Source organism: Rhagoletis zephyria, unplaced genomic scaffold (assembly GCF_001687245.7).
Source record: "Rhagoletis zephyria isolate East Lansing unplaced genomic scaffold, Rhagoletis_zephyria_1.1 Rzeph_scaffold_04050, whole genome shotgun sequence".
NCBI classification, from domain to species: Eukaryota; Metazoa; Arthropoda; class Insecta; order Diptera; family Tephritidae; genus Rhagoletis; species Rhagoletis zephyria.
In genome coordinates this window covers 1-55,098 of record NW_016161133.1, presented here as the reverse complement: position 1 = coordinate 55,098, position 55,098 = coordinate 1, and the positions used below count along the sequence as shown (strand labels likewise).

The following is a 55,098-nucleotide window of genomic DNA, read 5'->3' as shown; positions in this document are numbered from 1 at the left end:
TTTTACCTAAATTTACCCAGATCATGGTTGTGTGGTGTGTTTTGGACACACAACTTAAAACAGACTGCCATTGAAAGCAAAAATATTGCCTCGGACAAGCTGCCCTTCCTTGGCTCGCGATCACGGTAAACGTTTTTGTGAATACAATGAAGACTTAAAAATATTTATCGCGCAGATAATTATTATGAAAAAACGGCGTATTTAGTTTTTCTCTCTGACGTCAGGATTTTTTTTTAATGACTTTGAAATTTAAAAGATATGATAATTTCAAAGAAATATTTTAAAAAAATCGGTGCAATATAGAATAAAAATAAGGGTATCATATAAAATAAAAAATTCTGTAGAATTATAACAGAAAAAGGACGAATGCGTATGGAAAATGTCATTTACAAAATTTGTGCTTAAATATCTTTGAAAATTTGCAATACCTTTTTTTTTAAATTATTGTTTAAGGACTAATATACGCACGATCTCATCACCCAATTCGGTCCTGCAAACTTTATTTTTTTAAAAAGATAAAACTTATTAAAAGCGCATTTTCAATACTTACCTATTTGTCCTTGTAAACCAAAAAATTTTGTTGTTTTTAAATTCTACAAAATTTTCTCTCTCATTTGGTACCCATATTGTTAATCTACATTACACTGATTTTTTAAATAATTTTTTGAATTAATTAATAAAATTTAAATCGCAGTTTTACTATATTTGGCCCATAGCTTCGTGAGTATATCGATTCTTTCGTGTGTTTTGAAATTTTTTTTTGTTTTTGTCGCACGGTGTTATAGGACTAAACATTTTTTTTATGAGTAGAGGGCAGAATTATTTATTTGTGTATATATCTAGGCTTGTTAAGAAATGCAAAATGGACTTTTGTTTAATGCTTCAATCAACAACAATCTCTGTCGACTTGGATCCCGACCAAAGAAATATCGCCAATTTTACAAGGTCGCAGCGCAGCCAACGAAACAGCGAAGAAAGTCACAATTTACTAAGTGCGTATTGCATTTAAACTATACGACCAATGAATACCCTTTCTACCAGTATTAATTTTTATATTCTATTTATTTTTTATTATTTTATTTTATATTCACTGTTCACTGCACACGAAATGTAGATATTCCCAATGCGACTGTCCCAACTCATTAAGCGCCGGTAGGAGTCCTATTCCGCTACCACCTTTTTTGTTGCACAACCGAAACCCTTTTGGCCTTTACTCACCAAATAATTGAATGCACTTTATTCCATTTTGTTAAATGCTTTTTAATGCTACAGTGACGCCCCATTGCCGCAGCGCAAAATAGTCCATTGGATGGCCATTTCGTTATAATGAATTACACTTCGATGCAATTGTCATACTTCGGTTACATTTCGCTGACATTTCGGAATTTTCCAATGAGTACACAGCAATTGAATTGGCAAGCAAAAGACAAAAGTCAGCCGCGGCCGAGTATAAGAGTACCTACAAAATACCAGTTGATGAGCTTGAATGGCATACGAATAAATTGTACTTGTGACAGTTGATCTATTTGAAAATTTAATATATTTTGTAATAACGGTTGGCAATTCATTTTTAAAAATTCTCCATAACTCATTATGCATTTTGCAAGGCTATTATATGTTTGTAAATTAACATAAATTTCGTATGTACATTAGGGTGCATCACCAAATTAAGTTGCAGTTTTTCCTTCCGAATTATAAAATGTAGGTATTCAGCCTTATCATGAGTTTCATTTTCCCCGAACCGGTTCACTTTTCATATTTGGTTTCCATGGTTTTACTATGGGCGGATGACAAATTTTGGGGTGAATTTTTTTTTCAGGCGAAACTCAGGATCAGGCAGATTATATTTTAAGACTTCCGCCAGAATATTTTGGAAAATATTAAGATTTACGTGAGCTAGACTCATTATTTTGATACCGTTTATAAAATTTTTAAGCATTTCTATTCTCTGAGGTGATTTTTAGGAAGACTATTTCAAAAAAAAAATTTTTACGCTTATTTATAAAAAATACTCGATTCACGAAAATCTTAATATTTTTCCAAAATATTTTAGCGGAAGCCTTAAAATAAATTTTTTTTTCCACGGAAAAACACTACCAATTTTTTGTATGAAGTGGTTCACCCTAATGTGCATACATACATACAAATGTATTTATATAATTGGTATTGACACACTCAAGCCGTTAATGCTTTGTGTAGCAAATGAAAGCCAGAAACGGTAACAAATTGCAAGCAAATTCTTCCAACGCACACTCATTTGTATGTGTTTGGTATTTCCAATATTCATAAAATAAAAAATGCATACTGAATTTTTGTATTGTATTTTATATGTATGTAGTTGTTGCTATTATTCTTGTTAGACAAAGACATTAATTAAAATGATAGGGAAAGCAATTAATTATGCGCATGGCATTGACGCTGGCGTGCCGCCGTTCGCTATCGCCGTCCAATATAACAAAAATTAATGAATTAATTCAAATTTATTGCAGAAACCTGCTTGAATTTGGAAAATATACATATTCATAGCCTGAAATTGTTGTGAAAGTGCACTTGTCGACACACATCTGTATATTGTTTTTTCTTTTACGATTTTGTATATTTAAAGGGTGTCCCAATTGAGCAGTTGATTTTGTAACAACTGCTACGGAAACAGCCCAAAACTTAAATTTGTTTCTTTAATTGTGGCCAGATACTCGCCTACTGGATTGAACGAGAGTACCCTGCGACGAGATTTCTTTCCCCACCACGCATCCAACATCAACGTCTTTAACAGAAAATTACGTTCAGCTGGTATTTAGTATCCAGCACCCTTTATATATTTACGCACTATTTCAAACACAAATATTTCCCTGTAATATCTGGGTGTGTGTGCATTAGAGCGGGTCAATTTTTTTTTACTATGCCCTTATAACATAGGAGAATTCTACGTGTAATTCTAAGCAAATTTGACAAAGAAACCATGGGTCTAAAATTAATTTGGAGTTTTCCAAGTTGTGAAAATATGTTTCGAAGAAAATGTAAAAATTTTAACTGCTGCGCTCTCTGGTGGAAGTTTTAAGAAAAGGCTACGTGCAGAAATGGATTCCTCATTCTAAGAACCCCTTATAGCATGTTTTTGTACAAAATTTAAGCACTGCTTTACGACACTATAGGAAAATGCTAAGAAACCTATTTTCTCTATTTGATTTGGCAAACTCCAAATTGATTTTAGACCCATGATTTCTTCGGCAAATTTGCTTAGAATTACACGTAGAATCTTCCTGTGCTATACGAGCATAGTGGAAAAAATCTCCCATACCAATTGACCCGCCCTAGTGTACATATTAGCATATTACCATTCGGACATACCTAACTACACCTCACAACCACTCCTACACTTTTTCAGGTGATTTATTATGGCTGATTATTGCCATTTGAGTACAAAAATTGGTTTTGCAAATTTGTCACTAACTAAAATTACTGGCCACACAAAAACACTGCATACATCTCTGCATATGCGCATACACACGTATGTATATGTATACGTGCATATGCATATACATATATGCATGTGTGTTTAGATATATTGCAAACACCATAATTGCCTTATCAGTTACCCAGCCGAATATGAATTTCCTCATGCGATTTGCTTAGAGGTGGAGCACAAAATGTTGCTACGGTCTTCTCTTATCGCGTGATTTATGAATTTATGTAGATATGTAGATCTGTTATTTTCCCACCCCTTTCTACTTATTAAAGTGCGTAATTAATTTGCAATTATCGCTAATAATGTAATTCAATGTTTTAATTCAATTACTGATCTTCATTGAGTTATTGAAATTTCCTCATTAAATATTTACAAACTCTTATAATATCACTTATTAATGTAAACAATAAGCAAATGCTTTTAGCAGCACATAAACCAATTCATATACATATGCATATGTATATACATTTTTGAATATATCTGTAAACCTTTTATGTACATTTATATCAAAAAAATAAAAATCAAATTTAAACCTTTTTTTATCGAAAAAATAAGAGTCAAATTTTTACTGAGAAATACAGGCTGAAAAATAGCAATTAGCTGTTAAATTTTTTGAAAAAATCAAAAAGAAATTTAAATCATTTAAACTTTTGAAATATGCAAGGATTGTCAGTTACTGGCGAAATTTGGCACTTTTTATGGGTCCTGAAAATTGTTTTCGTTTTAGTCGCACTCGTCTTCGCATTCACCTTTGTCCTTCATATTTGTCGTCGCGTTCTTCTTCGTATTTGTCTTCGTGTTCTTATTCGTATTCATCTCCGTATTCGTTTCAATGCTGTATTTGTCTTCGCAAAAATCTTCCTATTCGTCCTCATCTTCTTATTTGTGTGCGTCGTCGTGTTCGTATTCGAATTCCTCTTGACATACGTCTTCGTATTTGTCTTCGTTTTCGTATGCACCTTTGCCGTCCGATTTTTTTTTTCATTGACAAAAGTAACGCTAATAGGGAATTTTCATGAGGCGATTTTTAGTTGAAAGCAACAATCGCCTGGTGTAAACGGCCGTTCAACTAATCGTTCGTTCAACTTTTGGTTCAACTAATCACCTGTGAAAGTCGAGTCATGTAAATTCTCTATAACTGATTCACCTGATAGTAAATTTATGAATTGGTATGATGAACATTAACAGCCCTATTATGTATCACGAATGATAAGCAACACGAACATTTCGCAACGTAATCGATGAAAAGCAAGACGAAGACGGCCGATAGAGTAATAAGAACGCAATCAGAATCGTTGTCGTCTGCAGTAAGTGTCATTTTCTCAAATAGCTTTTAAAATCTATCTACCCTTCAAACACATTTTTTCAGCACAAAATTTGCGTGTTAAAGCGCAGATAAATTTTAAAACCTACCTAAGAAAAATTATTTCTTACTTTTTAGTAAATATATAGAAACGTGATATATTAAAAGGCTGTTTATTCAATTTTTTATGTGCTTTTGAATGTGTATATATGTATGTATATAGATTTTTATTGAACCAACACACAGAATGCGCACATAAAAATTATATTAAAATAGTTGTGGTAGCTTGTGCAGCGCGCAGTCTATTACCAGCAAACAGAAAAGCACATGCATTTGTATACATAAGCAAATATGTAGCTATACATACCCTGCCGAAAATCAAACTGGCTAATAAGTCGCGCCGAACTAGCTTAAAAAGGCATGCTTTCAACTGTTTTTTTTTTTTTTTTAGCATAGAACATAGTGATGTCCTACGAAGTGGCAATTGCGCCCTACTGCAGGACCTTTGAACTCGTTATAAACTGATTCCATTTTGGAGCAATCTTGGACAATAAGTTTTTACGCTGCTGGTTCACGTTTTCAATGCACACAGGTATATGCACTTGTTCGTTGCAAGTAGTAGGTAGCGATTCGGGTTGACAACTGCTCCTCTAATGGACGGCACTTCAAGAGTACTCAAAGCGCATCATCCATTTATTACAAAGTGCTAAATTTAGTTCTTCATTCAATCTGGGTTTGTCGGTGTTTCGTTGCTGATTTTAGGTTAAGTCCACCATTGACCAGATTTTAACAGCACGTCAAATCCTGGAGAAGACATTGGATGAGCAGCATGTCGCTCACCATCTTTTAGTCGATTTCAAAGCAGCTTTTGATAGCGCGAAGAGAAGGGGAGTTATTATCCGTAGATTTCTAGATCTATTCACTCATAATTGCATTTACGTGGCGAGTCCCAAATCCAGCGCATAGCCCATTGCCTTGGGTATCGGAATGGCCATACTAAATCGCCTTATCTTTCTGCCGTGTCTCAAGGCTTGACAAAGCTTGGCTACCATATCTTGACATATGTACATTCTTACACGCACAGTTTGCTCGCGTTCCTTGTGGAAAACAAACCACAACGTAAGGCTTAGCGACAACGGTAAGTGCATATTAAATAAATGCAATAAATGCATACGGTAAAACCAACAAAATACCTATGTACGCCAAATCGCGTACATCGATTTGTGGGTGCAGTTGAGTAAAGCCGAGGTAGAAGTATGATTGCATTAAGCAAATACGAGTGATTTTAATTAAAAAGCAGGGAGCATTCAAATGAAGCAACGCACACGGAGCACTCCTCCTCGGGAGCGGGTGTGAGAGCGTCGCAAAAGCAACGCAAGAAAATACTTAAGACAGCCAATGAAAAAGCGACAAAGATATGTAAAATAAAATTACCGCAAAACTTGTCAAATTTCGCAAATGAGCAAAACTTTAATTCTACAGAGCAGACGCTCCCACACTTCTCCCCACAATTCAAGGTAGTTCAAGGCAAATAAACTTGCAGCGTTTCATTTGTTTGTTTGTTTGTCAGCTTACTGGTTGGCGGCTGCTGTTGTGGTTGTTGCATAGGATTTTTGGTGAAATTTCCGTCACCCATAGGTACTTCGGGGGAACCCGGCAAACACCACAGCCAGTAAGTTGACGAAAAAGTAAGGCATAACAGAAGTCACTCACCTGCGCCATCTTTTCTACTAAATATATTTCTACAGTTGGCAAGCGGCACAGATGGCAGACAGCGTGGAAGCAGCTGAGAAGCCCACCAGACAGAAGGAAGCGCGACTTTATTGGCAAACACACTACTAAATATACAGAAGTTTTAAATTTCGGTGCATTTTGGCAATCATTTTACTAAAAATGCACTTGTATGTATGTAAGTGCGCTTTATTTAACTTCCTTATGCCACACATAAATATACTTTAATTTTATGTAATTTAAATTTGCAACTCTAGCTACTCATTCACAATGTTCGTATGTACAAATGTATGTATATACTTCGTTAGTAAAAGAGTCAGTCTTTTAGTTGCCAAAAACCGTTTTGCTTGCCAAGCACTTGGCAAGGCTGCGAGCGCGTAAGTAAGTAAATTTAGTATGTATGTATGTTTGTATGTAGGAATGTCGGCATATTTTACTCGCCACAAAATTGATTGCACAAGGAGACGTTCAAGTTAAATATACAACTATTGACCAAAAGTAAAATGAAATTATTTTAATTTCAATTAGTAATGCGTTTGAATTGCTCTCAGCCATTGAAATATCTGTTTGTATTTACAAAGAAGCGCTTACTCATAAACGTACATTAGGCTGCATCATCGTAAAAAAAAAATATTTTAGAAAAAAATTTGCATTTAATTGAGCTTAACTTATTTGAAAATCCCTCCAAAAACGGAGTTTTTTTTTAAATAAAATTCTTTTTTAAAAATATTTTTTTCAAAAAACTTATCTCAGATGTTAGAAGAGTTTAAGCTTAAAAGATCTGCATAAAAATGTTTCAAAATTTTATTAACCGAATGAAAATCGTGAGATTTTTTCTTTTACTGAGTAGGTATTTTTAAATCGGCCCAGTTTACGTAAATCTTATATATAAAAGATGTTTCTTTTTGTATACCCCTTTTACAGCTTAACTATACGCCTAAGGTATTAAGGATTATTTATCATTAGAAAGGTATTTTTAAGCTTACAAATGGACAGAAAATTAATCAAATTTCAAGTTAGTTTAAAATAAAGCGAAAAATCAATTCCAAATTGGCACTAACACAAATGCCATACATGTATAGGGTTGGGGCGGAACTGCCTCCCAAATGCATACTTTAAAATTGATAAAGAATTGAATAAGAGTGCTAAGAAGCACTAGAAGAAGGTAAAGTTTAGGAAATAGAAGAAGAAAAGGATAAAGGCAAAGATTAAAATAAAAGTAAGGAAACCTAAGTATGAAGAGGAAGGTAAATTTAAATACATAGTACAAGAACAACAGAAAATACAGAGATAAAAATTAAAAGATAAACATTAAGATAAAAAAACGATATAGAAAGAGAAAATTATCGAAGTAAAGATAAAGTCAAAGAAAAGAATTAAGCTGAAGAATTTGTTATGGTATGTTATGTTATGATAAGTTATGTCATGGCATATTATGTTATCTTATGTTATGTTATGTAATTTTATATTATCTTATGTTATGTCATGAAACTTTATGTTATGTTGTGTTATGCAATGTTATGCTATATTATGTAATGCTATTTGTGTTCAACTCACCTCAACTCTCCTTAATTTTAGTGGTTGAATTTCAAGCGCTGGGCGAACACTTGATAATTTTGCGAAATATTTTGGCAGAGGTCTTAAAAAATGCGCAGTCGGTTTTTGGCGAGTCACCCTAATATATACGCAAAAGGCTTTGGTAAAGCAATTGGTAGTTGCAATTCTGGCAACTATCTTGAAAGCGTTTTTCCGTATTTCAAAGGACTAATTGAAAGATCTGCTAACGAGGAGGACTTAGCGTTATTACTATGTTTGTCTTGCTGATGAATGGCGATCAGAATCTTTGCTCCGAGAATTCACGGGGATTGGATGCTTCTAAATTATTAATTTCGTAAATGCAATATTTAACGGAAATTACTGAGTCCCCGACATATATAACAAATTTTGCCTACAAAGCTTCCCATCTTTCACTCAGTTGAAGGTTTGCTTAAGTGCGTATGCTTAAAACGCGAATGCTGTCAAACGAAATTTTGCTTTACTTATAGTCAAAGCACATTGATTTGCTCCAATTTGAAAAACATATCTACATATATCAAAAAACTTCAAAGGAATTTCGATTGTGTTTAAGAGCCAAATTTGTAAAAAATTTCTGTTCAGTTTCAACAAAATGCAAAAACCAATGAATTTACAGTGAATTTGAAGATGCTGTGTATTATATCGCGATTAAAAAAAAAAAACCTCCAAAAATATTGAAAAAAGTTCGGCTTGGAAAAGCAGAAACGGTAATCATTATAAATAAAATAATTTAAATCAGCATTTAATCATTATTTTATGATTTATATTTTTTTTCGCTTAATACTAATTAATTTTATTGAGTTTTATTTTTTCGCTAAACGGAAATAATTATTATTTGATTTTTATTTTTTCGATCACAAATATTGATTATTTTATGATTTTTTATTTTTCGCTGAGAAATAGTAATTATTATTGAGTTTTATTTTTTCACTTAAAAATAATGATTATCTACAAAATTTAAAAGGCCATACAGACACAACCAACTGGAGTTTCGACTTGAAAGTTTTGAGACTTATTCACTTTATTAGGGTGTCGCTACGTGCGAAAATGATACGTCGGAAATCATGCGGGTGGAGCCTTTGAGTTTTTTGAATAATCATTATTCTTAAGTGAAAAAATAAAAATCATCAAATAATCATTATTTTTGAGCGAAAAAATAAAACTCAAATATTAATTATTATCTTTCATTTTTATTGGATAAACTCGAAATATAAAAATCATTCTCAATTACAGTAGAAATTATGAAATAAAATTTAAAAAATAATGATTTTTTTCCATCCCTGTGGAAAAGTAAAGTCAATGTAGAAGTATATTTAACCGCCTTCAAAAAAGGAGGAGATCATTAATTCATCGGAATATTTTTTTTTTATGTTACCACATAACTTTCCATAATTTCGATACTTCCATTATTGGATCATGAAGAAATTAATGACAATCTTAAATTTGTATATAAAAATTGAAATCGATGTTGTTTTTTGCTTAAACATTACTTGTTAAATCTTCACTTTAAATTACGAGTACATTTCATACAATCATTGAAACGAATTTAATTTCAAATGGGATACGAATGTTTTTATAAATTTCAAATCGCTAACTTTGAAAAAAGTACTTGTTTTTAGTGCAACAATATAACTGAATATCGATGTATGTGTCAGTCACTATTTAGTCGATATTGTCACAATACTCAAATTGCCAAAATAACTCGAAACTACTCGTATGTAAAAGGCACTCGCAACTTCTTAAAAGAACTTGTATGAAAGCACTTTTGTCCAACTTGGTGTTGTGCCTTCCATTTATCTGTGTTGTATATACATATTTTTGTATGTAGCATTGTAACCTAATTTCCAGTGAAACGCGCCACGTCTGGAGCCGAACATTTAGAAAGTTTCGATAATACAATTTCCAAGTTTGCCGCGTACTAAATGGAAATGTTGGATGGCTGATTGTGGAATGTTGAAATCTCTTTTTGCAATCATAGTGGCGAATAACTTCGAAGAATTTCAATGCAACCGCCAAAATTTCAATGCATACAAGATAAATACTAAACAAAAAAATTGGTGGAATTGGTTGGAATGAGAGTAGAAAAGTTTTGTATTTTTCACTTAACTTCTGCTTAGTTTATACTATGTTTTTATGTAGTTATTAATTGATTGCTATTTGCCTCACGATGTGGAGGCAGGAGTGTTGTTTTTTTTTTATTTTACATTAAAAATATAACACCAATGAGACTGAATACTGGAAATTTGCAAAAATAAAACTAATATGCAGTACATATACGCTAATCATTCAAAATAGGAGTGAGGTTATAATTACCCTTCGGCAAGCAATGGCAGATCTCCGGGTGTATCTATATTTCTGTCCATGGCTGGAGGGGTAAAACTACAGCTTTTTGCAGTTGTATGACAACATTCCGACACCAAAACACACAAAAAAAAATTGGAGAAGTTCGGTCAAAAACTTAACAAAATATTATTATTTTTACAGAAAACTAAGTTTATAATTATTTATAACTTAGTTTAGAGTATAACTACGGTGACCATATTTATGAGAGCCGAATACGGGACAAAAAAATTATTTTGCAAATTTGTTTCACAACAGCTTACAGGTCTTAGATCCTTCTTCAATGATCCTAGATGTCTTCTTCAATGATCCTAGCCCTGAAACAGTATCCTTTTAGTATCATTACAAATTTGTAGGATAATTTTCTCGAGATTTTTACCCCGCAAAATTTGTATAAAGTACAATAAAGTGCAATTTCAAGTCGCTAATGCTTACCATTAATTTTTGGCAATTTTTTTTTTTTGTGTGTTGACGGTGTTACGAATTTTTTTCATACAAAGTAAATATATTCGGCAATTTTTTTTTTTTTTAAGAGTAGTAAATGAGCAGCACTTTCCAGTCGCACTTTATTATACTCAATTTTTATAAATTACAAAACTGACAACCAAATTTTTTCTAAAGATTCTAATTAAAAAGTTTGAAATTTTTGTGAAATATTTGCAGAATTTATTTTTATAGTTTTTTGCACAAAGTTGGAAATTTGGTATTATATGGCTTTTGTTAGAAAAATAGCTTTACTTTCATAAAATAAGTAAGGTGCATTCTTTTGCAACCAAGCTACCAAAAAAAAAAAAACACTCGCTTAAATGACGAAATACAGGCAAAGTAACAACACAAACTCGCTATTCAGCCGAGTTCAGCCAGGTCGGTTGAAAAATACGCAACTTGAAGGTTAGTGTTGTTAAGTGAAAAAAACTGCTCTATATACGAGACTTATATTAGTAAATAAGTTTATATATTACGCAAATACCTCGCATAATTACTCACTCAAATTGTTTTTTGTATCTAAATCCCGTTAAACTAATCACATGTTTCTTGCCAGCTACCAACAGGGTTGCTTAAGTAGCTAAAAGGAAATTTTACCCGAGCTATAATAAACATTAAATAAACTTAGACCAAAACTTACTAAATGTCGAGTCCTAATTTCTAATTTCGTCACTGTATTTATTCTTTCGATGCGAATCACAGGCATTCAGATTAGAAAATAATAACTGTTGTATGGAGAAAATTACGATCATATACGAACATAACTTAAAACTCGTTCATAGGCATGCCATTTCAATGAGCTGTTAAGGTGTCGAAACACCGAATACAGGACAAATAAAGGACATTAAAAGAAATACAGAACATTTGGCGTCCCGTATAAAATAAATTAATTACCAGGACAATAGGTCAAAAAAGAGGACTGTTCCGTATAATATAGGACGGATGGTCACCGTAAGTATAACCCGTCATTATAGGTGGCAACAACCAGCCGCCAACGCTTTCTGAGATTGCCGATGTCGTTGTCTTAATGGCGACACCTGACTTGCTTGCCAATTACTTGTAGGAGTGGAAGTGTTTTGTTGTAAAAACACGCACATACGAGAGTCCGCCATCTTTCTCCACATTCGACATACATACTCGTATATATGCTTAAACAGCTTGATTTTATGTTTGCCCTCAAAATACTACATACATACATACCGCATGCAATACTCGTAAATTAATTCAAATCGCTGCAATGACTTTGTTCACATCTACAAGTTTTCTAAACACTTTACATACATACTTAAGCCTTCGGGTGTCTTCAATGCCAATTTTAGGGGGTGTCTTTTATGTGCTCGTATTTTCGTTAAAACTTCATTAAAGAGACGCCACACTTTTAATGCACTCATTTAGTTACTTCATTTTATTTTTATTTTTTCGTCTGTTTGAGTGAGTTTATTGCACTGTCAGTTTAATGGGCCGTGCATGTTAATGGTGGTTTACTTTCTTCGCTGGTTATATACAACTTTCTTTTTGCCATTTTGTACTCAGACGTTGACTACCTAATTTTGCAAAATTTATTTAAAGAAATGTACGTATGTACATGTAGATATGCAATATGTGGTTGGCATGTTAAGGAGCTTGTGCTGCATGAGTGTACATGCATATGTATGTACATATATATGTATTTATGCTTGGTAATTAGCATAACTGCAATTTAAACTCCGGAACATCGCGGTAGCAATTAATTTAAGGTGCCTTATTAACAGTGAACTCAATTCCACCGAAATTCGAGTAGCAAAGAATCCCATAAATTTGTTAGCCTTCTTTAGTTTAGTACGATTATTCAAACAGGGGGGACAGCTTAAGAAGTGCGACGCTTCATAGTGTTCCCCTTTATAATCTAAGCGAGCGATTTTTTTATCGATATTTATATTTTCAGGCGCCATTAAGATTAAACATTATCATTATGGATATTCTGACATTTACGAAAATGTACTCTCTTATTTTAATTGATTTATGTTTATGCCGATAGCGATATTGCTATCGTTATCGTTATGGATGTGCTAATTGATTGCATTATCGATGGTATTAGATTTTTCGCATTATTACCTACATGAGTATCGATTGTTTATCGCTGTGTTTATCAATGTTATTAGCGTTTTTTCAACGTTGTATCTCTGTATGTATTTAGCAACGTTGCTACCGATGCATTATTCGATATCACTATGAATGTGGTAGCCATAAATTTATCGATATTTTTACTCGCTTATCGATACTTTTATCAACATATTAATAGATTTTTTTCTTGGACTTTTGGGTAGGTGGCAATCTTTCTGAAACGCTTTTCATTTGGTACCAATCTTATAATATTTCATTTAATTTCAATATTTTTAAGTTTTTCGCTACATATTAGGAATAGGTGACAACTCAAAAAATACTATATTATATAGTTTATCTTATTAATTTCTAGTTTGTCTTATTGATTAAATTGAATTAAAAATTTCAAAGAGGTGGCATTCCGCCTCAAAAACATATTCGACAGGGTAATTGGAGTATTTAATGTATCTTATTTTAATTTCATTCAACTTTTCAGATGGGTGGCTATAAGCCTTTAAAATCTCTTTAGTTTGATAGCCATAACGTAATATTTAATTTAGTTAAATTTTTCAAATTCAAACAAGTGACAACCCGCCTCAGAAATATTTTCAACAGTAAACTTTCTTAAACCTCCTTAGTTTGATAGCCATATTGTAATATTTAATTTATCTTATCAATTTAATTTAATTAAGTTTTTCAAACAGGAGGCAACCCTCACCAAAAATATTTTTTGGCTATAAGCCTTCTTAACACTTTTCAGTTTTATACCCATAATGTAATATTTAATTTATCTTTTAATTTTAATGAGGTTAAAATTTTCAAACAGGTGGCAACCCTCCTCATAAGTATTTTCGGTTCTAAGCCTTTTTAAATCACTTTCTTTTGGCACCCATATTGCAATATTTACTTTATCTTTCGAATTTACTTACCCCTCAAACTCGCAAAATATTTTTCTTTCTAAACTAAGCGGGTAGTCTAGCGAACAAACCAAAAATAAAATTATTCAACCGTTTTCGGGTGTTTGTCTGCCTAACAAACGAACTTATAATTGTATGTATATAAATAGCTGTTATGTCCTACATCTTGCCTAATATATGAGATAAGTAGATATAATATTTGAAAAAATTTGTGTCACCCGGCACCTAACAACAACTGCCATCGAGCACTGAACTATCACTTCACACAAACAAAAATACATCTTACCACTGGATAAAATATTTACCTCGTTTTAACTGAAAGTTTTTCTCAAATTTCTTCGCGTACTAAATTTAATTTAAACTTTCAAATCCCAGCATAAAAATGCGCGCTCTGACTATAAAAATGCTCCAACAACAACTGTACATAAAAGAAACAAACATACCAGTTTCTATACGCAAAAACTTGCAACTCACCTGCTTATGGGAGCAGCAGCGTAGTCGTAAGTAGCTGTACTAACTTTCACCAGCAGCTTTCTTGCCACTTTTCTTTCCTTCTTTTCCTATTCCATACATAGAGCCAGCCATCTGAGTTGAATATTAATTTCTTGTACAGCAGGATATATGTATGTATATATATGTATGTATTAAAATTTTTAGTGAAAACTTTGCCATTATTTAGCGACAAGAACGCGAACAAATACGAGTAGCAATAAAATGGCAAACAATTAAAATGAGAATTAAGTAGTGCTTACAATTGTGCAACACATGAAAGGAGGCAAAGAATTTAGGTAGCGGGTACTTGAAGGAGGGAATACAAGCGAATAAGCTGCGGAAAATGGCAAATATTTAGTAAGTAAAAGTTGTGTGTGCATTTGATGTAATTAGAGATTATACTCACACATATGCACTTAGCCTCATCCACCCTTATGACTCACTTGATGTCATCCGACAAACGCATATACAGCTGTATATCCAAATTGAGGGCACATACATAAGTGGCGCCTAGTCGTTGCACTAGTCTATAACCGGTGACACACAGCCACAACCAACCACGGGCACATGTGCAACGGAGTTGTCTGCCGCGAGAGATGTACATACGTCAGTGGATTTGAGGTCGAAAATGCTTTATTGAACTTTCTTAGACATTCATATGTACGTAAATATGTATAGTATATGTATATTTGTACTTATGTAAATGCGAGTGCATGAGTGAATGTTTGCAAGTGCTTACGCGAACACAAATTTTGATACAAACATTTACACATGCGTAAATAGATTTAAATATAGGCTGATTCTATTTCAATTCATGCAGGGTGAATGGGTTCAAAATTCCAAATCAAGTTTAATACGATTTTTCATGGATTTTTTCATGTTTTTTTTAGCATCTTAAAATTTTAGGGCAAAGTGTGGCTTTAGAGAAAAACGGCTGACAATATTTTTTTTTCAAATCTCTCTAGTTTTTTTCAAAAATCAATATTTTTTAATTCGGTTTTTTGATTGTAGAAGTGCTTTTGATTCTCTATATTTGCATACTTGAAAATTTGAAAAATTTTGTAAACTAAAAAAATGGCGGCCATTTTTTGAAAAATTAAAAGTCTCAATTTACTCAAAAACATCATTTTTTATTTTCTTGAGCATTTTTTTTTGTGGTTACTAGATAAAAAAGAGAACTTTTTCCAATAGGTTTTATGCCCGCTAAAATGGCTCGAAAGTCGTAAGATTTTTTTTTTCTGAAAATAAGAAGACTCAGTACTTTGGGTAATTTAGCGCCATATATTATACAAAAATACATTATGTTTTTTGATCTCAGTAGCATTTTTCATGCTCTTTCTTTATGAGTTTGAAAATATAAAAAACTTTAAAAATTAACAAAACGGCGGAAATTTTTTGAAAAATCTGAGAACTCGATTTGAACATATTGATTTTTGAAAAAACTAGAACGATTTGACACTTTGCCCTAAAATTCGCAGATGCTCGCAAATCAGCGAAATTTTTTTTTCGCAAAACAAAAAATACGTGTATCTTTATTTGCCCTAACAAACATGAAAAACCGTCGCAGTAAATGTTGGTAGCATGTTGAACGCTTTAGGATCAGTGTCTTCATTGCTCCTGTTATTAAGGTGACCAGAATATTTTAGCATTCCAGGAGGACAAATTTTCCACTTTTGAAACACACAAAAAATTTGCTTTATATTTATTTTAACATATAATTAACGAATGAGTTAACATTGTTAAAAAAGCAAAAACAATTCAAAGTTGCTCTAAAAACAAGTCAAACAAGTTGCATAGTTATAAGATCGAAACATATTACCGTTGATTTTTGGCAATATTTTTTTGTTGACAGTGTTGTTCATTTTCTTCAATACAAACAATATGAATCGAAATTCTTCTCTTAAGTTGTTTGTCCAGTGGTATAAGTGGCAAACCTTATCTGACATAATAATATTCTGAACGAAATTTTTTTTTTAAATTTCATTACTGCTATAAAATTTGAGAAGGAGGACAAGGAGGACATTTTTGCTCAAAAGGAGGACAGAAAAGGACAACATTTTTGAGGAGGACAAATCACATTTGAGGGGGACAATCCTCCTCAAAGGGGCACGGTTGGTCAGCTTACTGTTATCAATACACAAGTCATACGTTAAACATTGCCCTTTTTTTTAGCGTTTACCTTTTTCTTGAGAGCGTACCACCAAACTACTACACAGAAAATAACCAGTCTTACCACCGCAGCGTAGATTCATACTATGTTGTTTGGCATCAGATCCCTGTTATAGGACTATATATCACAGTTGTGGCTTTGCAAAGCCTCGCAAACCTCTATATTTCACCTGATCATGTAATGTAGCACCAATTATGGTGAGAGATGTGTTTCCTTGTAAATAGTACCAGTTCGGATTTTGTGGAATTTACTCCCAAATTACGGTTGCTGCACCAGCGCAAGAATCTATTTAGTAAATCTTATATGAGATAAGACAGTGCTGGTGGCAATACCATCCCGTTTGGGGGAGTCCCTCTTACTGCGCACTTTTTGGCAGAGGAGTCCCCCAATTCTGGTTGTAAAACTCAATCTCAGCGAAAAGTGTTAACAAACATTACCAGGGTGCTGCCCCCAACTTGTATATCCAAGAAGAAGATAAGGATTGAAGTTTGGAAAATTATGAAATAAAATTCAACTTTCATTTAAAACACCGTGAAGTGCAAAATTTCTTTCAAATATGTGCCACAGTTTTAGTGTGAAAGAGCAACAAACATTCGGCGTAGCCAGAATGAAATTTAGGGGGGGCCTCGACCCTATTAAGCTGGCATTTCAGGGTACTACTTTATATATATACAAGGACAATTTGAAAGTTATAATATTGTGTTTGTGGGATATTCGTGGCGTTTGTCGGGGCGTATGAGTAACCTCTCGAGAAACTCGAAATTCTCTTTGCATCTGTTGTATGTTCATCTGTCCTTATAAAAGACAAAACAACTTAGCTAGGATCACTCAAAAATACGGATGGTTCCTTGTTGGAGACAAGATATGAACTCATTCTGATGATTTACCTGCAAATCAGGTTATGGTTACATATTCTCCTCCCTCGACAGAAGATAATGAGAAGATGAAAACCACATCGTTAGCTGTGTTAGCTACTAATGGCTAATATGTATATCAAAATCACGGAGGCTAGTTGGAATTGGCTTTATTCCTAAATTTGATAAGTTTGCCTTTACTAGCCCTAAAAGGCCTTTACTATTAATTCAACAATACAATTTTTGGGCTACTTAAACGTTATCGTAAATATTCATAATTTCTGCCTTGGACTTGGCAATAATTGCGGTAGAGGCTATAATTTAGTTTATGCAGTTTCGTATTGAAATTTAAGACTATTAAAAATGTTTGCAGAAATTCCACTGCTGATTAAATAATAGAAATTACTACATAAATCCGCTATACGCAACAGCTTTCAATGCTAGTTGCACGCGCTGTCAGCTACGTATTCCGCGAGTATATAGCACGAAGCCAGTGTTGCCTGCAAGTACGAAAAATTAATCACTCAAAACTTTTAGAGGCAGTGCAGTTCGATTTTTGTGTGCAAAAAAACGAAACCAACTTCAATTATCATATAAAAGTTTAAGAGTATCGTTAATTTCTTCATGATACAATTATGGGATCTAAACCAAATTAGTATGGGACCAGCTCTGAGGCACCACCTTTCCTTAAAAAAATTACACAAATCGGCATAGTTACTTTGCGGTAACATACAGAAAAAAATATATATATATTCCGACGAATTGATAACCTCCTCCTTTTTTTGAAGTCGGTTAAAAACAATGACCACTTTTCTGCGACTTTCTGAAAATTCTCAACGGCAACACTGTACTGAGCAATGGGCAAGGCGTATCTAATGAAAGCCTTGACATTTTAGTCACGTTTAAAATGCGCACGCACGGCGCCACCATTGCGACTAACGATGAATATATAGTATACATAGATATGTACCGCAGCTTGACGACGCGACGTTAGGGATAATCCCGCTGGTGCATACTGCATGCGGCTCGTCTACCGCGCTATTAATTTTCGGCGCTACAACACACACACAAACAACGCTCAACGCACTTAATTACCAGCGGCAATAGCACGCAGTCACTCAAGGAAGTCTCCAGCCACTCATCGGTATATTCACTGGCATCTATACCCTGCAAAAAATGCGACTAATCCGGGATGCCTGCGGAAGCAATATCAAAGGAACATGCGACTAATACTACTCCGTTGTGTTAAGCGAATACTCTTTTTGTGTGCCAACACCGCATATAAAATTTCGCTAACTAAGTGCGTACATTTCATTAAATTGTTAATAGTATCCGTTAGAGATCAGACGGGGACTAATTGATCTCCAATAATACCCGTGTGAGACTAGTTGCGACTAATTAATGCCCAATTGTACCCGATTGAGACTAATCTCGGAATACTCCCTTTAGAGATTAGTAGCACAATTTTTTGCAGAGTACATATTTATATATGTATGTATGTATTAGTTTGTGCGTTGGAACTTCTATATGTATGTGCGTTTCTTATGCATCGCTTTTACGTAAGCGCTGCACTTACTTTTCCTCTTTTCCAACTTTTTTCTTTTACTTCTTTAACTTGCTTACTCTCCTTAGCTGCCCTCCTACCCGCGGTACAAGATTATCTCTTCCATGTTAATCAAGTATAATTAAGAAATTTCATTAAAATGTTAAATGTATGCGAACAAACGAGCGAACGACCGAGCGAACGAATGAACAAATTCATTAAAATATGCGGGAAACGTCGTTTGTGGACTTGTACAACGCCGTTAGAGCGCATTTCATAGCTTCCAAGTGAGCGAGTGGTTGTTGGGTGGTGGTTTGTATGTATGTAAGTAGATTCATTTAAATAAACACAGGCAATAACATTTTACCAACCTACAGTAGCACCAACAACTTTTTATAACAATTTCGACAAATAGACAAACAAGCTGTATAGACAGTAAAAATAATAGTCAACACAAGTGAAGTGAAGGGGAGAGGAGGGGAGAACACAGTCTCTACCGCCCATATTTATTATGGTGCGAAATTGGCTAACAGCCACCCCAAAAACTGTTGCCTCTTCGGCATGCCCAAAGAATTACGTTAAGTGTCTGTGAAACCGTTAAAGTAATATCGTTTTTATGATATCATCATAATATTAATTTTTTATGTAATGTTTTAATTGCGGTTGAGTTTATTAGTAAAAAAGGCGTTTACATCGAATCGCCGGAAAAGAGTTTGGCGTTCGTAAATTACGCGGAAAAACTGTAAACCATTTATTTAATAATTTTTTTGTCTGAATTTTCATTCTGTTCATCCGTTTGAGTTATTATGGTTGTATTTTTATTCTTATTAAATGTGTATACATACCAGTGTTGCCACGGACAAATTTTTTCGCCTACCATAATTTCCTATCAAAACCTACCAAACCTACTATCGTTAACTTCCCATTAAATTGGTAACTGTCCGGTGGTCCAAAGAAAAAGTCGCTAAAGGCCGGTTACTCAATGTCTGGTTAACACTAATCTCCGGTTTAATATAGTTATCGACGTTATCGACTCCCTGTTGTATGTATGCATGGCCTTGATGCCATTTTTGAAGAGTCTAAGGCCTTTAAAGCTGCCGGACAATCCGACATAATACTTATTCTGCCCTCATTTGTCCTTCTACGTGTAGACATTCGCGAACACAATCTTCGATTGCGGAGACTTTCGCCTGAAATATGTGCCCATTGGCAGACTTTTCTGCCTGCCCCAGCATTCCCGGCGTCCATATTCGATCCATCGGTATACCTCCCGGCATGTTCCACCTCTATAAGTGGAGTTAGGCCTTCGATTTCCTGTACCAATGGATACTGTTGCATCCTTTGTATACTTTTATTGTATTGCCGTAGGGAAGCTTGGTGGTTCTGTAGCCCTAGTACGGGTGAAGCTCCTGTAAACCTTCTTTTAAGAGTGTCAGACTCCCGTGTTAGGATAGTTGAAGTTCGTTTATTGGTGTCCACGCATCAATCGACGAGTGGCGGAGAAAGAACAGGGTTGTTATTGTTGTTGTAGCGGCACTACTAAGCCCCTCCTATTTCGGTGTGTACACCAATCGTTGTCGTCCAGCTCCACTAACGGTAGACCCAGGAAACGGGCTGTTTGTAGGGGTGTTAATTAAGTGAGGTCATGCGGGGAGTCTCCACATGCCGCACATTCTTATGAATATTGTGGTCAAGTCTGGAGAGGTCGCTGTTGTGACGGCTGCAATATCCAGACCGTAAATGGGTCGTCCCTTCTGGCAGAGATCCGCTGCACCCAATCAAGGTGAGAAAACATCGGAGACCGCCGGTTCGCTAATGGGCTTTATGAAGGACTTCTAGCCTTTGCACAGTTGCCTGGCACCTTGATCCGGCCCTACGATTATCGGTGAGATAGTTGTTTATGGCAACTTGGGAAATGGGCTGTGACGCCGTTCGAATTAGCAGTAAAAGAGTGAACAGGGTTTACCCTGGGGAGACCCCTTGTTCAAGAGGGATGCTAGCCTCCAAAGGGTCAATGCCTCTCATTCGACGATTTGAGATGTCGTGTGCTCTCAAAGCCATCATCACCTGAAATAGCCATATCCTTACAGCTATTCCGCGTGTTGTAACATCCAAGGAAGCAGCAGTTAATTTTTTTATGGTTTTTATGAAGAAAATTATTAAATAATTTTTTGATACTCTCTACTGTTATCTATGTTTATTATTTTACCAACGTAAAGCTGGATTTTTTTTAATTGGTANCACGGTGCAGCGAACAAAGGTGGCGCCGTCGGTGGTACCGCTACTATGGTTTTTCCGATTTTGACAGTTGTGGTAACTTGTAAATAAACCTTTGTTTACAAATCAGCAAAAGATAAATTTGAATTATAAGTGAAAAATCAATTTAAATTGTGTTAATTTGCAATTTTTGAGTTGAAGACCGCGTAAAAACTAATAAAATGTAGTGCTGTGTGTCAAATTGCGACAACCATCAAGATACAAGATGCGTAGATGCAAGTGTAGCGCTGGGACGAATCGCTGCATTTTGTGTACATAGGGCACGGCAAAGCCGTTCCCGAAATGCTTCTTTATTATTACATTAACAACATTTCCTCACAATGATTTTGCTTCTGCTCCAAGCAGCCTCCATTAGCAAGTTAACTAATCAATCCCGCTGAGATGCTGCCGAAGTTTTCTGCAGCAGCCTTAATTGCAAAGCAATGAAGTGCACTAAAACGTTTGCTGAAGCAGCCTCAATTGCAAGGCAATGGAGTGCACTAAAATGTTAACTATTCTCTAATAGATTAGGTAAAAATGCAATATCTTCGCATTTAGCAAAATTAAAACACGTTTTTCGCTGTAAAGTGAACTCTTTTGGCAGTTTCAACTCGTTCTTCTTTTCGCTCTATTCTTTGTTTACTTGTGGTACACAAATGTCAACGACCAGGACGGCGCAATCTTGTATTCTATCATTCTTGGTAATCTGTAATTGGGAGTAATTTAATTCCTAAAGGAATCATTACGACCCAGCTCTGGTGGTATCGGGTGAGCAAAAAAAAAACATTACAACATATTATATGCAAATGACAGCAAAATGTACCCAAAACTACAACAAACACATCCTTTTGATATTCAGAAGGAGCGCGGCGAATTCTAGCAACACCACCTTGCAAGGCGAATTTATACAAGATGGTGTTACTGGCGAATTTAGATTTTCGCCGCTGTACTTGTTAATGTCAAAATGATGTGTTGGTTGTAATATGAATTCGCCTTGTTTACAACAAACACATCATTTTGACATTAGGAAGTACCGCGGCCCTGCCACCTTGTATTAATTCACCTTGTTCTGCACATTTTACAAGTGACATTTCTCTTGTGTTCTATGCTGGCTCCTTGCGACACCCGGTGTGGTCAGTGTTCCGCTGTGCTGGCGCCATTGAGTTACAGAGTTGTGAAAATTGGTATCAGCGCCCGTAACTCTTAGCTAGGATTGGCAGCGATTAATCATTGGATTAAATTAAATTTGTTCAATTTACGATTTAATTGTATCATATTTTTGTGTTTCATTAATCGCAGCGCCGCACTGCGTTAAGCTGAAGGTAGATAGTTTTATTTACTGCGACGTTGCGTTGATCCGTTTGTGCGTTGACGACGTTGAAAAATTTGGTGTTACACACATTGCATTGCGCCAATCATTATTTTGTATACAAAAAACAGCTGCTAAGCATATCCACAAATGTAATTTCAAATGTCAACGCATGAACGCAACAGAAAAGTAGCGAGTTGGTTTACTTTCGACGGCAACTGCGTTACCGCATTCGTAAAGGCGTCGTCTGTAACAGCTGTCATACAAATACACGTATTCAATTTTATTTGACACTAACGGCGTGACGCATTTGCCGGCGAACGTATGTTGTGTACCTTCACTTTTGCCCATTCCTAGGTGATAACAAACAGCTGATTTGTTCGCACAGAAAGAAGTTCTGCGGGCGCTCCATTGGCGCTCGCCTTAGGGATGTCAGTGGCAAAAATACATCGATGTTTTTTCTCGCATCAATGCATCGAAACTTACATCGATATTTGTCGATACATCGATGCATCGATGCGCATAGAGTTTTCCTGCACTATGGAACCTTTTCGGGTATGCAGTCTTATAGCTCATAATACATATTTTAGTATAACAAACTGCAAGTCAGCCAAAGAGAAAATATTAAAAATCAAAGCAATTGAAACTTGCACTTTATTATACTAACATTTTATGAGCTATAAAACTGCATCTTCCTCCCTATGAACTTCAGACAAAGCGATATTTGGCCGTACGATGTATTTAAGATGTCAGTTTACAGAAAATTTACAGAAAACATCGATGTTTGGATGCATTGACTATTTATACATCCAGTGGAAAATTTTCGATGCATCGAAGCAAAACATCGATATTTTCGATGCATCGATGTTTTTCGCTAAGTATCCATAACTGAGCTTTTAATGCCATAGCAATTTGGACACAACTTCAACAGAAATAGTATGCGGGTGGAGGTTGCGTGTGGGATAGAGTAGTCGTTGTGTTGTACATTACGCGGTGTTTTTTTTTTGTTTATTTTTCATTTGAGTGCATATAGTTCATTTTACGGCCGTGCTTAGGGTAGGATTTCCAACTACGGAAATATCGCAAATGTCTCAAGGTGAATTATTGCAATTTGTAAATTGTCGTTTGGTACGTAATCATAAGCTGATACAGGAAGATCTTTGGGTGCGCAATGGCAAAATCATTAATCCAGAGCCAGTATTCTTCGATGAGAAGCAGCGGGTGGGTCACGTTGCTTGACTTACAATTACCAATTAATTTTATTATATTTTATTAATTATTAGGCACATCAACAAATCGATTGTGGAAATTCCATTATAGCTCCCGGCTACATTGAACTCCAGATTAATGGTAGGTAAACAAACAGATTGTGGGACAATGACCTCCGCAATGATGTATGTAAAGCTTACACTTTTCTAAATGTAAATCTGTTTTTATATACGCGCAGTTTTAATCCGAAGGCGTAAAAGCACACTGCTGCTTTAAATGCTTTGCCATTATCGGCAAATATGTAAGTGGATCAGGGTTTTATCTTATCAGCTGGCACTTCACTTAATCACAAATAATTGTAGGAATACGAAAGCGCTGTGCATTTTATGCAAAGAAAAAAAAAAGTTCCAGTTCTAGCACCAGCTTAAGACCTTTTTTTGTTTTGTATCCCTTTCAATCAGGCGGTTACGGCGTTGACTTCTCATACGATGTGGATACAGTCGCTGAAGGCATTGAGAAGGTCGCAAAAGAGCTAATCACAAATGGGGTTACTTCATTTTGTCCCACCATTGTAACGTCGCCACCGGAAACTTATCGGAAAATTATACCACAAGTAACGGGCACAACAACAGGCGCACAAGTTTTGGGCTTGCATTTAGAAGGTCCTTTTATCAGCCCACAAAAGAAGGGAGCCCATCCGGAGAACTGCATCAAAGATATTGATAATGTGAGTATACATATAATTTTACTTAGAAACAATTTTAATTTAAATTTCCCTTGCTACAGGGCATAGACACGTTGGTGGAGGCCTACAGCAACTTAGGAAATGCCAAAATTATCACGCTTGCACCGGAAAAAGATCCAACGGGCGCTGTCACAAAAGCGCTGACAAACATGGGTATCACTGTAGCCTTAGGACACTCCATTGCCAACTTGTCTCAAGGTGAACTTGCTGTGCAAAATGGTGCGCGGTTGATTACACATCTTTTCAATGCCATGTTACCGGTGAGCAAATATATCTTCTTTTCTAATAATCATGTAAATTTTTGCTTGGCATATAATTTTATACAGTTCCATCATCGGGACCCTGGTCTGGTTGGCTTGCTGGCGTCCAATAACATTCCACCTGCCCAGGAAATTTTCTTTGGCATAATTGCTGACGGCATTCACACACATCCGGCTGCTTTGCGTATAGCCCACCGCACTCATCCCGATGGTCTTATACTGGTTACGGATGCAATTGCAGCACTCGGTCTGGGCGAGGGCAAACACCCCTTAGGTCAGTTGGAAATGGAAGTACGCGATGGCAAAGCGTTCATTGCTGGCACTAATACTTTGTGTGGTAGTATTGCACCATTAGATACATGCGTACGCATTTTCAAAAAGGCAACCGGTTAGTGCAGATGTGTACATAAATACATACATATTTAAAAAATAGTTTTGGTATNCCGGTTAGTGCAGATGTGTACATAAATACATACATATTTAAAAAATAGTTCTGGTATTAGGTATGACACAACCGATAATTTTACTTCCTCTTTTCAGATTGCTCTACTGTATATGCGCTAGAATGCGCAACACTACATCCGGCAAGTTGTTTAAAAATGGCGGAAACGAAGGGTACGTTAAATTTTGGCGCTGATGCCGATTTTGTTATTTTGACAGATGACTTGTTTGTAAAGTCGACATGGATTAATGGCAAATGCGTATACCGTTGCAAACCTGAAGAATTGGAAGCGCTCACTGCCAGACCTATTGAACAATTATGCGAGTGTACATAAATTAGGTTGAAAAAATGTATTGAATTCGTTATTTTATTCAGTTGCACAATTGCTGAAATTCAAATTTTATTGCTTTTATAACCTAAAAGTTTTTATTTAGATCGCTTGAATCAACATGCAACTTATTTAAAATCAATTTTTGCATTAAATTGATGCTTACATTTTTAATGCACTTGTAATTTTTAATCCAAATTTATTTAATCTAGGTCATACATACATGTATTAAATTTGGGTACTGTTTAGTAAGTGGCCCAACAATTTCGGGGTATTGCGTCCAAAGGGGTGATCTGTTCCGAAAAAGTTTCCACACAACTGTAGTCAAGGGTCTACACATTATGCTAACATCTACTTTTGTAATTTTTGGCCACTAATTTATTTAGAAATTCGAAATATGCCTTTTTGTAAATTTCGGAAATCACCGTACATTTTTCACTCCGATTCTCCTTAAAGCAGCCACTTCACCAATACATTTTTATATTTCCCTTCACTTTACACTTTATTCGATTAGTTATAACTTTTTTAATTACTTTAATTTTAACCAATTAATNTCACTCCGATTCTCCTTAAAGCAGCCACTTCACCAATACATTTTTATATTATTTCCCTTCACTTTACACTTTATTCGATTAGTTATAACTTTTTTAATTACTTAATTTTAACCAATTAATCACAATNAGCCCCCTTCTGTGGTAACACAGAAAGGAGAATTCTACTTAGTGAGGGTTATAATCCCTAAGCGCGGCCGAAGGTCACCTACGCAGAAATGAGTTCTCTGCAAAAGGTGTTCAGCCCCCCATTTTTTGGGAACACAGAAAGGAGAATGCTACTTACTGAGGATTATTATCCCTAAGTGCGGCCGAAGGCCGCTTACGCAGAAAGAAGTTCTGCGCTAAAATACTATCATATTACTATTAGTATTGCATTTTTACCTGTCGCGTTTTTTAATATAACAATATTTTTAGTGAAATTTTTTTTAATAACTTCTAGTTAACTTGTTTTATACAAAATCGCCATAACCTGCTTAGGATAATTTCTTTTATTTAAAAATCCTACGGTTTTTGTTAGTGTGGTTATATTCCACTTCAAACTGCTCACTTTGTCTCGGTAGATGCCGTGTGGAGAATGTCCCCTTTCAAAACGGGGGTGGGTTTAAGAGGCCACGCGCCTCACACTCCGTCCCCTCCCCCAAAACGGTGGGCCAATAACTAAACATTTCCTATAAAATTTAATGCGCTATAAAAATGAGTACTTAAAAAATTCCAATTCAAAAAATTAAAAATGCATTATCAGAAAAATGAAATAACGGAATGACAAATAAAATTTATCNGCGCTATAAAAATGAGTACTTAAAAAATTCCAATTCAAAAAATTAAAAATTTAAAACTTGCAAACTCCGAAAAAACTTTCGGAAATGCATTATCAGAAAAATGAAATAACGGAATGACAAATAAAATTTATCANAAGACTGAAGGCCGCCTACGCATAAAGGTTTTCTCTGCAATAGGTAATCAGCCTTCCCTCCTTGGCAACACAGAAAGGAGACTTCTACTTAGTGAGGGTTATAATGCCAAGTGCGGCCGAAGGCCGCCTATACAGAAAGGGTTTCTCTGCAAAAGATGTTCAGCCCCATTTGGCAACACAGAATGGAGAATTCTACTAAGTGAGGGTTGTAATCCCTAATTGCGGCCGAAGGCCACCTACGCAGAAAGGTGATATCTGCAAAAGGTGTTCAGCCCCCTTCTGTGGTAACACAGAAAGGAGAATTCTACTTAGTGAGGGTTATAATCCCTAAGCGCGGCCGAAGGTCACCTACGCAGAAATGAGTTCTCTGCAAAAGGTGTTCAGCCCCCCATTTTTTGGGAACACAGAAAGGAGAATGCTACTTACTGAGGATTATTATCCCTAAGTGCGGCCGAAGGCCGCTTACGCAGAAAGAAGTTCTGCGCTAAAATACTATCATATTACTATTAGTATAGCATTTTTACCTGTCGCGTTTTTTAATATAACAATATTTTTAGTGAAATTTTTTTTAATAACTTCTAGTTAACTTGTTTTATACAAAATCGCCATAACCTGCTTAGGATAATTTCTTTTATTTAAAAATCCTACGGTTTTTGTTAGTGTGGTTATATTCCACTTCAAACTGCTCACTTTGTCTCGGTAGATGCCGTGTGGAGAATGTCCCCTTTCAAAAGGGGGGTGGGTTTAAGAGGCCACGCGCCTCACACTCCGTCCCCTCCCCCAAAACGGTGGGCCAATAACTAAACATTTCCTATAAAATTTAATGCGCTATAAAAATGAGTACTTAAAAAATTCCAATTCAAAAAATTAAAAATTTAAAACTTGCAAACTCCGAAAAAACTTTCGGAAATGCATTATCAGAAAAATGAAATAACGGAATGACAAATAAAATTTATCATAATGCAAGATCATAATGCACTTAGCAAGCATAATTAATAACCTCTTCAAATTTCACCCTGTGCTTGAGAAAACCGAATTTCTCAAGCATATGTGACACACTGTGCATGGGCTTGAACCAATTGCCAAATTTTTGTTTTTGTTTTGCTCGCTGTTGTTGACGTTGTCTTTTTCGAGACGGCGGCCGGGACTTTTGGCTACACGGAATTTAATTTATTTGGTTTTTTATTCTGGCAAATTGTAGAATGAAATTTTACGTTTATATATTGCTGCTGTGCGGTTTCTGTTTGGGCTCCCTAGCATGGGATTCTGAAGAATTGGAAATATTCGACTTGGTTGAAGAAATCAATCAGAACTTTTACGAATTTATGAACATTTCACACGAGGCGACAAACAATGAAATTAAACGCGCGTTTCGAGGCCTCTCTATTGTCCTACATCCAGACAAGAATCCATCTGAAGATGCCAATATACAATTTCGCAATTTGGTATCGATATACGAAGTTTTAAGAGAAACATCTAAACGTGAAAAGTACAATAAAGTCTTGAGAGAAGGCTTGCCAAACTGGAAGTCTGCGTTATATTATTACAGGCGTATGCGAAAGATTGGCTTGTACGAAGGAGCAGGAATACTTTTTGTCATAATTTCTATTGGTCAATATTTATTTGCTTGGGCTGCTTATCTGGAGAAGAAATACACTGCGGTAAGTTGAAATGGCCAATGTGAAAGCAGTTAAAAACACGATTTAAAACAATCAATTTCTTTAGGAGCAAGTATTCGGTTCCAAATTGAAAAAGTTGCAGAAAAAGAACAAAAGTATTGATATGGATGTCATTCTAAAAGAAATACCCTCACCTTCGATCCTGGTAAGCTATGGACTTATGAATAAGGGGATCAATACAAAGATTATATTTCATTTCAGAATACATTGCCTTTCCAAATTCCGCTTTTTATTTGGCACTTACCAAGCGCCATAAAAGAAGCACTCAATAGAGCAAATGAGCTTAAAGAAATGGCAATGGAAAAACGAAGACTGTAAGTTAGCAAACAAAATGTATATGTATTAACATACGTTTGTTTGTACATATGTACATTATTTTATAAACATTTTTGTAGCGAACTCGAAGAAGTCCAACGCCAAGAGGACCTCGAGCGCGAACTCGAAGAACAGGCGCGTTTACGAAAAGAAAAGAAAGAGAATCTACGTAAACGACGTCAAAACACCACTGCCCCTGAGAAAACTGACGAAGAATTACGAGGCTATTCTCAGATACAGGCACGGGAATTGACCGAAGATGATGCTGTGAAACCTGTACAACAAAAAGTATAATTGAAATTTAGCTACTGATAATGGCGTTTTGTTTTTTATGAACTAACGAGCACTTTTTCCCTTATATAGACAGCGCTTAGTGGCGGCTTCTGGACTGATGAAGATCTCACCGAACTTATACGCTTAGTCAAGAAATACCCTGGGGGTTCTAGTGCACGTTGGAATATCATCGCCGAAACAATGAATCGGTCAGTGCAAGAAGTTACTTTCATGGCAGCGAAAATGAAGGAAAATGGATACCGTCTTCCGGGCCAAAGTGCCGAACAAAGCTCTGAATTCACGACACAGGAAGTGATTAAAAAGGAAAAGGTAAAGAAATCTGCGGCGGCTGATAAGAATATACTGGTGCCGGAGACAAATTGGTCTCAGGAACAACAACGTGCGCTGGAATCAGCTATTATTAAGAATCGTAAGAATGCGACCGGCGATCGTTGGCAAAAAATTGCCAACTGTGTGCCTGAAAAATCTAAGGAAGAGTGTTTATTGCGCTACAAATATTTATGCGAATTAGTCAAATCGCAAAAGAAAAGTGAAGAGGAAGCCGCCACCGACAATCAAGAGGAAAACTGTGATCAGGTGGAGACTATCGAAGAGGAACTGCCAACGTCAATAAACGTAGCTGAAGATAATATCGTTGAAGATGAGTCTGTAGACAAGGTTGGGAAAAAACGCAATAAGCGAAAAGAACGCCGGCGAAGACGTGATATGTCAAGCGACGAGGATTCAGATGATGCTTATCAGTACGAAATTAACTAATGGCGGGGGTAACTAATTTTACCTATTTTTTATTTTTTTTTACATACATATGTAGATTGCGTTGTTTTTCCTTACACACTTCTTTTTAATTGAAAATCAATTAAAATGTAGTTATTCACACATAAATATGTATATTGGATAGCAGGCGCTTTAGGTTGCCGTAAGCTCGTGTGAAGCGATCATTATGCCATTATGCCAGAGCTAAAATAATAAAAACTACTAATTTAAATACATATAGAAAATAGGCGCGCATATTCCATTTAGTTTTATTCATTTGATGATGTAACAGATTCTTTACTTATTTCTAAAAGCGAATTTTGCGACATTTCAGTCTCATCCTCATCATCTTCGATTTCCATTTCAAAAATGGTCATCTTGCGGCATTGATCCGAGAGCACAGTAACCACCTGAAAATATTTGTTCACTTAAAATAGTATGCAAATCCTATTTCGAACAAACGATTTTCTCACCTTCCTACTACCCGATACGGCCAAATGTGTGCACTCGCCTTCAAGTGGCTTCAAACAGTTACTCTCCATTAGATCAGGCACATGACATGCAAAAGCCACATCCATCAAGTTAATATTGTTTGGCATTATATGCTGTGTTTGCTTGCCTTTTGTCGCTTCTAATGCAAGTTGCAAGAAATAGCTTTGCTTATCATCCTTTTGCGCGTTACTTTTTAATAAGAGCGACAATATACTCTCATTGTAAAAACCTAAATCCACAAATCTCAACGTATCAAATACATTATCACGCAGGATATCGCTTGTAAATGGGCCAGATAGTAAATCGAGCCGGGTGCACTTCAGCAGGGAAAAATTCTTATTGAATTCCATCAACAAAAGTTCGTGATAGCTTATCGTTGTAACCAAGAGATCTGTATGTGCTTCGTCATTCACGAAAAATGAACTATGGATGGTAACGCCATTCTCCGAAGTGGTCGGTAGTGACGCACAAGTGATGCTCGCATCCTGCACAAAACCACCACTAATACTTTCATTGGGGCGCTTGAATACATTCTCGACTGCTTGCAGCAGTTTGTCACGCTGTTGTATAAGCGAACTTTCTTTTTCGTGTGGAAAGAGTAAAGAGCAATTCCGTAAACACTCATTTTCATCGAGTAGACGATGCCACAAATGATGCGGATCCGACTTGACGATCTGTTGTAAATTGCGGTTCTCCAAATACTGACCAACTTTTTCCAAATTAAATTTGCGCTTTGTTACGGTACCGTCCTCTGTAATTGAAATAGTTAAGTGAAACATTTTTTAACAAAACACCATAACGTTTGCTTACCATTCTCCACAACACTGTCCTCAAAACTGTTCAAATATTCTGCCAAATAAATAGTATCTTCCGGTGTAATTTGCGTCATTTCTTCGGGTATATCATGCTGATGGAGACGCAAAATTACAATGCAGAGCCATGAGAAAAACAATTTCATGTCATTGACACACTGATCAATGACTTGCTGCATTTCCAACACTTTCATCAGAAATGAGCCACATTCACGAAGTGCCGCTTGTGTAGCATCGCACGAAAGAAGCGGCTACCAGTGTACAGTGAAGAAAGATTTTTATTAAATAACCATAGATACAGCATATGCATATGTATACTATTACCTCAAAGAAGTAGCTAATGCGACTCAAACCTTTCAGCGAGTTCAGAAAATAGAACATGTTTACACCACTGCTCTGTAGCTGTTTAGTCACAAGACTCTCTACAGTCGAATAACTCAAATCTATTGAATTGGCTAATTTTTTAAGACCTTTCTCAGTTAAATCACTAAACCGAAATAAAAGATAAAATTGATTGGCAAATATTTTCTTTCATATGCAATTAGCATTCTTACTCTCGAAGAAAATTCTCAATTTCATGTGTGGCATATCCAAATACAAGAAGCTCCAAAAAATCAGCCGAAATCGAACCTTCTGGTTGCTGGTGGGCATATTTTGTTAATTTATTGTCCATTTCCAAAAGCACCGTTTCCCAAGCTTCCATTATGCATTGAATGGTTTCATTGATATAGCTTTAAAAAAATAGCCATTAAATGTGAATATAGAAGGTCCCTATCTCGGCTTCTCACTGAAATACCAAAAGCCGTGACTAAAAATCCAAAATTCACTTTTTGATTTATTGTTGTTTTTGTAGCGGCATTACTAAGTCCCGCCTATTTCGGTGTGTCCATCAAACGTTGTCGTCAAGGCCCAAGAAACAAGCTGTTTGGACAGAGGATTGCTAGTTGAGTGAGATTGTCGTGCACATTAGGGATATTGGGGTCGAGTCTGGACCGGTAGCTGTTGAGACGGCTGCAATATCCAGACCGTAACTGGGCCAGAGTAAAGCGGGTTTCTTTTGGCTGTTGGAACTATAACTCCCCACCTTGTTTTATGCAATACATCATTTTAGTTAGTTACGGCATTTTTGTATTTCAACGGAGATGTCAGACGGGGCCTTTCTATATTAACGTTTAGGTGCAAGAAATTATTTTTAACTTACTTTTTAGTTTCCAGCACATTGGCGCAGTGCACTGCCAAATGTAGCATCGGTGATATGTACTCCTGCAGTACTTTATTATGAAAATGCAATACCTTGAGCTCGTTTCCATCGGACACCAAGGCGTAGATAGCATTAAAGTTACCACTCAAGCGAACATCATGTACTGTGAACTCTTGTGGATGGNTGCAGTACTTTATTATGAAAATGCAATACCTTGAGCTCGTTTCCATCGGAAACCAAGGCGTAGATAGCATTAAAGTTACCACTCAAGCGAACATCATGTACTGTGAACTCTTGTGGATGGACAACATGCTGCTTTAAGTCTATTTGACCGGCCCGCAGCGCACCGAGCAGCAACAAATGCACTTTGCCAGTTAAGGTAATGACTACTAAGAAGCATGGGGAACCCTTAGCAAAAGACCTTTGCTCTTCTGGTGATTTGGGTAAAGAGCCTATGCCGCTTAGCGGTGGTAAAGGTGGTAGAAAGAAATCGAAAGTGTGCTGCCGTTGGTATTAGCATATTAAGAGCTAGGTAAANGCGGTGGTAAAGGTGGTAGAAAGAAATCGAAAGTGTGCTGCCGTTGGTATTAGCATATTAAGAGCTAGTTCAAAAAAAAACGAAAATAGTTAAGATGTACCTCTGTTCGATTACGATAAGTGCTGCGATAGTCCGAGGTTTTTATAGCTTTACTAAAGTAAACTCGTTTGATGTCCTCCTCAAAATGCAGCATTGATATTTGATCTTCACGCTCGGCATCCAACAACGTCACTCGTCCATCACTATAACCTAAAATGTTCAGAGGTTTAAAATCGCTAACAGCTTAGTGTAGTATTTGTGTACCGGCAGCTAAAACCGTTTCATCCAATTGCCAGCCAAGTGAGCGTACCGCAATGTCCTCGCCCAGAGATGGAAATGTCACTATCTTTTGCCAGTTTAAGCGCTGTATAATGACTTCACCTGTAATGAAGAGCTTGTAATTAGTTTTGTTATATGCCGCGCTCTACTTTTCCCAGTTGCAGACTCACCTCTGTCGGTGCCATAAGCTATCAAATCCATTTTGTTGCTCCATTCCATGCGTTCAACAGCGCCACCCACCACACGGGAACCCATTTGTTTCATGGAGTTCGCTTGAGCCATGATGCTAAATAGATATTTTTTTGTCTAATTTTCAGATGTTTTCCTTATTCGCATTGATAAAACAATAAACTATCCATTTTGTTTTCAATTTGCTAATTCCTCTTCTCCTGCTTTTTGCGCTCTTTGATTAATGCCCCTAACTGTTCTTTAAATGTGTTGCCGTTTAGTCGCACTTATTTGATCGCAACATTTCCTGATTACAGTCTGAATAGTGGCAACTCTTAGAAAATATTTTTTTATAATCTACCTGTTTAAATTAAACATAACTACCTAAATTCATTTTCGGTAATCGTAGTATAAAAACATTTTCTTATATTAATGGTTTAATTGATCATTTTTCGAATATATCTCATTACAATGGTCATCAACTCACTGGCCTCGTGGATTGCATTGTTATATGGCAACGTCAAATTCTGACAGCTGCCAATCAATAATGCCCAATGACAAATATTAATGCCCACTACTGAACCGGCGCAAAATGCTTGTGAAATTTTTTCACACTGCACACAGTTTTACTTTGCAGCCTGCGCCATTCCATTAATAGTGAAAAAATCTTGTGATGGCAAAGGTGAGTGTTTAAAGTTAATAAAAAATTCATATTTATGGAGTAAAATATGTTCCGAAGCTATAGTGATTGAAAGTTTATTGGTAAATTTGATTAAAACGTGCCAATTCGCTGTGGAAAAGAGCCCGTGAAAAATCTCAGGGCATAGAAACGAAAAGTTCTTTTTTCATGCGGGTGGGTTAAGGGGGTCGTCGCGAAAAAATCTAGAAATAGCGTGGAAAACGTAATAATTCTTAAAAAATTTGCATTACGTGTTTGAAAATTTATTAAATCTCATTAAATATTAAGAATTTCGCATTGAAGGACATTTATTGATGACAAAAAAGAAGAAAATGACTTTCAAGGACACTTATCGAATTCTATGGAATGGTTAGCTGTTTAAAGGGGCACGAGGGTTTTTCTTGCATGTATTTGTACGCGTGCCGTAGTAGTACTCGTTGGGTGGTGGTGGGTTAGCTTGCTGTGGTAACAGGCCACAGGGCCTTCCGGAGCACGAGTTCGTGTATAAAACACTCGTTAGACATTGAGTATTGGCGAGTTACCGAGTGTTCCTTGCACTGATTCGTTTATCCAGGGTCAACAATTTGCGCTACAACAGACAGGACGTCGACGTGATCTGCATTGTACGGATGCAGTGCCTGAAAAAATTTCCACCTTTTAAGTTTACCCCATTCGTAACTGGCTTGAACTGCATTCAACATTTGATTGAATTCAAGGCGTATTTAACATGGTGGTGTTAGCCGTATATAAGTAAAATACACCTTGGATTGAATTATTTGTGGTCTGTTGAGACCACAATTCGGAAAAATGCGTTTTTTGGTTATGAAAATTTATTAGTGAATTTTTCATAAATTGAACAAAAAGTCAATTAAGAAAACGATGTACATGAATAATTGATAATTATGCACCGAAAAATTGGTAGAACCAATAAGAAAGCGATTGTAAAAGGACGGCACAACAGATGTGCCGTGAACAATCACACAACCTTTCGGCATACCGTACAGCAATCCATGCAGATAGGAAATTTCAAAGGTACGAATGCGAATCTACAAACAACTCTGCAGTGCCCGGTGTTACCAACGCACACTGTAGAATACACGTTGGAGGTTACAGGATCGCTAGTATTCGCAATTTGAGGAATGAACACGTTTTATGGGCTAAATCCTAGTTGTTTGAACGATTGACGCGCGAATAAATTAAACAAAGCGTAAAACTACTTTTTATAATTTGTATGTACATAATTGAATAGGGTTTGTTTCCACAATTGTGTTTTAATTGACTGTAAAGGTTATCTAACATGTGCGTATTTTTTTTTTTTACAAGCATGCATATATGCATGTGCCACGCGTGGATTTAATTCAAATGCATAGTCAAAATTCAAATATTAATCATTTAAAAAATAAATTATTTGATGCTTATAGAAATTAAATAATACGCTGTTTATGCAATGTTGTTGTAGCTACATAACTGGCCGTCTCCGCAGGATAAAATTTATTGCTGCCCAGCTGTCGTTTTGGTTGCTAGATATAAGTTACTTATACGTATATGTTGCAATATTTGTGTGGGCTTTTTATATCTTGATATAAGCATTTGTAGGATGGCATCTAAAATGTAATTATGTCGGATTTAATTGCTTAAAAAATTTAGAAAGTATGGTATGTTACATTCAAGTATGTACAAAATAATAAATATTTTATTAGAAAACATCTCAATTTTTGCTTATTGAATATTAAAATATCAATAATGTCGCCGCGAAGTTCTCGTGCAGATGACTACCAAATTGCCAGCAACTAGCGGTCTCCATTGGCTATTTATATTCTATTGGCTACATGTGTATCAAGTTATAAAACTATTTGTTTTTATTTATTTATTTATTACACTCATTTGACCTATATATGTTCACGTATATACATTTGTAATATGTATTGCAAATTTAATATATAATAAAAGTAAAATTAGAGCTTAATATAAATATACCTGACACAATTTTCCTCTAAGCTATAAAATAGTTTATGTGTAATTAACTAAGATAGTATATTCTCGATGCTGTTGGAATGTACGGGATTCCAAACAGTATCGTAAATATATCACGTGTAGGACATGCAGTCTAGAGTGCAATTACCAGAGCCGCCACAACTGGGCGGTTGGATAGGACGAGTTTCCAAGCCGGATCGGAAGTAAGGACAAGTTTCATGCCGACCTTTCTATTTCATACATTATGGGCGATCTGAATGGACGAAATCCAGAGTCACTCGGATCTTTCTATCTAATAGCCAATATTCTGCAGTGATCAAGCAGCAACTTTATCACAATTTTTTATTTGAGCTGCAGCCGGATTTCACCATTTGCTCTCGCTAACAATCTCCAAAGGAATGGCGGACGCGCCTAACAATATGCAACATCTAGTTACATGCCCTTCATACTGCCAGATTTGCTGGATTACGCATTGCATCTGTTACTTTTCCATGTTACATACTTTTAGGCCCCACTGATTTTCATTTAGAGAATTTTAGCGGTGGAAATTTATCGAAGCGATTGTCAGAATTCCAATGCTGGAAGTTCATTTTAACGTTTTAATCCTTTATAAAAGATATTCTTATCTATTTCCGTTTTCTACCGCGGCGGCCTGAAGCATCTATTTTCCCTGAGTAAATATGAAGTGAGTTTCACTATTATATCATAAGATATCGCTCAGGTAATCTGGGAGTCTACCTTGCTTTGCGTTAAACACTAATTTCATAGCGTGATAAAAATTTGCTATTTCACGCTCAACCAGTTTAAAAATGCGATCATTTCCCGTATGGGTGTTCGTACCGCTTGTTCAAGATAAATCGCATAGCCCTATTTTTCATTTTTGAAACTTATCGATATGTGTGTCGTTTGCTATAAAAAAGATTGTTGGACAGTATATGAAATGTGGTACAGCTATGGATCTGTAGACCAGATCTATACCTAGATATTTAATTATTTTTACTTTCTCAATTACTTTATCTTTAATTTTTAAGCTGTAGTTATCGGAGCTAACGTTAGCTGCTCTAGATATAACCATAAACTTTGTCATGTTCACATTCAATTGGAGTATGTTAACGCACAACCATTTATATAAACAATGAAGGTCTTCTTGCATTTTGATCATTCCATTGGGTAGATTACTTTTGGAAATCTGCTGGAGTGGCAGTCCTTTGTCTTTACATTAGGGTGGTAAAAAAAAAAAAAATTTTATGTCGGAATTTTAATGCTCTTTATATATATATAGTCGCCTGAGTAAAAGATTGTCGTATGTTCATATCGGCAGATTTTCTTCAAAGTCTCTGAAAATGTTACTAGTTCACAAAATTCTTAAATTATTTAATTTTTAATGTTTATTGTTAATTAGTTTTGAGTTTATGAAGGATTTCCTTTAGTAAACTTTTGTTGTAAGTGTCATTTGTCCACAATTTGGCAGCCACTTTGTATGAAATACGACAAAATGTGATCAAAATTTCTACTAAATTAGCGACACTTTTTACTCAATATCTGGAAAACTAAAGGAGATATCCAAAAATGGAGTTTAATATGACTGCATCACCAACTAAATTTTTAATAAATTATCGAAAAAATTGTAGCCGAATATCTCGGAAACTAACTGAGATATCTAAAAACTGAAAACACCAATCGAAAGACCTCATTTCAAAATATATAACTGCATCTAAACCTAAAAATCGTAAAAATTGCGCTTAAGACAATCTTTACCCAGGCGACGTAGATGTCGCTCAAAGCGCAAAGTTAAAACATTTTTCATCATTTCACATTAAATACGATTCTGTTTTCAAATAGAAATAAATTAATTTGCCACAAAGTTTTCACTGTGAAAATTTGTTNTCGGACAAACCCCATATATACCCAAGTTCAACAATTTGTAGAAAACTACAAAAAAGTGTAACAAATTTTCACCTAAATTTCAAACTTTTTTCTCGTTAGTGATAGAATTTTTTTGAGGACACAGTTTTTTATCCCCTGCAATTTTAGTCTGATAATGTGCAAATTTCAAGTGGCTACGAGTTACCGTTAATTTTTTAGAATTTTTTTTTGTCGCATTGGCTTCCATATAATGAATAAACTCAATTTGTTTGTATATGGAAGAAAACCGCAACATCCTTGGCGAAAAAAATTCTAAAAAATCAGCGGTAACTTTTAGCCACTTGAAACTTGCACATTATCAGACTAAAATTGATTGGGCTATAAAACTGTGTATTCAGAAAAATTCAAACACTTCCGAGAAAAAAGTTTGAAATTTAGGTGAAAATTTGTTGCACTTTTTTGTAGTTTTCTATAAGTTTTTAAACTTAGGTTTATATGGGTTTTGTTAGATAAAGAACTGTATTTTAATTGAAAATTCTTAAAAATAAATAAATAAACATAAGTGGCACACAATATCACTTTGAAATGGCGTGCTATAGATATGACCGATACTATAGATGTCGCTCAAAGCGCAAAGTTAAAACATTTTTCATCATTTCACATAAAATACGATTCTGTTTTCAAATAGAAATAAATTAATTTGCCACAAAGTTTTCACTGTGAAAATTTTTTTCACAAAGTTTTGTAGCTATGAAAAAGAAATAATCATGCCTATTAGGATATTCAATCCATCCGCATGGATTTTATCCGAATCGCACTGTCATAACAATCGAGCGTTAAAGATTATATTCGTGTGAATGGCATTCGTAGGATACATGCCTATTCTGGTACGAAGAATGTCATATGCATGAATCTAATCCTTCACGCTCACCACAATGCAATCCCGTACTTAAAGTCCGATTTGGTTCGTATTTAGAACGGCGGCCTCTGCGTTATAGTGTTATAGTGGTAAGCAGTGCGCGCTTCAACTCCGCAGGGCCTTGGTTTAAACCCTGGTCACAGCAACATCGCAGAAAAAATTTTTAGAAAAAAGGTTTTTTCTTAACAGCGAGTGTATTTCTGCCATGAAAAACAGCTTCTCATAAAAATACAATCGCCGTTCGGAGTCGGCGTAACACTGTAGGTTTGTTTGACAACATCAAGGCCACCCAACAAATCGGAGGATAGATCAATATCTATTTTTGGTATGGCCACGCCTATTAATTCGGTTACCATTGTACATACGTTGACCTTGACCTTGACTTTGCCAGCGCCATCAAGTATTTGTCTAGCGTGACATGTGTGGTTATAGACTGTTTATGTGTCTCCCCTTCCACAAATAAAATTCGTTTTGTTGCTTATGAGGTATATGTCATTCCAATAACTTAGCTAAACGCAAATAAGCGGACATATGTATGTACTAGGTACTTACATATGTACCTATACAGTCATGTGGAAAATAATAGGGTTACGACATTTTAACCAGTTTTGGTTATTTTTCTTTTGTTTGTTTGATTATCTTTTTTTTTTTTTTAAATTACATCTCATTATCTAACATAAACCACATAAGTCAAAATTACAAATTTTGTAGAAAAATTGGAAAAATTGTACAAATTTTTACAACTAACTTTTTATTAAGAATTCAAACTGCCGGTTTCACGAAAGCAATTTAAGTGAAAAATTACTTTTCTGACAGTTTGTGTGTACGTATTTTAAATTCAATTAAAAAATCATTTTTCACTTAAATTACTGTCATGTTTTATATGTATGTATGTTTTATAGCCCACTAAATTCTAGCTTAATAAAGTGCAAGGTTAAAGGTTAATTTTCGATATTTTTTGCCGATGATGTTATTATCGATTTTCTTGCATACAAAAAAGTGCGTAAAAAAATTGTTAAAAATCAATGCGATTTTTTAGCACCTTCAAATTTGAATTTTGTTAAGTAAAATTTAATGGGCTTGAAATTTTTCTAAAAAATGTCATTAGAAAGTTGCAAAAATTACTAGGCAAATTTATGGAACTTTCCTGAATTTTGGAATACAGAGATTTTATTTTAATGTTTTTTTTTGTGTAAAAAAATCGCGTTTTTTGCAATATTTGAAAAGCTCTAGCAAAGAAAGAAAAAGTGATAAGACCTTTCGCTAAGGCTTAAATTCAGTTTTCGATGTACAATAAATGACTATAAGTGACCTTAGGGTCAAGGTGCAGGAATGGTATTGTAAGGGATTGTAGTCGAAGGTTCAAGTCTTAATTTAAGCCTAAGTGGAAGGTTCTATCACCTTTTTTTAATTGTTGTAGGTACTCAAATTTCGCGAAAGTGAATTTTTGCTGTTCGACAAATGGCTATAAGTGACTATAAAGTCAAGGTGCAGAAATGGTTTTTTTAGGGTTAGTAGTCGAGAGTTTCAGCTTTATTTTAAGCCTAAGCAAGAGGTTCTATCACCTTTTGTTTGCTAGAGCTTCTAAAATATTGCAAAAACGCGATTTTTTGACACTTTGACCTTGACCAGGTTTTTCGCAAAATCTGGAGCTGATGAAAACTTTATACTTACGGATTCGTAATCAACATAAAAAAGTCTATCAAAAACAGCTTTAACATATGTATGCCGCTGTAAAATTTTTATGTATTTCTCCTTGGCTTGTGTATTTTTATAAAAAATTAGCGAAAAGAAATTAGAGTAAAAAACATTGCATACATTGCGAAAAATTCTCTGTGCCAATATTTTGTTCGTCACTGTATGTATTAGGTACAATAAGTAGGGTAGAATAGAGACGACTTTAGAGGTATGATCAGTTACATCTGCCTCTGTCTCCCGGTGAGGTTACCTTTGGTGCTCTAATTTTCTATTGTTGTACGCAACACCTCCATCAATAGCACGCTGCGTCAAAGCGTTTGGTCTACTTATGTACTTACATATTATATACGTATGTACATACATATGTACTTGTATAGACATATATATCGTTAGTATAGTATCGAAAAGGCGGATCTCACATCGTCGCTGAAATGCAAAAAAGCAACAACTAACTCAAATTTTGTATTGCATAAAACGATGTGGGTACTTATAATTCGATGAAATGCATCATAATCAATCAAAAGGTGATATTCAGTTTAGTTAGTTACGTCTTTTTGTATTTCAGCGACGATGTGAGTTACGCCCTTTCCTTACCATACTAACGATATATATGTATAAAATGTATTATGTATGTATGTATGTACATAAAATAGCTGGCCAACTACATTTATGTACACATATCAGTGTTGCCACAAAAAAAATTATCAAATTCCTCAAAAACAAATGAAAAGTCCTCAAAATCTAAACAAATTACTCAAAATTTTCTTATTACAGATATGAGTGTTGTGTACTGCATACTATTTACAGGTACTTAGTATAAAAATTAATTAATTTCTCCAATTCAATTAGTACATTTGTTCTTGCGGTTAAAACAAAGTATCACCGTTATTTTTTATGCTTTGGTTTGTATATAATATTGCTGCACTATATCAGTGCTCAATCTGGTCCTCAAGTCAGTCCTACACCTTTTTAAACTACTAAATATAGGCTGAGTTCCAAAACGTCAGTTGCAAAGCAACTATACAAAGTCACGCATTCCTAAATGCAAATATGTAATTTTTGACGATGTGTCATGTCCCAAAATGTATCGTAAAAGTTATCGATGCGTATACAGAAAGCAAGTTGCGCATCGCTAAGCTAATTGATACTTTGATGACATTTCGAAGTAAACAATGGCCGACGTCGAAGGGTAAGATTACATTTTTGTGTGGTGTATTTCGCTTGTGTGGTGTATTTCGCTCTTTATAAAACCTCGGTATGCTTTTTGTTCAAAAATTTGCAGAGCGATTTTAGCAACTCTGTTGTGTTATTTGTTATCTTTCTTCTCGGCTCTCGCGCAGCACATCCCATGTACGGGGTTGGATGTTGTATCCACAATTTATACGAGGTTTGTTGTTTGTTGTTTTGCTTGTCGCAGTAGTTGGACTACGCTACCTATGGTGCAGCTGTGACTGCTGGTTCGACTGATTTTTTCTATAATTATTAGTTCCGCTGTTAGTTTGTGAGTTAGTAACCGAGTGTTTCCCCCATTTTGGTTTACATTTTGCGCTTGCTTTATTAAATTTACATATGTATGTATGTATGTATGTACTAGTTTATTGGGAGTGGGGCTTACGTTGCTTGATCTGTAGGAGAATTGCTAGCTTCCTCAATTTGTTTTTAACTAGTTTTTCTCCCTTTCTATAGGTATTCGCTTTCCTTTTGTACATTGATTAGTTTACTCTTTGTACTCAACATAAAATCTATTTAGGTTTTACTTTTGCATTGCTTTCTTTCTAGAACGTTGCTCTCCGGATAGGTGCTCCTATTTAATCTGTAAATAGTATGCACGTGTTTAACTTAGAACACATACATACATACTATTTACCTGGTAAGCGCTCTTTATGAGTAGACGAAGCAACATGAAAGAGGAAGAAAGCATTTTAAACTTATTTTATTTATTGTTTTACGAAAATGCTTAGTTTCTTCATTGGTTTGAAGATAAAAGAGAACGTGTTGATTTTCTTTAGACGTTCCTTTTTTTTAAGCGCACCAAAGTTTTCGACTAGTGAACAACTACAAGTAGTGAATGCTGAAACTTTCGCGAAAGTTGATTTTTTAAAAAGAAAAAAAAGAAAATTTTTTGCTGAAAAAATATTGAAGAAAACAGACATGATTTTATGCTTTCGAGTTGCTACTGCATCTCTGTATGGAGCAGCTTAGAAGTGCTGCTGTAGTGACAGTCCTTTGCCAGATATACAAAAGTCTGGGTTGTTCCGGCTACGTAGACCGTAATTTTTAATAGAAATATAATTCATTCTGTATCAAATGGCATATTTAACTAGTGATTCAAAGTTTTTACATAGTTTATGAAAATTCGACAAATTTTCACCAAAATTTTCAACTTTTAAACAAAATGTTTTAGATTTTTTGCAGTTTTGTAGCACACTCAATTTCAGTATAATAAAGTGCAGGTTTTAAGTGGCTATAATTTACCGTTGAATTTTGAGAATTTTTTACCAACGCTCTTCGGTATTTTTTCCAATACAAAAAATTAGCAAAATCATCAGCAGAGATTGCGAAGATTCCTTCGTGGAACATTGAAGTAAACCTCCTCAAGAAGAGCAGGCAATCGATAGCACCACTTATTAAATTAAATACAAAAGTTAGAGGGAGCAAAGATCTACTAGCTTCCAGAAATTTAAGGTCTGTTAAGAGCAAACGGGAAGTATACGTCCTAATAGACTCAGCGAAGTTTAGCTTTCATAAGGCACATTTAAAGCTCGGAACACTTTGACGACTGCAACTTCACGACGTAACGACAGCGACATCATTTTGTCGACAAATGTCGCCTTGAAGCCAGCTTCTTAAACATTTTGAAGACCTCAGCGACATAGCAAACAGCTGATTTTAAAGTTTGACATTTTGGTATATTTATTTCACAAATTGTGTATTTTTATTTAAGTAAATAAGAAAAACATGAACAATCAAGAATATGTGATTAATTTTGCGACAATTTAATTTTGCAGCACTACATCTACTCATTGTCGCCGGCAAAATTAGAAATAGATTTAATTTGGCGACGTCGACAATTGCAGTCCTGCAGCCAAGATGTCGTGCTGTCGTCAAAATAATTGTGTCCGTAAGAACGTGTGTATTTAAAATTTAACAGATGCTGCTTGTCGCTGCTGTCGTCAAAGTGTTCCGAGCTTAAGAAAAACTTTTAGAACCCTTTCTACCCTATTAATTTTGTATGGTATGGTCTCCAAATAAAATAATGTGTATGGGTCAGAGAACATTGAACACTGACACTTGACAAAATGATGTGTCTTATATGACTATTAAAGGAAAAATTAGGGTTAAAAATAACAACAAGATCTTTGATTTCCTCAACTTTTTGAAGTTGTGTTTGAGAGATGGTATATGTGTGTCGATGAAACAATATTGTGACCTTTAGAAAAAGTAACTTGAAAGCATTTTTAGTATTTAATGACAGGCGAGAGCTGAGACGATTGTTAATCTCTGACTAAAGTCTAAGTGCATCATCCGAATTTTTATTCACAGAAATAGGTTTCAAATCGTCAGCATACAAAATTTAGTAAATGAATAACACAAAGAGTAAGGGGAAAGAATCCATAGGCTTCCATAGGAGAAAAAACTAGAATGAACATTTAGATTATCAATACAAAATAAGAAAAAGAAGGTAGGCAATAAGTCAACAACTACAAATGAAGTGGAGGCAAATTTGTCTTCCAAACATACATATATCGACGTTTAAAGTACAAAGCCGCGTATCAACAAAATGCAAAACCGCGTATGCAAAGTTGCATAAATTATTTTCTAGAGGGTAAAAACACTCGTATTTTAAAATGGTTCTCTTTTTCATAAAGCAATCGCATTTCTGGCTAGTATATTTCAGGACGAATGGATGAGGATTGAGCCAAGAGCCAGCAAATGTCAGTTACGCGGTTATGATAAACAATAGAAAACAACGAGCTTTGACATCACGTACAATATATGTAGGCGGTGGAAACGATGACATTTTTAAAAGTTAACGGAATGTTAATATTTATGCAAATTTTCGGTGGAGTGGTCCTATGAAAAATCAAAGAAATGGTTAAATTTTTTCACGTATTACGAAACTTTTTTGAGGGGGGAACTTTCCCCTAGTACCTGCCCCGTGGATCCCCGCCTGACTGAGGATAAGCCAAACTCGCCTGCATGTGTTGTGGTGTCACATATATTCACAGATACACTAATGCATTAAAAACCTGCAAAACGTACCCTTGGCTCAAAACCATCTCCCTTTGACTGCTGAATCCAAACACACTCCGCAGATAGGTTACCGGCAATTAGAAGTATTAATTACATATATGCTTCCAAAAACACAGCTGACGAAATATTAGAATTGCTCTTTTAGACTTGATAAATTTTTTATAGCTGATATTTTTCAAAGAAAAACTGGTGTTTTTAAGGAATGAACTGTATTTTAATTTAAAATCTTAAAAATTAATAAATAAACATGCGTGGCAAGCAATATCATTTTGAATTTGGTCCAAAAATGATATGTCCAACACTGTAGATATGCATCTCAATTTCTTTCGTTTTTTTTTGTTGTATCTACTCCTGACTTTGCAAAGGCAGAATTTATTTAACATCTTGCATTTTTAATCAAATAAATAAACAGTATTTAATTGCATTATGGTGAGGGATCGCAATGGCAAATGGTAAATTATAGACCATACAAAATTTGATGGTGTTCAACTGTATGTACATACATACTAGAGAGCTGCACAAATATGCTAGTACACGCTATTTAACAGTAAATCTGGCCTCGCCGAATTTTCACAACCGTGACATCGTCATGGGTGCTTTCGAGCTGCAATTAATGCGGCAGTGCTACTTTTTATGAAAGAGTATCACGTTCTACGCGAAAATTTGGACGACTCTGCCTACATCAAGCGTTCGAGGAATAAACTTTCGACAATCAGTTGCTCATCATTCGCAAATCAAAATCAAAATACAAATTTTTACTGCACAATTTCCGCATTACTGCCGTCTGTAAAGGCGCAATTTTGATCAGATCAAAAGCGCCGTTAATCCAGATCAACGTTGCCTTCTGTCTTAGCATATAGTTAATACGGTACTCGTACGATATACTAACATAATTGTGCAGACCACTGGTGCACATATGAACATATGTACATATGTATGCATGCCTGTAAAAATATAGACATGGCGCCCCACTCTTTGAATTCTTTGCATGTTTTTGGTTGCGTGCAAACTCTCAAATTTACATTAAACATGCTTTAGTTTCATGCGTTTAATATTTTTAATTGAGGTTTCGAGTGCAGACTAAATTTTAATTGTATTTGGATGATTCCTCCCCGATACACTTGTTCATATGAATGTACATGCATACCTACATACATACATATGTATGTATGTACTTACATATGAGTTTTTCCAGCGAAAAGTCTACCGCGTAAAAAAAATTAAAAGTCCTATATCTAACTTATTTATAGGGGGATTTGGCTGCGCTTTTGCCAAAAATGGTCTTGTTAGGTGGCGCCAGGGTCGAGATATTTTGAAAAACCGTATTTATGCTCTGATTTGATTCACATTTGGCATCTTTAGTAGGACATAGATTTGCAAAAATTGGTACCGCTGGTGGCGCTGGTATCAAAAAAAAAAAGGTGCGGTCCACATAAAATGCATGTTTTCTTCCCGTTGAAAATTCTTTGAAGAACAATATTAACAAAACTTGTTCACTGGAAATTTTAGTAACGTAACGCCAGATAACGTGACGACAGATAATTCAACTGTTTAAAAATAAAGCAGAAAATACTTCTATATTTCAAAACTTAACATTTCCAATATTCCAATTCGCAGTTTTGCAATTTTGCAATCGAAACCGAAATCCATTTCTGTTTTTTGTAACGTCACGCCAGCGTGTAAGTTTACTAATACATATCTTTAAATTGCTACTACCAACATCTGTAATTTTTTTACTGAATGTGGGGCTATTTAATTGCTGTGTAAATCTAGAAAAGTCTTTAATATTTTGACTTTCTAGATTCTTTTTTTTTTTTGACATATTTGTCTTACGAGCGTCACGTAACACCATTTTGGAAATACCCAAATGTAAATACACGCTACCCTGTTGGGAAAATCTCTGGTTCTGAACTTGTGCGCTTTTAGTACATTTAGACCTAGTACTTGTTCGCGATAAATCTCTTTTGCATGCAAATAACTGGCGAATTTAACATGGCGATGTCCTAGGAAGTGTCAATTGCCCACCGATGCATCCCTTTTTCGATAGTTTCGAACTAGTCTTAGGAGTGGTCAAATAGATTTATCGCCTATCCTATAGTTCCGAACCAGTTCTAAACTCGACAGACGAAAGAAAAAAGTATCATGATTTTTCAATCTTTTTGGTTCTTCCGTATGTGCGATTTTAAACTATTTTCAAAGAAATGTGTTTTCAATTTGAAATTAAATTAGTTTGAATTTGTGTTGGCAAAATGTTAATCTGATTAAGAATTAAAAATTAACGATTAAAATCATAATCGCGATTAACGATTAAAATTAATTAATCGTAATCACCTGTACGATTAATGATTAATTTTGTTAATCGTTAATCGTCGGTTGTGATTACGATTAATTAATTTTAATCATTAATCGTTAATCCAATTAAATATAAAATCTGATAATGTGCTCTAGTTTGTCCGGTTTGAAATCAAACAAGAGTTATAGTTATTCCTTTGTGTTTCACGCTTATAAACCACATAATATATAAAAAAAGAAATTATTATTTTCATTAGCAATACATAAGCAGGGAATTAATGAAAACCCACACCAAAGTGTTTATTGATGAGGAAAACCGACTTAGCCATACCCGATTAACTGGCCTTGTGTGCACAGGAAAATTCCAGCGTAAATTAATTAATTACCAAACCTACTTAATCAAATTCAAGGTTAATGATTAAAAAGTAATTTTTTTAATCGCGGTTACGATTAGCTGTTTAATCAGATTAAAAGGAATCATGATTAATTGTAATCGGATTGAATTCAATCGAATTAACTAATTGGTTAAAAAATCAAGCGATTAGTGCCAACACTGGTTTGAATGTAATGAATGAAATATAGGTTTACGTATCTTTGGCTGTAGCTGGGTTTGCAGTTTCCCAAGATATTCAAATGTTGATACAAATTTTTGTTTTGTTGTACCAAGCTATGAAAAAGCATCTGCGAAGTGCAGAATGGAAGCGTATTTGAACAAAAAATCCGCCAAACACGTATCTTTGTAAAGTAAACAAGCTCACCGCTGCATCCCTTTTTCGATAGTTCCACCCAGAACTAAATTCGTCACCTTAGATATAGATATAGATTCTAATAGAAAAAGTGAAATAGAATGGACTGGTGGGAATCTAGTTACTATCGGACTGGTTCATTTTTGGCGATAAAGATTAGTACGGAACTACAAATTTGGTTCACCAGTTCGGGGTTTCCCTGCAGGGTATGTGCGCTTCGTTTTCGCGAAGGGATTCTTTTTGCGATTTCTTCTTGTACTCTTAATAAATAAATGTATTCAAAACGATATATGTAAGTGGATTAAATGCACCAAATGCAAGAGTAAAAAAATTGGACCACGGCTTAGCAGCCTTTTTTACTTACTTACTTTTGGATTGAAAAATTTGTTTTGGATTTTTTGCTTATGTGGTCGGTATAGTGGTGTTTTTTAAAATAACTTAAAGTAAGCTTGCTATATTAAGTGGTAAATAGCGTTTGCAGTAATAAGTTTTTTCAAATGAACCTTTTATACACCTGCGTTCAACTAATTAGCAACTAAATTCAAACTGAGTTGTGTACAACTTATGTTTATTTATTTGTTTGTAATAATATTAATGTAAAATATAATTAAATCTATGCTAGAAACCAAATAAATAAGCGTTTCCAAGCTTGCACAAATTTCCAAAAAATTAATCAAACTTATAAAAATTGTCATCGAAATTTCCAAATTTTTAATCGGAATAAGTATTTAGAAAATTTTCGGGTATGCTGTTTTTAGGCCGTTCTACTTAAAGTGCAAGTTTCAAATCGCTAAAACTTACCATTGATTTTTTAGAACTAAACTACCACCTGTTGCCACCTGTTCGAAAAATAAATCAAATGCTACTTGAATTAGAGAATTAGGTAATAGGAATATGTATCAAAATACTGGTGTCACAAGAAAGGGGTTTAGTAAGGTTTTGTTTGGAAAGTATTTCGAAGAGGGTTGCCACCTGTTCTAAAAGTCGAATTTAAATTTATTATATTCAAGTTAAAGTGTCAAAAGTAAGAGTGTTAATAAATGTTCACCTTGAGGATGTAGAATTTTTGGTGAATTGTAGGAATTAGGTAATTTGAATACATATGAATGTATCGCAATATGAGTATCAGAGGAAAGAGGTTTTTAACAAAGGTTGACAACTTTTAAAAAGTTAAGGGGCTTCATTACTAAACTAAATTTAAGTAAGAAAAAATATTACAACAGTCGTTTGAGAAAGTTTTAGTCGAAAATATGTAATAAAATACTGGTGTCAGACGAAAGGGGTTTAATAAGGTTTTTTTTGGAAAATTTTTCGAAGATGGTTGCCACCTGTTCTAAAAGTCGAATTTAAATTAATTATATTCAAGTTAATGTGTCAAACGTAAGAGTGTTAATAAATGTTCACCTCGAGGATGTAGAATTTTTGGTGAATTATAGGAATGTATCGCAATATGAGTATCAGAGGAAAGAGGTTTTTAACAAAGGTTGACAACTTTTAAAAAGTTAAGGGGCTTCATTACTAAACTAAATTTAAGTAAGAAAAAATATCACAACAGAGTCGTCTAAGAAAGTTTTCGTTTGAAATTATTTTGAAGGTGGTTAAAAAAAAAATTAACGTCTCGAGTTTTTCCCAGTTTAAGTATGTTGAGTTTAATTGAAATAAATTCCACCTAATGTAGCACGCAGAAATTTCATACACTCAGCGAAGCGCGTGCGGGCGATCTAGTTAATAAATAAATATAACTGGCAAACACTGTACATACGTACATACAAACATATGTATGTACACAATATGATACTGAAAATTTCTTATTAAGAGCTCTTTTTCACTTTTGTAAGAACACTGATGAATTTATCATTATTTTTCAATAATTTAAGGTCCAGAGGATATCTGCGACATTTTCCTTCCAGTATTTAAGCAGTNAGTTAATAAATAAATATAACTGGCAAACACTGTACATACGTACATACAAACATATGTATGTACACAATATGATACTGAAAATTTCTTATTAAGAGCTTTTTTTTACTTTTGTAAGAACACTGATGAATTTATCATTATTTTTCNAGTTAATAAATAAATATAACTGGCAAACACTGTACATACGTACATACAAAAATATGTATGTACACAATATGATACTGAAAATTTCTTATTAAGAGCTCTTTTTCACTTTTGTAAGAGCACTGATGAATTTATCATTATTTTAATAATTTAAGGTCCAGAGGATATCTGCGACATTTTCCTTCCAGTATTTAAGCAGTGTTTCTTTTCAAATTTTGGAACTCTCATCAATTAGTATGAAAGGAAACACAAAAAAGGACNTGTTTCTTTTCAAATTTTGGAACTCTCATCAATTAGTATGAAAGGAAACAAAAAAGGATTCTCAGTCTTAAACAAATTTGTTTGTAGTGCAGTATTGGTACTACACATAATTCTAATATATTATACATATCTATTTGTTAGTATTTTTTCTAGGGATATTCTTAGTTTCTGTGCTCCTTTTATTGGAAAATCAAATGTCTCTTTTTTTTTGTCTGTGGATCTGTTTGTATACTGGTACAAATAGCAATAACCACTCAATAAGAAAATCCACACTCTATAATAAAATTACTTTCTACACGTCCCTCACACAATATTAGGCGCATTTGAAAGACCGTCAAAGTGACATTTAAACGCCAACTAGAACATTTTCCAACAAGTATGCCGGATTCAATGTTTAATAGGCAGCTTATAGCGTGTATACTTGCTGTCGATATATTAAAAAAAAATCGCAGTAGTCAATATAAAACTCCATAGGCCATTAATATTTTGAAAAAATGTTCGTTTCTTATTTAAAAAGATACAATAAAATCATATGAAAACACAAGTAAAGAATAAAAAACTCAAGTTGTATTTTTTCTAATAATTTTCCAGATATTGGGTGTTCAATAGACTGTTCACTAAAGACCCCAGCTATATCAACAGCAGAAGCGGCTACATAAACTGAGTATTTATTATACAAAGCGTACACGAAAGTGGTAGCAAAAAGAAGACGAAAGACGACAGGTCAGTGTGATTTTCGAACAAGAAAAAGGAAGAGTAGTCTCCTGCTAACGCAGTGATCAAAAAGCGTTTGGTAAGAGGAGCAATTGGAAGTCATAAAGCAACCGTTGGTGTGCTTAACAACTTAGGTCTTGAGCATATCTTCAAACTACACAATATCAACCAGCGGACCGGACCAATTCATTCATCAATCATCCAAAATTGGTTATATGCACAGACCACCCAAAAAACTATTTTTCGCTTGAAATCCCTGAGCGCGGAATCCGGAAGAAGTACAGCAACAGCGTCTAACCAGCTGCTGCAATTACGCAACTGCAACCAACTCAACCACCACAAATTTAGTTGGTTGGAAAAATACCAATGTGTGAACAATAATTACGATTCTACAACTCTATATACACATATAACTGAATAGTATTGAATAATTTATTAACGTAGAAAAAAAATACTAATCAGGAAGCGGTGATCGATCGCACGTGAAAAGAGAAGCAAAGTGCAAAAGACGAAGGAGCGAAGGAATTTATTGTGCGACGCTGAAAGGAGCACTCAAAAAGCAAATTTAAACCAGTTTTAAATAAAAAAAAACATATTTTAATTATACACTTAATAATATACATTACAATATTTTATTTTAAATCATATATATGTATAACAAAACACAAATAAGTTCAAACTAAAAAACAACAAAAACGAACTTTGTGCAAATACCAACTTTTTGTTGGTAAATAAAATAAAAAAAACAAGTAAAAAATTAAACAAAAAAAACGCGAAAAGGCGGAAAGAACGAGATTAACTAGCCCAAGTGTGAGGTCAAACACGCGCTGCGTACTGAAAAAAATCTCAATCTCAACGACGCCCATAAGAGGCTTCAATTTGTGCTTAAATCCGCTTTTGGATTTTCGTGCGGAAATATATAGTGCCAGCAGTGGCTGCAAAGAAGTCTGAAAAGGCGCCATTTTAAAGCGAAAATAATAATACCAAAAACAAAAAAAAAAAAAACAAATACAAATGAATATGAACATTGCCAATCGCTGAGCTGAAACCCTAAAAATAATCAAATAAAAGAATCCACTAAATATTCGTATGCTTTTGGAGGAGACTATTGAATATTAGCGGACGACGACATCAGAATTCGACGTATCAGCTGGCGTGCATACATAAATCTTCTATTCTATTAAGACTTTACTCGCAAAACAAGCCATTTTACTAATTGACGATATATACATACATATACGACAAATATTTTTCCAGCGTTATTTTGCATATTCTTTATCGAAAGCCGTTTAGAAGCAACATTGTTCCCACGTATCCGAAACTTTTCGCGCATTATTCTTGTTATCGCTTTTACTACTTATATAAATATATACATACACATAAATATATATATATATATGTATATATATTCATCGTTTTAGTTTATGAAATCGTGTCGACCTGGTCATTTACAAACATATATTCTCATAACTTGAAAAGATACGAGCGCCATATTTGTATTATTTTAAAATTAAAATAACAAAAAACCAAAGCCAAGCCCTTAAAACACAAAGGTATTCAAAAAAAATAAAAGGAAAAGTCACTCACAAAATCAACAACAACAAACAAGGATATCAAAATCTCTGAACAACACTAATCAAACTTCAACTTGAATAAGGGGAAAACCACAAAATTTATCTAAAAATTAAAAATATCCTAAATATATATCTATTTAAAAGAATACGGCATTTGCCGCAATTACCTAAAACCAATCACCGAAACTCCAACTTCCGTTTTTGCCGCTGTATAGTAAAAAAAAAAATACTTACAAACATAGTGAATAAATAAAAAATATATACATATATTAAGATTCACACACTTCACGGAAACTTGTGCAATTTTGAACTCTTGCGCTTAAATACACGCACGCTCTGCACGCAAACAGTACAGTACTGCGCTTAAATCCACTCAATTTGTCAACGATCAGCGCGTGAACATTTTGCCTACGCAGCAACGCTAATTGTCCGATTTTCATCTTTTGAAAAAAAAAACTGAAACGTAAACGCCACTTATGGCATCCCTCGAGGAACAACCAATCTCTACCATCACCGCCATTTCCACCTTTGATCCGGCTACCACCAATACCTCTGCTGATATCACTTCGACTACATCCGATTCTTCCGCCGGTAGTGCTGTTGCCACCGCCGCCGCCTCAATTGCTGATATCTCGCTGGTGTCAACGTTGGAGTCGGATTTCGGCAAAAGCACCTGTGCTGAAAATCAACTGCTGCCCTCGGCTGCTCCCGCCTCCGCAGCCATCACCGGTAACATTTTAAGCGGCGGTAACAACTCTGCAGGCGCCTCCAGCGCTACGGCGACCGGTATTGCTGTTAATTCCATCGTTGAGAAGCTTGTAAGTTCACTGACCATTGACATGGACACTGAGCCGCTTGGAAGTGGCAATTCAACGTTGTCGTCTCGTGAGTTCAACGGCAACGGAGGTGCAACTACTTGCGAGCATAAGAGTGTGTCATCGCGTTCGTCTTCGCTTGCAGGCAATATGTTTAGTGAGGTGTTCGAAAATAAGGGTAGCGATTTGGAATCGGGCTCGCTTGAGGATTCATGTGGTTCGTTGGGCGCTGATGGCATGGACAAGAATTGCAAGATATGCAGGTAAGCAGAAATGAATTTATTATATTAAACTGTGATTTTGGGCCTCATAATTTTTGTTGTTTTACTTGCAGCTCGCGCTTAGTAACTCCTCGTGTGCTCTCATGCCTCCATGTCTTTTGCGAATCGTGTTTAGTAAAACTGATCACAGACGATTCTAACGGCAATTCATCATCGGCTTCGTCAACTACTTCGACTGCAGGAGAGTTAATGCCATTGAAGCCTGTTATCGAGTGTCCCACTTGCAAACAAGTAACTATGGTGAGTTTTGGTTTGGAATGTGTGAATTTATTAAAATTTCTTGCGTAATATTTGATAATAATTCAAAATTTCTCAGTTTTATTTGTTTTTTTATTTCTTGGAAGAAAAAATGCGCCTAAAAATATATTTATTTTTCTAGGCATGAGTTTCCTTCTAATAAATAGAGAAGACAGCGCAAAGTGTCGTAAGAATGAAGTGGAAAGTACAAATGTTAAGTGGTATAAGATAGGTTTAACGCCTTATATACCACTGAACACCACTTCCCTGGTTCTTATGGCGCCGAATTTTCATTTCCTATTTCTATTTTTTTAGCAAGTGTTGAACATCATCATACTGTTTTTTTTTTTGTACTGTTGTGTTTATAAATGTGCTTTCCTTGCGTTTAGGTCGGCTCGAAGGGCATCGAATCGTTGACCTGCGATTATATCTTAACCAACATTCTCGATCTTTCCACCATCGAATCGGAGCAGTTGTCGTGCACTTCATGCAAGAGTAAGGAGAAAGCTATTTCACGCTGCAGTGATTGCGCTAATTTCTTGTGCGGCGGCTGTGATAATGCTCATAAGTATATGCGCTGCTTTGAGAATCACGAAGTTGTCAAGCTTGAGGACTTGCAGAAGTCTACAGCTGACAAGCCATTGACCATCCATAAGCCGCTTTTCTGTAATGTTCATACAGCTGAAAATCTGAAATATTATTGCTTCAATTGCCAAATACCCGTTTGCAATGATTGTTTGATTGCCGATCATAAAGGTAGTGAGCATCATTACGATGTGATCGCTATGGCCGAAAAATCTGTGCGCGTTGACGTAGAGAACTTGATGAAGGAAGCCAAATCAAAGGTTAGTTTTTCTATGTTAAATTATTAATTTTTTTTTGGAAAACGTTAATGTAAATACGAATACAAATATTTACATAATACAAATTATGTAGTTCAAATTAGATTAAAGACCCGATAGAATAACAATATCGAGTGAAACCAATGCATTAAATAATAATCGATATAACAGCCATATCGTTATTTTAATATATAAATAATAATAATATATATAATATATCGTCATTGAAATACAAAATGCCGTAACTAACTAAAGATCCAAAAATCACTTTTTGATTGATTAAGATGCACTAACCCAGCAATCGAAGTTCCGAAAATCTTAACGAAATTTTTAAGAG

General features: G+C 35.1%; 4 protein-coding genes and 1 long non-coding RNA gene across 8 annotated transcripts; 4 read left to right on the top strand and 1 right to left on the bottom strand.

Annotated features, from left to right (window-relative positions):
- The first annotated feature begins 23,423 nt into the window (after positions 1-23,423).
- On the top strand, positions 23,424-25,682 carry LOC108370176 (N-acetylglucosamine-6-phosphate deacetylase). 2 transcript variants are annotated; one of them, XM_017625450.1, is made up of 7 exons: positions 23,424-23,745; positions 23,808-23,874; positions 23,972-24,034; positions 24,195-24,460; positions 24,520-24,738; positions 24,805-25,126; positions 25,279-25,682. In XM_017625450.1, exons 3-7 carry the CDS (start codon positions 24,010-24,012, stop codon positions 25,512-25,514), a joined length of 1,068 nt encoding a protein of 355 aa, XP_017480939.1. In that variant the 5' UTR covers positions 23,424-23,745; positions 23,808-23,874; positions 23,972-24,009; the 3' UTR covers positions 25,515-25,682. The 2 variants fall into 2 exon arrangements, with proteins under 2 accessions (XP_017480939.1, XP_017480937.1); XM_017625448.1 differs by lacking the exon at positions 23,972-24,034 and having other exon boundaries at positions 23,425-23,745.
- A 2,384-nt stretch (positions 25,683-28,066) lies between these two features.
- On the top strand, positions 28,067-30,273 carry LOC108370175 (uncharacterized protein F54F2.9). Its single transcript, XM_017625447.1, has 5 exons — positions 28,067-28,636; positions 28,701-28,799; positions 28,856-28,968; positions 29,050-29,257; positions 29,333-30,273. The coding sequence occupies exons 1-5, from the start codon at positions 28,178-28,180 to the stop codon at positions 30,017-30,019; spliced, it is 1,566 nt and encodes a 521-aa protein (XP_017480936.1). The 5' UTR covers positions 28,067-28,177; the 3' UTR covers positions 30,020-30,273.
- Positions 30,243-33,805, bottom strand: APC4 (anaphase-promoting complex subunit 4). Of its 3 annotated transcripts, none has more exons than XM_017625444.1 (10): positions 33,548-33,805; positions 33,363-33,479; positions 33,160-33,308; positions 32,714-33,022; positions 32,522-32,592; positions 31,875-32,051; positions 31,645-31,807; positions 31,319-31,571; positions 30,490-31,259; positions 30,243-30,426 (listed from the first exon to the last, which is right to left on the bottom strand). In XM_017625444.1, exons 1-10 carry the CDS (start codon positions 33,657-33,659, stop codon positions 30,286-30,288), a joined length of 2,262 nt encoding a protein of 753 aa, XP_017480933.1. In that variant the 5' UTR covers positions 33,660-33,805; the 3' UTR covers positions 30,243-30,285. The 3 variants fall into 3 exon arrangements, with proteins under 3 accessions (XP_017480933.1, XP_017480934.1, XP_017480935.1); XM_017625445.1 differs by having other exon boundaries at positions 32,522-32,663; positions 32,785-33,022; XM_017625446.1 differs by having other exon boundaries at positions 32,522-32,681; positions 32,803-33,022.
- Positions 33,806-34,134: 329 nt separating this feature from the next.
- On the top strand, positions 34,135-51,603 carry LOC108370172 (uncharacterized). The gene is made up of 2 exons (XR_001848604.1): positions 34,135-34,227; positions 50,890-51,603. It is a non-coding gene; the product is annotated as an uncharacterized LOC108370172 (long non-coding RNA).
- Positions 51,604-51,715: 112 nt separating this feature from the next.
- LOC108370173 (tripartite motif-containing protein 45-like) lies at positions 51,716-54,946 on the top strand. Its single transcript, XM_017625443.1, has 3 exons — positions 51,716-53,664; positions 53,736-53,922; positions 54,309-54,946. The coding sequence occupies exons 1-3, from the start codon at positions 53,063-53,065 to the stop codon at positions 54,789-54,791; spliced, it is 1,272 nt and encodes a 423-aa protein (XP_017480932.1). The 5' UTR covers positions 51,716-53,062; the 3' UTR covers positions 54,792-54,946.
- The last annotated feature ends 152 nt before the right edge of the window (positions 54,947-55,098 follow it).

Excerpts from the sequence above, each read along its gene's own strand:
- APC4 (XM_017625444.1), bottom strand. The coding sequence starts at position 33,659 with ATGGCTCAAGCGAACTCCATGAAACAAATGGGTTCCCGTGTGGTGGGT. Across the intron at positions 33,480-33,547 it reads AGCTTATGGCACCGACAGAG|GTGAAGTCATTATACAGCGC; the intron begins GTGAGTCTGCAA and ends TCTTCATTACAG. Across the intron at positions 33,023-33,159 it reads CTTATCGTAATCGAACAGAG|CACACTTTCGATTTCTTTCT; the intron begins GTACATCTTAAC and ends TACCAACGGCAG.
- LOC108370173 (XM_017625443.1), top strand. The coding sequence starts at position 53,063 with ATGGCATCCCTCGAGGAACAACCAATCTCTACCATCACCGCCATTTCC. Across the intron at positions 53,665-53,735 it reads AAGAATTGCAAGATATGCAG|CTCGCGCTTAGTAACTCCTC; the intron begins GTAAGCAGAAAT and ends TTTTACTTGCAG. Across the intron at positions 53,923-54,308 it reads CTTGCAAACAAGTAACTATG|GTCGGCTCGAAGGGCATCGA; the intron begins GTGAGTTTTGGT and ends CCTTGCGTTTAG.
- LOC108370176 (XM_017625448.1), top strand. The coding sequence starts at position 23,611 with ATGTCTCAAGGTGAATTATTGCAATTTGTAAATTGTCGTTTGGTACGT. Across the intron at positions 24,461-24,519 it reads GCATCAAAGATATTGATAAT|GGCATAGACACGTTGGTGGA; the intron begins GTGAGTATACAT and ends CCCTTGCTACAG. Across the intron at positions 25,127-25,278 it reads CATTTTCAAAAAGGCAACCG|ATTGCTCTACTGTATATGCG; the intron begins GTTAGTGCAGAT and ends TCCTCTTTTCAG.
- LOC108370175 (XM_017625447.1), top strand. The coding sequence starts at position 28,178 with ATGAAATTTTACGTTTATATATTGCTGCTGTGCGGTTTCTGTTTGGGC. Across the intron at positions 28,969-29,049 it reads GCAATGGAAAAACGAAGACT|CGAACTCGAAGAAGTCCAAC; the intron begins GTAAGTTAGCAA and ends ACATTTTTGTAG. Across the intron at positions 29,258-29,332 it reads TGAAACCTGTACAACAAAAA|ACAGCGCTTAGTGGCGGCTT; the intron begins GTATAATTGAAA and ends TCCCTTATATAG.